This window comes from Gymnodraco acuticeps, unplaced genomic scaffold, assembly GCF_902827175.1.
Source record: "Gymnodraco acuticeps unplaced genomic scaffold, fGymAcu1.1, whole genome shotgun sequence".
NCBI classification, from domain to species: Eukaryota; Metazoa; Chordata; class Actinopteri; order Perciformes; family Bathydraconidae; genus Gymnodraco; species Gymnodraco acuticeps.
In genome coordinates, this window is record NW_022992130.1 from 1738579 (window position 1) to 1810667 (window position 72089).

The 72089-nt window shown below is 41.3% G+C and overlaps 1 protein-coding gene across 7 annotated transcripts; it reads left to right on the forward strand.

Moving 5' to 3' along the window:
• The first annotated feature begins 25634 nt into the window (after positions 1-25634).
• pax2a (paired box 2a) lies at positions 25635-55954 on the forward strand. Of its 7 annotated transcripts, none has more exons than XM_034203723.1 (12): positions 25635-26205; positions 27618-27783; positions 28784-28981; positions 33054-33139; positions 33303-33422; positions 34336-34380; positions 41019-41194; positions 43058-43178; positions 52265-52417; positions 53371-53472; positions 54902-54988; positions 55138-55954. In XM_034203723.1, the coding sequence occupies exons 1-12, from the start codon at positions 26163-26165 to the stop codon at positions 55257-55259; spliced, it is 1419 nt and encodes a 472-aa protein (XP_034059614.1). In that variant the 5' UTR covers positions 25635-26162; the 3' UTR covers positions 55260-55954. The 7 variants fall into 7 exon arrangements, with proteins under 7 accessions (XP_034059614.1, XP_034059613.1, XP_034059616.1 ...); XM_034203722.1 differs by having other exon boundaries at positions 25636-26205; positions 27606-27783; XM_034203725.1 differs by having other exon boundaries at positions 25637-26205; positions 27606-27783; positions 55119-55954.
• The last annotated feature ends 16135 nt before the right edge of the window (positions 55955-72089 follow it).

Genomic DNA, 72089 nt, shown 5'->3' on the forward strand with positions numbered 1-72089 from the left:
TCAGTGCATCTCATTGATCAAATGATGATTTTAGTTTTGGGACAGAATCCCAAGACCAAAGCTTGCATGAATTGATATTAACATTAATAGTCTGTGTATTGATAACATGATACAGATCATTCAAATGCATTATAGGGTTATACAGGTTTCCCCAAACTTTTATAAACTCATTAATGAGCCACTCTTTTGGACTTGCTGACATGTTACTTCACTATGATGAACATTGGCACGGTTATTTTAAGTTTATCCCACATGCACCGTGCTGCTGCTGTAGGTACTTGTCAACAGCTGAAAATGGCCCCCAACAAATGATACAGTACCAATCGTTTTAGAAATGTAACTGTAACTTATTCAAGATGTATACCTTTGGTGGAAATGAATAGGCATGGGGTGCCACCGACAGAACAGGGAAGTCTAAAAGCTTTGGGAGGCAGACTTATTTACGTTTTATGGGGGTGCTGGACAATAACTTAAATATAGAAAGTTGATGCTACAGAATGCAGTTTTTTTTTGTTATATCCGTCAAGTATTTCAGAAACTCGCCACAACATGATTTTAATTTAGTTGTAGTTGTCAGTAATTATTTTATTTATTATTTTCTTGAAGCTCCATTTCGATAAACTGATGTTTGTATTGTTCCCACCATTCTGTTGGGTGGGACCAACCATGTCATTAAAGCTTTTAGGTGAATCTAATAAATAAGTCTCATTAGCAGTTCTTTACAGCTGGGTCTGCACTAGAATTAAAAAAAATAGTCCCAGTCTTCTAGGTGTAAACTGGTTAAGTCACAGTGAGAGGTTGTTTTGTAATAGGTCTGAGTTTAGTCATCTCTTCAGGCTCCAAAAAGCATGTTTTACTGCTTTATGAAGCCATGACACACTCATATCATCCTTTATGAAGCCAGCAACCAGCCTTCTAACACACAAGCCCATCAGAGCCCATCCCATCAGAAGGATGTGGGGCACAGATGAAATTGGGCTCTTTAACTCCCTGTACCGTAACATGCTAATGCAGGACAATGACTCGCTCATTGCCTGCTATTATATAGTGGAGGCCCAACATGAGGGCTGTGACAGAAAGCACTGTATGATACATGAAAATACAGACTGGGCCTCATACTAGAGTGAGAATCTAACTTTTCCTGTCAAGTGTGGTGTTGTTGAGGAACATCCTTTAAAGTTGGAAATGAAGATTGATGTCTCATATTGCTGTTATTAATATATTGATGGTGCTGTCAAAAACATTACACATACATTGTTTTACTCCATATTGATACATTAGCCCAGGTAATTGATGAAAATCCTGTAAAACTCCTTAATTTATTTCCCCTTACGCTATCTGTATACCATCTGTTCCACTTGGAGTTCCCCTGGGATGGTTTTGATTGGTTGAAGAAATCACTGCTGATGGGAGTCCTGGGTGCCCAGCAGTCCAGATTAGCTTCTTTAAGAGCATCTTATTCTGTGCAAAAAATGTGTTTTTTACAATGAACATCTTGCGTTCAGAATGAAACAGTAATTAAACACTAATCAACAATATTAAATGTTATTTCAACACTTTTAAAGTGTCAAAAAACATCAGTTTAAGTGTTGGTATTATAAAATGTAACACGTATGTAAGTGTTTTCTCAGAAATAACTCATTTGTTAACACATGTTGCCTCCATTTTAACAGTGTAACGGTTCAATAGAAATTCATAAACACACAATTCATACCAAACAGTAAACATTTAGTAAACAATGCGAACTCTGTTTCTGTTTTTATTTAACATTTACATTTTGAAATGAAAACATGCAACACATAGAGGAATTTTTGTCATGACATTCAAATTCCAAATGTATGTAATTTCCATTAAATATACATCATTTCAGCAAGATTAGTTTTCTACAATAATCTAAAATATGCTGACATTTATGCGCTGAACTTTTGTGGACCTTCAAAATCTGTTTTTGTCCATTAAACTCATCCTTAGATTGGTATAAGTATAATGCAATGATCATTACTAAATTAAAATAATCCTACTTGAGTTAATATCAAACCCATTTTACGCACAACATTACTTACCACGATAGTTGCAAGTACTTCTATTATTTCCATATGGTCAAGAGCAAGACAGCCTTGATCTTCTTGCTAAAAGTAGAAAAATAAAGTTAGTATACGAATAAGGGAAGTAAAATAATTGCTGTAGGTTAGGCTGTGAGTAGTTACGCTAACAAAAACATCTGCTGTGTGGAAAATGCTGTTAAAATAGAGCAAGACAAGAACACCGTTTTTTTTGTAATACTAACCTATAAAGAAAACACAGTGGAGGACGGTGTGTCCTTCAGGGGTTACATTTCATGAGGCTGTGTTTCATGGTGAAGGTAGGAGTCAACCAGTCACCACTCATGATGTAACAGTCAGTTTAAGATTCATGGGGACAATCAGAGAGTCATAAAACATCCCCATGACACTGTCTGAGTTCATTTAAGGAAAACAGATATAGACACTATTAATATATCAGTTTTTGTTGACAGGGTTAAACCAAGAGATTTCCCTCAAACCAGAGTTAAATTAACCCTTCAAACTCTGATGATCCAAGCATTACAAAATATACATTAGATCTCAAATATGTATGCTTATGAATTGGGAGAAGCAGCAAAGAAGGATGGGGGGCATTTAATCTCTCCGTAATCATGAGGGTCGTTGATGTGAAATGAACTGTAGCCACTCTCCTTGACCAGTTCGCAGTGGTCAGCGGTCCACATCCAGGAGACTAGATTGGATTTATTGCTACTGGGCCAAAGGTAACAAATACATGCACTATGAAGGCAGAGATGGATGTCATTATCACTGGATGGATTTTGTGCCCATCATGAGGGGCAATCACATGGAATAGATTGATACTGCAAGCAATACTTTTATATTAGGCTTATATGTCTTAACTAGCAATTCACTAAACTGGAAGCGGTTGACTGAATGCAAAGTAAGACATCTTCTATCAGAAATACTGATTGTCTTCTATTTGTTTATGCATTTCATACATTTCTCTCACTGTTTCACTGTGAATTAGATTATCTAAGAATCAGGTTAAACTCTGACTTTTGTTAATACTCTTAAAACCTTTACCGGCCAGAGGTTTCAGTCGGCTGAGGTGGAAATATCTTCATCTCATCAGCAGGGTCGGCCGGAGGTTCCTGAGATTCCTCGGAGAGATGAGATGAGGTTATGAGAGGTCATGTAGAACAGCTCGGTGTGACAGCAAATCAGAGGCCACCCCTCACAGGAGTCACGTGAAACAAGAGGAAACAAGGGGATCAAACACAAACCTCTGTGGGCAAACTCTGTCACCTCAGAGCGTTCTGCTGCACCGGTGACTTATGGCCACATTACTGTACATCGTCGAAGATAGAAAAATATTTCCACAATTGATGCTCACTAAACACTTTAATGTGAAACTGCTTGGTTTGTTTTTTAGGAATTATTCTAAATTTCCATCACAGGCTGTCTTTATTGTGATTTTGTATTAGGAAAATAAAGAAAGCCTACATATATATTTTAAAGTGTTTGGTAATAGATTTTTAATGTTCATTTGTCTATGCCCCGAAGGCTTGGATCTTTGACATTTGAAATAATTGTTGTTCGAAGGATCATCACCAGGGGAGAGTTGTGAATAGTGTAGGGACGATTTGAGTAAATGACTGTGTCAGCCTGTTTATTTGTAACATGATTGCCTCGGGCGCTGCCGCAGGACAGCTATTAGAGGCTCTGGCCATAAAGAGATAGGAAGAAAAGCCCAGCGATCACCCAAAAGTTAGCACTTAATGTGACAACTTATCAGACAAAAGCTCCCCACAGAGAATGTGAGAGCGAGAGAGGGAGGGAGGTCATCATTGCCTTAAGACAGAATTGTCGGGTAATATAATAGTACAACAAAGAAGAAGAAACTGTATTATAATCACAATTATCTGAAGTGGCTCTAGTGTCAAAGATCACATGTCTATTCAGAGTCCCAAGCATCGTCCCGTATGTTTTAGCATATTGCACAAAGCTGTCCAATCCATGTTGGCCTGAGGGGACGCAGGGAGCAGAGGCCTGTATTTAATTAGTTGACACTAATACCTCTTGCCTGTGGCACGACCTGAAGTCTTTTTACTGCCGTGTGTAAGAGCTGCTAAATAAAAAATCCCAGTGGGCCTGAGAGGATGCATGTCAATCTCAAGATATAAACACAACCGGAAGAAAATTGAAAGAAATATAGGCTTGGACAAAAAAAAAATTAAGTAAGTGAAGATGTGTGTTTTTGAAGACATGTGTTGAATATTTGTCGCTGTATAATTAAAATAAATTATCTCATCTTTTAATGTAAACTGCAGCTATTTTTAGTTACAGAGAAAGAGGGAAAGCATATTTTATCACCCTCTAAATTATCTAGATAATTATCTTTAGGACCTGAGGTTACAATTACTGAATATAAAAATCATGATCTGTCTAAAATGGAGGAAAAGGAACACTTATATAAAACAATATACTGCTATAATGTGTGTTAAAAGATGCTAACTTCCCTGCAGCTAATTTCAACACATAAGTTAAGTATTAAAGATACATTAACACCTTGTTCTTCTTATCCTCCAACAAAATGGTTTGTAGATTAGGAATTATGTGTCCCTGTAACAAACGAAACCATAAAAAAAAACACTGAAAGACACAGCTAAGTTCAGAAAAGTGGCCCCAGCATCCCAGGTCTCCACGGCGACTGCGGCCCGCCTGAAGAATGCTTGTAATCTCTTTGGCAGGGACGGATCCTGCGGCTCAGGCCGGCTGTGGAGTGGACAGTCCTATTGTCGCCTCAAACCTCAAAGGAGGAGAGGAAGACAGGAGCGCAGGCAGGAGGCGGAAAACAGAAGACTGGGAGGAAAGGGGCTCTGGAGTTAAATATAGTGCAGGGATGGATGGATTAACGGCGTGGAGTTGACGGTAAGGAGCAGGTAGCATCCCACTTTAATCCTCCTCATAAAACTCAATTTTTCCTTAATCCTTGATGTCCGGGGAATCAATCTGCCTACTTCAGTTATGTATCCTAATAATATTTTGTTTATTATTTTAAAATGACATGAGGGTGATTTGGATTTTTTTGTATTTATTTATGAGGAAACTGCTTAGCATGTTGCTGTTAACTTTAAACATTAATAAGGTGTTTTGATATTAAGAGGATGTGACTGCCTTTTCTGTCATGGATGATAATATGGAGAGGAAAAGTTTTAGTACAGAGATTGTGGTGTGTGTGTGTGTGTGTGTGTGTGTGTGTGTGTGTGTGTGTGTGTGTGTGTGTGTGTGTGTGTGTGTGTGTGTGTGTGTGTGTGTGTGTGTGTGGTGTGTGTGTGTGTGTGTGTGTGTGTGTGTGTGTGTGTGTGTGTGGGTGTGTTGTGTGTGTGTGTGTGGTGTGTGTGTGTGGTGTGTGTGTTTGGAGGAGGCTGAGGGGGAGGGACCAAGGTTTTTTTGGAGATTATGCTAAATTCAGGGCCAGTTAGCAGAGGGGGTGGAGCAGCAGGCCAGACAAAAGACAGAAAGGATGCTGCCCCTGGCATTTAAATGGGCAAGAGGGGTGAGGAATCAAGAAAAGAAAGCTAAAAAAGGACGAGAGAAGAAAAGAAAAGAAAACAAGAGCGATAATAAGCAGTGAGTTTTCTCCAGCATGGAGAACACTTTTTCTGCTGCTCAAACAGATGCTGAGGCAGATGGTGGTAATTAACAGAAGATGGGAGAAGAAGAAAATGAGAAGCCTAAAAACGGGCCCATGGAGGGCAGACATTAAAACATTGTGTGTGTGTTTGTGTAGACACTTAAGTGTGTGGTGTGTGTGGTGTGTGTGTGTGTGTGTGGTGTGTGTGTGTGTGTGTGTGTGTGTGTGTTGTGTGTGTGTGTGTGTGTGTGTGTGTGTTGTGTGTGTGTGTGTGTGTGTGTGTGCACACACAGGTCCAGGGGAGAGGCTGTTAAACAGTATCTCAGCTGGGAGGACTAAAGAGGATGGGTGGAGGATTCCCAGTCAGAGATAGAGCTCGCGATAATAATCACAGGCGTGAAATTACAATGCTGATATTTGTTGCACCCCAGGGTGTGGTGTGGTGGGGCTACCGCAGCTCAGAGGGCCCACATATCACCAGAGGCCTGCGCTGGCTGACGGTCATCAATGATCAGAAGAGCGGCCCCTCACACACACCTCTGAACACTGTAGATCCTAATCGCTCAGTGGAGACGCTACACCTGCAGTTAATACAGAAAAGCAGAGGGATGAGTGGGAAAATACTTCAACGTTAGTATGATTAAAACAAGGTCGTTTTTTTAAATTACATTTAGAATAAACATTTTTCGATTGTATTGAATACAATTTGAACATTAAGATAGATTTGCAAACTACTGCTACACATTTATCTCTATATGAATCTATTTAATTCCACAGAGCCAATTTGGGCTCAAAATGTTTAACTTTTTCTATGAATGAAATAGCACATTTAAAGGGAGCCTCTATGGGTCTTTCGGGAGGCAGAAATCACAGCTACAGTTGTTTGAGTTGGTGAAGAAAAATAATTGTAGTGTAGACAATATACAATATTGAAGTAAAGTGTTTTAATTTGCTGTATTCTACTAGAGTAAGACAGTGCAGTATGTTCAAATGTAAACATTTTGGATTGTAAGAAATTCCAATTTGAAATGTTGGACAAAATCCTAAAGACATACAATTCAAACTGTTGTTATTGTATTTTCTGTATGCTGTGCTTTCCTCTGATAATGACAGAATTGTGTGTAACAAGCAGCATGTTCATCATCTTGTTTGACAGTGAAATCAGAAGCAGGAAGGTGGCTGGACGTATGCAGCATGAATATCAACATGAATATCCTCTTGGCCAGGAGCCAAGCTCTGACAAGATATGACACCACATTTTCTTCCATCCACTCAGTGAAGGGGGGAGAGAGAAGCTCATTTTCATGTCCATCATCTCCTGCTCTTGCCACGGCCTCTGTGAAAGCCCACTCCGCCCCCCAAATATCTGGGGTGAAAGTGAAAAGTAGATGTGTTGTCAGGGCAAAACTGATAATGGTAGTGGGACACCGACAGATCCCAATTGCCCTGCTTTCAGCCCCTGCCACCCCGAGCTCCCCAACCCTAAAGGGCCCACTGACAGATGGGACGGGGCATTGTGGGACAAAGTGCTGAGTTGGCATAAAAAGCCCAACAAAAGGCCTTTTTCTTGGCATCTAAAGCCCTGCACAAATGATTTACTGTTGTGTTCATTACTGTCTGCATTCATCACAAGGGCATGTAACCCAAAAACAACTTCAAAATTAAGAAAACTTTTTTAATGGCAATATTTATATTCTTAAGAACTAAACTTGGAAACCGTTTACTGATAAGTTTCAAAGTTCATGAGTCCTCGTTGATGAGTCATGGCTTTCGACTCCCTTTAGGATCCTTTTTGTTGAATATGCTTCTGATTGACTGCTTATCAGTGTTGGGATACATTCAAAGCTACATTCCAAACTGAGTCTGGGACCAGAGCCAGTTGAGCACAGAACCTCTTCTCTTCCCTAATGTGTTTATTTTCAGCCATTTGTAAAGTAGCCGGGTTCCTTAAATGCACGGTGGTTATCACTTCACAGGCCCATTTCATTCAGATAATCTTCACCTCTCAGCAGAGGGAGAGATAACTCTGGGGATCTATCATCAGAAGGAGCAAAAAGTGAGGGTCATTATAATGTCATCACAAGTTATCCTGCCGGCCCCGACGTCCCAGAGAGTGAATATTGTCCTCTAGAGAGCAGACAGAGGACATGAAAGCAAGAGAAGAGGGACAGTTATAGAAAGAGAACAGGACACGTTGACAGACAGGAAGTGAGAGGAGGAAAATACTTGGAAATAATAACATATTACACCAACATACCTATGCAGAACCATGTAGCAGCATTGTAACATAATGTATAAGCTGCCTGTTAGATTTATACCAGAGGGAATAGGCTGGTAAGGATGCACTTTATCTTCAGACATGAAAACAGCCCTTCTGCGCAACACAATCCCAGCAGGGGCTGGTGGGAAATTGCTGTTTTTACATTTCTGTATTATTTTCCCATAAGGAATATGGATAACAAATGGAATATTCAGCCCCATTGTCTGATTTATTCCTTTTATTATCCACAAATATCAGCCCGGCAGTCAAAGGATGCCTCGGCTCATTCAGGGGGCTCTTCCCACTTGGGGCCTGACAGCCTATCAAGTCTCCTCGCATAAACAGGTCAGGATCATGTGAGCGCTCCAATATGTTATACTTTAAGGTTTCCACCATGCACGATCTCTAAACAGAAATAGAAAATTACCGAGGAAACATTCCCAGAGCTGCTCTGTGGGCCCCTCTGCTAAAAAAAACTACACACATATCACTTAAAATAAACATTTAAATAAATGACATTAAATCCACCTAAGAGCCACTGACACTTAAATAATGGGTTGCAAAACGTTACTTTCAAACATGTGGTTTTTAGGCAGAAGTGTGTGATCCCCCTGCAGTAAAAGCCCCCGTGTTGTCGTGATGTCTGTTTGCAAAGCAGGAGACAGATGCCTAGTTACGGCGCAGTCGTAACACAATGAGCCTCATCAGATATTAGTAATTGACCATTAATGAACTCCCTATGATAGCCCACTAAGGAATACACACAAGGACCCTGGGGATCGTAGGGCGGCGGGGGGAAAGGGCCTCATGGCATTAACATACTCCCAAGGCTACAAGAGGCTTTTAAATGGGCAATCAATAAAGAGCATTAGTTCATCATGCCCTCTGAGGGACCCTGGAGGTGTCTGTTGTGTTGAAAGGCAGCCCGGAAAGGGGAAAGTGTGCAGTCAAGAGCCCTATTCTTTGGGAATGATGAATGTGAGAAATCCAACAGGAGCTAAATGTGTTGTCCATGGATGTAATGTCTTATCATCTTATTGATCTGAGAACAAATTCCCAGCGGTGTTGTCTTTCATGGTGGTGAAAATAAATATATATATACTTGCCAAAACTGAAGCTCTTCATCTGGGTTGCACTTCCCAAAAGCCCTGTGGTACTTTGCTACAGGGGCAAGACAATATCAACACTTTTTTAACTGCTTTTGTAAAACCAGGACAAGGGCATCACAAATATCAAGTGACATTTACTGTACATATCCCATTAGATAGCTATGAATAAAGCTAGACCTGCACTGCACCGAGCTGTTTTACTCTTAATTTGTGTTATATTGCACAATGAAATGGATATCATTACATAGAATAGCACTATCGTACAAATACCATGCTGTGTCCTTGAAGGCGGCATAATAAATGGTTCATCACTTGCAACCAAATGGCAAGACAGAATTTATGGCTACTGATCTCTCTCATCATCAGAGCAAAGTACTCTGTAAAAATTTCATTGTAACTTCCTGGGAAATAAATAAATGTGCCCCCTGACCTTGAGGGAAAAAAAACCTTCAACCCATCCATCTAGGTGGGGGGTGACTACATCATCCCCCCTCTCTTTCAATCACCTCAATACATCTTACCTTCTTTGGTACTGTGTCCATACATAGATATTAGGCTAAATATGTTGTATTATATTCTAAAAATACTGTTTACTTTAATACTTTTTTATGCATGCTTCTACATGTAACATTAAGCTGTCTTTTGCTCTTTTTCAAAATGTACATTTCCCATCTGTGGGACTAATAAAGGTATTCTGATTCTGATTCTGAAAGATAGGTGTCCCACCTTCAATTGTCTATACCCCTACCCCTTGAGATTTGTGCAGCGTCTCTTTCTGCTGTCACTGTTGAGACCCCAGCCCTCCGAAGAGTAACGATGGAAAGAAAGAGGAGTGAGATTACAGAAAATAGCAGATCAGGGGGAGGGAAAGAAAAAGAGTGAGGGGTGGAGGCGAGGAATGACAGGAGATTAATATGCAGAAAGTCTCAGTTTAAATCAAGATAAAAGACAGAAATAGAAAAATAATAGAGGGAACAAACCCCTGGATGGTGGCTCTCACATGGCTGAGGTGTTGTCAGCAGTCTGCCTGCGCACACTCACATTGCTGCCTGATAATCTGGACTGCCATACAATTAGAATAGCAAATACCCCACTGACAGAGATGCATGTCCTCCCTCTCTTGTGCCACCATAAAAAACTCCTGCCGGTCTCTCCGAACGCCACGAACTTCAATTTAAATTTACAGCGCCGCGAAAGGAGAAGTGATATGCATTCAAAGATTTTAATAACCTATTAAGTTATGACTTCAATTTCATTTTATGAATATTTTCCTTGGGGAGCGCTACCATCACAAAAGAAAGACAGACATTTAAAAAAGATAAATAGTGCCATTAATCTATAACATTTCTCTCCCATTATTCTCGAAAATGAGAAGTTATTTTTGCTCAGATTGTCAGATAATTAGCTCTTTATACTTGACTCACAAGCCAGAAAATGACCATGTTCGAGAAATTTTAAGTCTGTCATTTGGCGGAGAATAAAATCATCATCTGTCTTAATATATTGTCTATCTGACAAGCAGAATGTGAGGTTGATTAGGCTTCAGTAGCTTTATTAATAACAACCACTGGATCAGAGGGAGATAAGTTCTCTACGTTTCAGAGCGACTCGCTGTGAGATGGAGCTGCTGCAGAGGTCAGTAAGTCTGCTTTTGTTTTGAAAAGAGCCCTGTGCTATAAATTCTCAGACGTCGTTTATAACCTAACATTGTGCTTTACTTCATAAACTGGTTTTAAGCCTCAAAACTATTAAACAACTCATCACAACTCCACTTTGTAGAGGGTGAATGTGGGAGTGCAGCAGGGTATAATAGCTTTAATCTGTCTGTTGTTTGTCTCATGGGCATTAAACACCATCTTGATATGAGTGAGACTACAGTGCACACAGGAGGGGGTCCTCATAATATTTAATAGGTCATCAAAGGGAATGGGGGGTAGACTGCTGACATTTGCCTGGATAGTTAGGAGAAACCCCAGGAGTTGTCATATGACTCATTACCAGAGCACAGTCGACTTGACAGTCGGTTGCATCATCGTTCAAAGAGGCTGTCTGGCAGGAGAATCATAATCCAACACTTATAACTGTTCAAGTCGCAATGGCCCCATTAACTAGCATGATATTTTGATTCTTGTTTCCACCCTGAAAATAGAGACTAATCAGTTAATAAAACTATATTACTGCCACCGTGAATGAGATAGTGGCTGCCATTAGTGTGAAAACCCTGTGAGTACAGCCATGCCTGCCACAGATATAGACAGATGATGTATTGTAGCAACACTCACAAACTCCTCGCCTACTAACTCTGGTCTAAGATTTAAAAATGGAGACTTCAGCCCAAAGGAGATGAAGGGACATCATTTGGAGTTACGAGATTTTCTGCGGGACTACAGGAATCAGATGTCAGGTGAGTAAAAGGTTAAACTCCAGTTTATTTTTATACTTTACAAAGCTGCTGTCTTTTTAAAATACAACTTCTTAGTTACAGTAAGTAGTTGTAGTTCTGTCAAAGTTTAAAATGAGGGTTGCATTTGACTTAATTCAAAAATATAGGTGACAGCCCTATCAAGTTTATGTTAGCTATTTTGTGATGCAACAATCAATTTTGGTTTGAATAGATTAAGATTTTATTTAGGGGTTTTGTTAGTATTTCCCTGGTGGAGTTCACACAAATCCACAATTATTTTGAATGGTAGAATCCAACACAAGGGATTCATTTTTGTACCAATAGCTATGCATTTTCCTATAACATCAGGTTCCTCATGTCACAAGGCCTCAATCCAATCCTGGCTATCATCATTTTGGGCTGTAGTGTTCTTTAATCACCACAACAAACATTAAATCCAGTTCGTTAGCTTTTGAACAGTTGCATTTTGGAGCGTGACACGAAACCTACAGAAAGCAAACAAAACATTTAAAAAGAAAATCAGCTGTCAGATCTGTGACCCCTCAAACTTTAGACAGCCCCCATAGCCCCGCACAGAGCAACACTGCAACACTCACATACCCCTCGCACATTGATTCCCCTCCCGAGGGCCCAAACCAATTTCTCTTGTTTTCAGACACTCTCCCTGCCTGAACCTGCAGTGGCCATCAAAGACATTCATCCATCCGCCCAGGATGACTATGAGTGATCTAGCCACCAAACGATCAATTTGTATCCCTCTCTCTTTCTCCTTCTTTCTCCTTCTCTCTCTGTTGTTTTCTCTTCTCTTTCCCTCTTTGTCTCCTTCACTTCATTCTCTGGCTATTTTGTTGATGTGCTGAATATGATGAAAAAGTGAGAGTGCAGATGTATTTGACACGGTGGCATGTGAGAGTAACAATGCAATCACTATTTGACCTTGGAGAACAACTAATTCACATGTTCATCTATCTATATTTTTGACACGTGTAACTTTTCAATTCAGTTGAAAGCCTACGAATCATTCATGCAAACATACAATAATAAGTCTTCACTTGCAGGATTTGATTTTGCAGGCCATCAATACCAAGGATCTATAGACAAAAATGCCCTTAAAACTACACTGTAATATATGTCGGTTTGGCTTCCGTGCCACTTTGTTCAGTTATATGTGTCTCCTTCATTCATTAAGCTGTAATTGGACGTGATTCTCACCCAGGAATGCAGAATCCTCAGATTCCTCCAAGGCATGCAAGGTGATGATGACAGTGTTAGAAAGAGCTGTTAATCCATCTTGTAATTGCAGCAAACAGACGGCAGGCTTGATGGTGTCTGTGAAGAGGCTGGAGAGAAACATTTGTCACCAGACGTGAACAATAGGAGGCATTATGGTGTTTCGGTGCATCTGAGAAAAAAGCTTTTGTGTGTATTTGTGGCGGTGTGCAGTGTTAAATCAAAGTCAAAGGCGGGATTGTATACAAGTGATGCTCATTTTAGCACGATATGGCATGTATGTTGATGCTAATGTTGTTTGTGTGTGCATGGTGGGGTGTGTGTATGTGTGTGTGGTGGGGGTTCTTTTTCCTTGCTATTCACAGACAATTTGTAAGGCCGGCTGTTGAAGCCAGGCCAAAGCCGTGGAACAGCTGGAGCCCCTCCATGATTGATAAACGTGGCGGCGAGAACTTCATCTCCCCCTGAATGAAGACAAAGGCCCACAATGCTCAGCCAGTGTGTTACGCCTGCCTGTCGTTAAGTGCGGAGTGCGGACCTGCCCCGGTCCTCAGCTGGGGGAGTCGAGGTGCCAAGAGGGAGGTCGGGACCCAAACTAATTACCATTTTATGACAAAACGGTTCTTTTGTCGTCATTATATAATTGATTTACCTTTCAGGGGGAGATCATTATGAAGTGGCTCTGGGAGGGTGGGATGAAAGAGGGCTGAAGGGGATTAGCTTCAGTTGTACATGCTCTCAATGTTATAAAGGTGGGCACAAGCATATGTGTTTACAAATATGAATACAATCATTTGAGAGTTTGAGAGATGTTATCTAAATTATGCATAGGTGAAGGATACATGTTAACAAAAATCATATAGAATATTTTAAAGTATTTGTCACACTGTGTCAGTTATTAAAAACAAAACAATTGTGAATAAATCATAATGGGAGATTAATTAATATATTGAAACAGTAATCACTGACCCCATGAGTGGACATGTGCTTTGATCAGCTAGGTGCATCCACCAAGAAACTGACGGACAAATTAGCATCACTTGCGCATGATTACATATCACCATGTTGTATTGATCCCAGCAGATATTACCACATTTCCCAGAGACAGGTTTTAACAGAGACACGTTCAAAGGTCCGCTGCCTCAGTCGTAAACTTTTGCTTAGTTTGTGACCCATGCAGGAGCAGGTCAGTGAGTCAAATCAGGACCAGATTTGTCAAAGTCACCATGTGGGGATAATCGTTACACTTGGCTTTGATGAATCCCACACAAGGATCTGTTTCCTGTGACTACACATTGTGCTGGAAATATGTGTGGTGGCATTTGGATTTTCCGGTTGTAGTCTTCTTTGCAGCCAAAGCTAGCCGGCTTTGCTGATATTCCTGCACAGAAACCGTAACTCATACAACTATTCAATGCATTATTTGCTTGTGTGTATAAACCCCTGGTTGCAAGCATTTCTGTCTGTATAAAACAAATGATGTTTTGTGAACGTGCCCCCAACTTTCATTGTTTGACTCTGAGAGCAATGTAGCCTGAGTACATCCATCCTTGACCTATTTAATGGCTGGGTTCTGTTGAAGACCCGCCGCACAAATTGAAAAGTTTTCAGTCACTAAGTGAAATGTATGGCTCTGCCTCCGGTCCAGAAAAATTGGGGATTGTTCTATTTTAATTCCAAACTCAATTTCAGACATCCTCCACGCTGCGACAAAGTGGATTTCTGGCCCATCCATTGTGCCGTGTTTGTCGACATTTCAGCTGCCAGGACACACGATGAATGAGTGAATATTGATGAACACAAAAGATGTACCAGGGCCATTTTTTCCTGTTATTGTTGACGTGGAGGTGGGGAAAAGAGGAGAGGCACCCTTTGGAACCCTCCTGGGATTGAGGAACCCCTCTCCATATTCAGAATATTCCCTGTGAAGTTCAGAAAGAGATATCAATCTCACTTTGAGGCTCTGGGCCTTCATTTGTTTGTGAGGGATGCGGAGCGCTGCTCAGATGACTGTGCCAATTCTTCAAATCCCACTTACAGTAGGAGTTCACACACACTAAAGCACGCATACACACCATGCACAGCAAAGCATCTGCCACTTTCCTCAGCCTGTGTGTCCCGGGCGTCAGTGTCTTCAGCGCTGGAGTCTGCACTGTGCCACTCGGAGGTCTTGATTGAGGAAGCTCTGTCGGCAACTGAGAGTTAGGAATACAAAATACACCATGGCTGTTTGAGCAGAAGCAACATAGTCTATATTGGATAAATGGGTTTGGTTTTCTTTGTCAAATGTTGTGCAAGAAAAGGCATGTTCTCTCTGTTTCTTATTCTATATCTAACAGAACTGCTCGGGTCTTGATATATTGAGTGGGGAAGTTCATGAGATCTTTCTAGAGGGTTATCAAGAATAACTTTTATCCAATGACCTTTTCCCTCTCTGGCTGTGTCTGTGTATTTTCATCTTCTTATTACAGACACATGCATTTCCTAACATTCGGTCTATATGCTGTAAAATGTATTATCTCTTCAATTTACACACGGCATCTATTGCACGTCTGTCCGTCCTGAGAGAGGGATCCCTCCTCTGTTGCTCTCCCTGAGGTTTCTCCCATGTTTTCCCCTTAAACTGTGGGTTTTCTCTGGAAGTTTTTCCTTGTACGATGTGAGGGTCTAAGGATAGAGGGTGTCGTTTTTCGCATACTGATATTCTGAACAATCTGTGCTGTTGTATTTGCTGTAAAGTGTCTCTACTGTAGGCTATTTTTATTATATGTACAGCACTTTGGCTCGACCAAAAATTGTTTATAAATGTGCTATATAAATAAAACTTGATTTGATGTGTGTGTGGAAGAAAGTGGTGATATGGTTGTGTAAAATAATTTCATAATGATTTTTTCCCCCAATGTGAGACACAGATTTGGGGTTTTATGTGTTTATAAATAAAATCACACTTGATCTCTCAACAACAGTACACCTGGATTGAGTATTTTTCTAACTTAGATACAAAATAAAGGTTAGGAGACTCACGTTTTAAGGCACTGACCACGTAATCGCAATTTATTGTACATATTTGTTGCAGAATACCTCTTCTCACACCCTATTTCCTGACATCTTAATATTTCTCGATATCAAAATAAAGGCATAAATCTAAGAACGTAAAATAAACTACATAGAAGAAATGGGCCAAAATGATATGCAAATTAGTATAACAAAAAAACTATAATGAATGCCATTGAAAATACGGTGGAAATGTCTACATTCTTCCAGCGTAAATATTCAGGGCCTTCATCATTAAAATTGAAGTCATGTCTCACCGTTTTTCAAACCATGTTTAGCCTTGCTGCCTATTTGTATAAGATGGAGGAGGTGCTTGCCCTTATTTGGAGCGGTCTGATAATCATGATCAGAGGTAAGAGAGCAATTTGAGGGAAACACGTGTTAGATTGCTACAGTGGAACATTACACTTGTGCTCTGCATGTAGATGTAAGGTTCTTAGCTGCTGACAGTGCAGCAAGCAGGGCCAATAATGACTCTAAGAAGTGAAATAATTACATGCATCCCCACAAATACAGCCATTCCTCACCTCACTGAACATCCCCTCCCTCTCTCTCATGGTGTGATGTGTCCTCATGTAGCCCACTGCAACAAATAGAATCATGTTATTAGTTACTCATATTTACCGGTAATGTTGAGTATATCACATCATATATATACTTTGATTTTCTCAAAATCCCACTCTCTTCTTTCTGCCTCGGTCCCTATTTGACCATGTTTCCACCTCTCTTCCAAAGACACCAGTGTGGCAGGCGTCTAAACCTGGCTGTGGTTTGGTTTTAGCAAGGCAATGGGCCATGCAGGCCTTTTTTCCCCACAGTGGGCTTCTGAGTGGAGTCTTTGGCCTCACACGCGTTCACTTGGGCCTGCTTTACCCACACTATTGATTGCAGGTGATGTTCTGGACTCAGTCCAGCTGACCTCGAAGGGGAGTCCGATATATCATTGTCCGAAGAGGAACCTCTGGAGACAGGACAGAAGCTGCACACGTGTTAAACAGTCTGACTTTGTCCAGCTGCTGAATCTGTCAACAAATGCTTTGGACACGTGTTTGGGCTGCTTAGCATGGACCAGTCATTTCAATAGTGAAACAGAAATTATTAAAGCCCCACAGACAACAAACACCCATGATTCAGCTGCCGTGTTTCTTGAATGGCACCACATAGCACTGTTTCCTTCTGCTTGCCAATTAGAAATCTTAATATGCAATAATTTTAACATTGGGTCTAATTTGTGTATCTTTGTTTCTTACACACCTCACAGCAATTGATGGATATCCAATGAGACGCAGAGTCCCTGCCAAAGGGAGTAGTTCTGCAGCTTGTGACACATCGCTGAGGCTGGGGGGAAGTACGCCTTAAATTAATTAACATCGGACCTCTTGTAGCTGCTCACTTCTGTAAACAAACATTTTAATATGCAGTAATTAATTAAATCTGCCAAGCTTCTCTGCTCCTCCCATAGATCTCCCTTCATTCTTACTTTCCCCGTCTTGTTAAAGAGTTTATTATCTGCTGCGTGAGATGAGGAGTAAATTCAGAACTTTGCCCAGCGCCATCTCTCCAACACACAGATTTCTACATTTCTAACTGCGATCAGATGTGTAATATTGTCATGCTAGTTTCCCATTCCTGCCCAGAACTCACATCACATATAGGGTGAAAGATATAAGCAGCAAATGTTACTTGGCACTTGTGAGGAATGGACCAATAAATCGTACATCGCACCAGTCCTGCCCTCTCTAATAGCTTCTGGGTTCTGGCTGTGAGAGAACAAAAAAGGTACCAAAGCCTCTTGGGCTACTCTGACCGACTGCAATGAATAATGTTTGGTCTGACAGACAGTCACAAATGTGTGTGTTTCACATCCAATATACTGTACTTGTCCACTATGAGTGTGTGTCTTATTTTATGGTCCAATAAGATGTTTTCATGAGATACATTGTATTTTTCTTGTGTTTCTTTATGTACCTGAAGATTAAGCGTTCAACCTTTGAATGATGCTAAGCGTTGATATATAAGCAGTTGAATTGACTCTACTGCAAACATAATCTCCTCGAGTAGATAAATAAAATCAGATCAATGTTAATGTGTATGGTAATTCTAAAAATAAACAAACAGACATTGACTGGAATTTCTGTACATTAGAATACAACTGTGCCAAATATCAATGGATTAAGATGTATTTGGAGAGATTTCTTATTAAAGATGAATACATTAAAACACTTCAATAAATCCCTCAAATTATCTACAGTGGATAGTTTTGCATTTATCAGACATGGGGTGAAACAAAAATATTGCATGAGTTTATGGAAATCCACATCAGCAGGGAATGAATGCAGACTCAAGGGGCATCACTGCACAGGTAAGCTGCTTTTGGAGGGTTCATGTAAATCCTAAAGTCCAAAAGTCAATTACTGGGGCATCTCAAGCGTGTGTTACTGAAAGACTCTGATGTTTTATTGAAGAGAGGCTTTAATTCATCAGGCTTCTCAGCTCCCTTTCATGCAGCTTGGAGAGGGAGAGCAAGGCACCTCCTTCAGATGGCCAGTGTCATATATCACCACACACACAACACACACAAAAAGAAGACGTCGAGAGAGAGAGAGACGATCTGATGAGAGAGAGAGAGAGAGACGATCTGATGAGAGAGAGAGAGAGAGAGAGAGAGAGAGAGAGAGAGAGAGAGAACACACTAATGCCCCAAAAACAACTCTCAGGTGGTCTGCTTCCACTCCACTGACCAGACCATTACCCACTACACACACCACACACACACACCCCCTCTCAGTCCAGACCACACAGACTAAGCATGCAATTCATCCATGCAGCATCCATGTGCTTTTTCCTGTGCAAAATTAACATTTCAAATTATAAAAAATGTAAATGACAAATTTCATTTACACAAAAAAAAAGGATCTCCTAGTGTGACCACCCACAGTTTTATTGACAGTCACCCTTCCTGCTGCATTGCCAGGCCTTGAGATGTTTTATTTTTGATGTAATCCTCAGCACCTTGGTAGCTCATTTCCTCACAGCTGGTTTAATGTTTTGGGAAGACGGGAGGTTTTGTTCCAATTGCATTGTACCGCCATTCCTATCTGCTGATCACACTGCGTCTCTGTGCTTTGTTCCTTCTGGAATATTCATAAATAAATACTGTTGGCAGGCTGACACAGTCCCATCACAACGGAACGAGCCCTCTGTCTCTAATGTCTCCACAGCTGGAATGAAGGCTCATGGTGGCATTGCCCAGAGTGAGGCAAGCAGACAGCTTATTTTTCCACCGTGATTAGCCAAACTGTGCTGCTCATATACAAATGGAAATGGGATGTGCATGAGTGTCCTCCTCTCCTCAGCCTCTCTCTTTCTCCCTCTCTCTCCCATCTGTCAAGACAATAGATTTTAATCTTTAATCCATGAGCAGCCATTGAATACTTGAGAATTACAAATTACAGATGTTTTACTGTGTGTTTTTTCACAGACGACACCTCCTGCCCGCTGTCGGTCGGGCCCTTCAGCTATCATGATGTTACCACACAAAGGTGTTCACACTCGAACATTTGCCACAAACAAATGTGTACAACAGAGACAGGGAGAGGGAGAGACAAACATACACACGTACTCACATTACACTCCCTCATTCTGTGCCATCATGGTACCATATGACACTGTCATCATTTGGTAATTAAACCCTTGCTGGCTTTAAATATGAAAAGCTGGCAAGAGTTGATGATGATGATACTGGCTGTCGCTCAGCCCAGATTTCCAGCAAACCATCCAGACACCAGGCAGGAAACATGTTGTCCTGCTGTTGTCTTAGTTTGGCCATTTCCCATTAGAAGAAAATAAATCTGATGCAAACTATATATTTTAAAAATGAATATACTGTTAAGAGATAATACTGGCATAGTATTTATAATATTGAAATAATTTGTCTAAAGAGCTAACTTCAGACTTCGGGGTGATAAATGAGGGGCACAGCCAAGTTTCAGTGGCCTCGGAGTGAGGAGAGGGGGGTGGTGCCAGGGAGAGATGGGGGGCATGAAGGGTGAAGGAGGGAGGTTTATTTAATGTTCAGCCCATGAGCAAGTGGGACACTATTTTTTTTTTAAAAAGAGGAAAGGAGGGGAGGAGGAAGAGGTGGCTGTGTGGTGGGGGTCTGGGAGGATGCAGGGCGGAAGTGCAGGTGAGAACTTTAGCTTTGTGTGGAGGGGAGACAGGAAGAGAGGGTTTGAAGATACTTCAACATTAACCTGACCCCCACACCCACCCCACTCCCACACACACACACTCCCTCCCTTTCAGCCCCCTGGCAATCTTGAACAGAGTAGATAGCATTGACCAGTCTAATGGACTATGCCATAAGATCTCTCTCCCCCCACAACACCGTCCAACCAAAATCCCTCCTCTCCCTCAATTTTCAATCTGCCTCTCCTGCAGACTCCGGTCATAACCCGTAAATGTGCTGTGTGGCTCTGAGAAGAGCTTAGGTTCCATTACTGACAGCCCACACAGCTTTATGGCCATTTAAGCTTCTCGATTTGGGTTCCTCCCATTCGGATGTTCCTGCAGACCCCCAGTGCATCGCCTGAACAGATAGAGGGAAAAAACACTTATTAAGGTCATTAATGTCAAGATTACCAAGGCAGACTTAGCTCTTACTGCTGGAAATGTATTTTTAATACTCACAGCAATCAACAGTTACAATTTAAACACAACACTGAGTGTGTGTGTGTGTGTGTGTGTGTGCACCACCCTGAAAATCTAAGTTTGTAAATTAGCATAAATTAAATATATTGGCTATTTCTTGCTTGCTGTTGATTATTTTGGAGAATTTGGATAACTATAATTCCATAAACTGTTTATGGATTATTATTTTTTTAAACAACATTTAATTGTATAGATTATTTTATATATTTTCCATACAGGATCATACCATTTAAATTACAAATATAGATATTAATGTGCATCTTTTCTTCTGTTTGAAAGAAAGACATTGCAATGTGCAAGGTTAGCTAATGTTTAAATGACATTTCTAAAGAGTAAGTAAGGAACAAGTCATTTTTAAGCTGAGTATCTCAGATATAAAGTGTTCCATAATATCCATTACAGGTCCTTGGTCCAGTGGCAGCCTTATTACCATTTCTGAACTCAAGCACTGTAAAGAGTCTTATAATACAGAATGTTTGTTAAATAGCCGATAGAGAAGCTATAATCTTTTAATGTTGAATTTTATAGCTTTATCACGCTCTGTCGTTCTTGTGGATATTGTAATATTGCATTTTTACTGGTTATTCATCTGTTAATGTTCCAGTTACTAAGTTTTATACTCTCCCTTATACTCTTTTTTGTATTCCTTCACACTGTTAAACACACAGAGAAAGTTTCCTCTGGGAAGTTTATGTATCTGTGTGATATCTGACTGGACTTAATCTCTTGAGAAGCACTTTGAGAAAACTGTGGGCAATGGTCAAAGCATTTGATAAGGAAAAATGCGAAGAAACTCAAAATATCAGATGTGTTCGACGAAGTAGGCTTGATAAATACATGTATAAGTATTAAGTGAATTCTGAATGTTCACTATTGTTGTATGCCTCTATCCTTCCTGCCCCCACCACCACAAAGTGTGTGTGCGTGCGTGTGTGTGCGCGTGTATATGTGTGCGTGGCGGTGGTATGTTATGTGTGTGTTGTGTGTGGTGTGTGTGTGTGTGTGTGTGTGTGTGTGTGTGTGTGTGTGTGTGTGTGTGTGTGTGTGTGTGTGTGTGTGTGTGTGTGTGTGTGTGTGTGTGTGTGTGAGAGAGAGAGAGAGAGAAGAGAGAGAGAGAAGAGAGAAGAGAAGAGAGAGAGATAGAGAGAGAGATAAGAGAGAAGGAAAGAGACTCATTATAATTTAGTAAATGTTTACCAGTGTTATCATAAGCCTGCTTGAACGTGCCACAAATAAAAAAATCTCATTTTAATAAATTATTATTATCCAGTAGTGTTTCCAAAGCATGTTGAATGTTGGGCAACTTCCATGACTAATATCGATTATTATTCTGTGTTGATATATTTCTGCTACAAAAATTATTTCACTAAAGAATGACAAAGCTATTCAACCACAGCCCAACTCAATATATTTCCTGAGTTTTCAGACAAAACGGAGTAGTTGCAATTAAATTAAATCCAGACTAATTGCAAATATAGTTTTTTTTTATTATTATTATTATTATTATTTTATCGATATAGCTTAGCTGAAACACTGCTCCAGCTGTTTGGTTACTAAAATTGAGGTTTTAAACACAATTTAAGCAAGTTTAACAGTTTGTTTAATTCAGCACCTGCAATGCTCTTTTTGTATTTACTTCATCAAATCCTAGTTTATTGGAGCCGGGTTGTTTCCGCTTTTTGTTGTCGCCTAAACCGTTTAGTTTTGGATGATCGGTCAAAGATTCTGACAACCAGCGGGGAGAAGCTCGACGCCCAGCCGGGGAGGGAGTGCAGGAGGCCGGACTGATCTACTGGGCTGCATCGGGGAGACGCACCATTAGACAAGGGGAGAGCCATGCCTCACAGCGCTGGTCGACCAGGTAAGGATTTCTCCGTCTGCCTCATACTAATGTCACTGTTTGTTTGCAGTATGTTGGAGCACTGTGTGGGACAAAACTGCGAGGAGTCTCCCTACCTATGTGTCTGGATTTTATTTTATTTTTTACTTGAAAATCAAACAAAGCATAGTTTTATTTGTATTTCATATTTTGCAGTAATTTCATCTGTTTCAACTTTTATGTCAGAAATTGCGGTAAATATTGTATATTTTGATATAATTATTATTATTAATTTTCGTTGTTGCAAATAATTGCTCGTCTATTAACATCACCTAAGCTTGGGGCTGTAATTGAAAAACATAGATCACAATCTAATTCACCTCTCAATTTTGGGTTTAGATGGGAAGATCAATGGAAAACAGTTGTAATGATCTAATTAATTATGGCAAAATTAAAAGCAAGTACAAAATCAATCTGTGATGGTGTCGAGGATAGAGTCAAATTGATATCCATCTGCTCCCGTTATAAAGCACATGAATAAGCAATCTAAGGACGCAGCTGATATCCTGCAGTTTGGCATAGCCTTCCCATATGGCTGTGGGTGTCAGGAGACACCAAATCATTGTGGGGTAAAGAGACTCCCGGTATTATGCGGATGTTTTGACTAAAAGGGAGAAAAGGGGTCCAGGGGAAATGTATACAGTATTACAGTAAATAAATAAGAGTGGAGAGTGAAATGAATCTCATCTTGCGTTTGAGTTTATTTAGTGTTTACTTCACTGACACCTTTCCTCAATATAAATTAATACTTACATTTGTAATGGTGAAATATTCTAAATAGTAAAGAGGCCAATTGTTTAGAATTTGTAAAAAGGCTCATATAAACAAATCGAAAACGAAACCTAAATAAACTAACGTTCACACAGAGCTTGCATGGCGAAAATGTTAACAAGCTTTACACACTCAAGAGTCAAACTTTAACATGCAGTGGGAAATATAGTGGATCCCAAAGTTGGGGAGGATAGGGGACCAAAATGTTCCTATTTAAGAAAAAAACGTATTTTAATTCTTGAATGTATAGTCTATAGTCCGCAACTTCCAAAAACAGATTTGTACAATCAGTTCAAATTTAATTTGAACATGTAATCACTGTGAACGGTGATCAAAGGGTCCGTCACATGAACATATGTGAACCTGAGCATCGTCTGAAGCTTACAGTAAAGACACATCAGGAAGATGAAAACAGCAATATCGATTGTTGCGTTACAGGCCATATGTTTCAAAAAACGGATGAGAAGGATTTGTTTTGTCCTCTGAGGAGATTCATCATCCTCCCCTCCCGCCCTGTCTGCTGTCTTTCCACCTCAGTATTTTATTTAAAAACCAAATCAACGGAATTGTTATTATTATTATTTGTAATATTATTATTATTTGTATTATTATATTTAAATGTAGCCTACATTAACAATGGGGATAGTGTATTTTAGAGGAGATATTCATCAGAATATGCCTATCTGAAATTAATTAAAAACAACCCATGTTTAGAAAGGAACGATTGTGTGATTATTCACAGTGTTAAAAAAATATATAAGAATCAACTGTTTTCATAGTGTGTGACAACTGTGCCGAGGCTCTTTATTGTATAATGCAGTCACAAAAAAATCGAAAACAATAATCGCATTAGGTCCTTGGTGGCTGGGTTTTTAAAGGGGTGAATCAGGACTAACAGTTTCTTAATTATCACGCCGTTTGTTTTGCTGTAGTGCTGTGACATGGGGACGTCATCGTAGGAGTGCAAGAGGTACGGGGGGCAAATCGGGGTGTTGTGGGGGAAATAGCAGCAGCTTTAGGGCAAAAGTGCACTGACGTGTGAAATTACAGCCCATGGTGCTACATATTGTACCAGAAGCTCCCTCCCAAAAAAAAAAAAACAGAAACAGAAACAAAAAGAGGAATCGTCCTCAAACTTGTCCAGAGGGCAGATCTGGACGCAACACAGAGTCCTTTTCCATAAAGACCACAACCCTTTAAATAACGTTATTATCATTTGTAATAATTATATTATATTAATGGTATTTTACAGATGCCTCTTTCAACAAATACATACATTATACTGAATACAATAAGATTGCTGTGTTATACGTTGTAAACCACGAGTTGGGTTACACTGTACAAACACTATCCTGATATAATTATGCATAATGCATATAAATATTTTTTCAATTATATTTTTGCTTGAAAAACTACTTTAAACAGCAGTAATGTAGACAGAAGAAAACATAGAGGCTGTAAAAAATACAATTGTTTCCCCTCGGATTGAGTCCTACCGGAAGATATTACGAGTGCATAATACAGCAGGTTTCCCCCCCCTCCCCCCCCCCCACCTTTGACCCGGCCGGCCCGGCAGCATCGACCTCCTGCCTCTGTCTGAGGACCACAGCGGGCTGTAACCTACTGTATGAGCGCCATCTACAGAGCAATGCTGCACACAGGCGGGGAGTGGATGATGATGGTGATGATGATGGTGGTGATGATGATGGCCTTCTGACTGACTCTCCCTCTGCAGGCTGCGAGCTCACCTTGCACACATCCTGTATGACCACACACGGATCAAAACAGTCAGGATAAAAAGTAGCATCTCTTGTTTTTGCATCATTATTGAACTCATGTAAATACTTTGTTGTTAAAGAATGTTTTCTGAATTATTTAGGAATAGGAATATAGGAAGATAAAGCATTGAGAAATTGCTGTAGAAACACACATTTTCAAAATAAAGATGTTATTGCAAAAATGGTGTCACAATGGGAAACAAATAATAACTAAGTTGTGATATTTGAGAGTTAACACTTTGAACCAGAGGCTCACAACGTGGGTAACTGGGCCTCGTGTTGTGTTTGCAAGATGAACAAATTGTTAAATGTATTTGTATTTAAATTATAAGAATAGTAAGATACATTATATGATTTTTTTTTCATATATCTTGTTTTAGGTTCTTTAAAATCACTTTTGAAAATTGTGCCAACATCAAAAATATTCACACGAGTCCCAGTCTCATCAAGGGTTTCTATTGGGAGTCTTCATGGAAACATTTTAAACAACACACAGCAGCCTGACAGTGCTTTTACCTCTCTTCAACCCCCTGCCTTTAATTTCCTTGATTCTTCACCCCAAAGTCTCATCATTTCCCATTTCGTCTCCCTCCCCTTCCTGGCTGTCGGATGCAGGGACCTCCTCATTTGAGCTGCAGGTTTTTACGTGGGCGAATCACAAAGTGTTGGAATCTATTGCCTTTGTCTGACAAGTCATCCATCTCTATGCGAGGGGATCTGTGGGATGGAGGTAGGAGAGGGGGGGGGGGGGTGATCTGTGGGACTGCAGCTTTTAGAAACAGACACACAAGGAGAGGGGTTTCATTCTCAGCCCAAAGCTTCGCTCAGGCACAGCCCATTCCGGAGGAGAGGGGGACGCACTGCTCTGTACTTCGCCGTGTCCATGTTGTTGTCATCTCCGCCCCTATCTGATTAAAGCACACAGCCCGCCGTCAGAGGAGAGGGATTTCTCGGCCACAGATTCGCAAGCGGACCCGTGGAGAATCAGTTATTCGCCTTTTTGTTTTTTGCTCACGATGTCCTTAAAAGACAAACAGTGACACGGTTTGAGTCAATGTTGCTGCGACTGGTGCGCTCTGCACACGCTCTGCACCTGACAGCCCTTCAGAAACACTTTTGAGTTTAGACTTGAACAGGAGGAAAACTTAGCATCGCCCCGAGAAGTTGTCCACTGCTGCGGACTCTTCGCACACGGACTGTTGTTCGCTGCTCCGAATTGTAAATCTTTGTTTTTTCCAGCTTTAAGCTGCACCACAGAGGCGAAACGGCGACCTCAGTCGATTACCTTTCCTTCCTTTGCTATCCAATGGATATTCACTGCAAAGCAGACCCCTTCTCGGCGATGCACTGTGAGTAGGCTATATTAACTAGTTTACACACGTTTGTGTTGTGACCATATTTTTTGAATTAATACAGTCTAAGTACCGCAGTTTAGGCTATGTTATGTACTTTATTTTAGATGTTTAATATTATATTATATATTTTAAGTCCATTAAGGCTTGTTATTTGCCATCGTTTTATTATTGTCTTAAACATGTTTGTATCTTTAGTTATTTTCCCAAAAGAATATTGGCAAGGGTTTGCAAGAGTCACTTGAAAAAATATATGTTGTTGGGTTAATTTAGGTGTTAATAAAAAGGGAAATAATAAGCAGAGAAAAAACAAATATGAGGCTGCTAAAATGTTTTTAATATAAGGATATTTCTGGCTTATTATAGGAGCACGTCTCACAGGAGTTTTGTTTTTAAAAAAATTGCTAAAGCTTTATTGAGTCAGTTTAATCAAATTGAGAATATTTCAGCTGTTTTTAGCAGGCTACATTTTCTTTGAAGTTATAAATAGAACTTCCCAATTTAAATACAAAGCTTTTATTGCCTGTGAAATCGCAGATGCTTCAGACAAGGGCACGCTGTGTGTAAATGGATGTAACACTTTATTTATATCCCACTTTAAAGTTAGATGTTTAGTAATAAAATGTACGCAGATCATCCAACTGTTAATTTTCTTCATGTTTTCTTCTCCATACGATATGGGTAAAGAAGACCCGGGCTGCGTGTAAATTATTTATTCCTCCTCATTCGCGCCATCCGCGTTTGTAATATGAGTTATCAAAGCTCATTTTAATTATTTACAATAATTGTGCGAGGAAAATTAAACAGGTTGAAACATAATATCTGCGACATGTGTTAGGCTGCAGTGGAGGAGGTGCTCTTGGAAAATATTGCCCATTGCCAATGCACAGAGAGAAAGGAGTTTTATTTTTTATTTCTGTGGTATCCAAAGAGCCATTGCGGTGTGCTTTTATTTTTCTATATATTTCATGTTGGTTGCTTGTTTTTTTTAATATGTTCTATATTTCAAAGAGACACTAAAATAACCTTATTGAATTTTACTCTGCTGCTATATCTATCATTATTAAAATTACGTTAGCCTAATATCATTACGACTATTATACATTGTAATAGTGTTTTTATTATTTAAAATCCTACCATTGTTTATTTAAATGTTTATAAAATGTAATATATCTTTTTATTTCAGAGATAATGCAGCAAGAAATATTGGTGTCAAAATTAAAAATGTGCATTTGTGCAAGTGTAACTCTTTGCATGCATGTGCCCTATTCATGTGATTTAAACATTTAAACCAAAACACCCAAAAAATAGAAATGAACCTCCATGTTCTCCACCTCACGTGAAGAGAGCGTGTCTCCTGCAGGTGTGTAATGTTATGCTTCCCTGTGCTGCTGTTGTGTCCCACGCAGGGCACGGCGGTGTGAACCAGCTCGGCGGGGTGTTTGTGAACGGCAGGCCCCTCCCGGACGTGGTGAGGCAGCGGATCGTGGAGCTGGCCCACCAGGGGGTCCGGCCCTGCGACATCTCCAGACAGCTACGGGTCAGTCACGGCTGTGTCAGCAAAATCCTCGGCAGGTAAAAGGGGGGGATCCACTACCAACAGTGTGTCAAACATCAATCTTCTATAGCCCGTATATATGCGCACCCAGCTATATTTCAGCCTCAGCCATCGGTTATAGGCAGGTCATTTTTTTCTTTCCTTTCTCTATTTTTGCTTGAACACAGCAGTTCTGCGTCCGAGATTTTCTATCCATCACCTGCAGCCCTGCAAGAGAAAAGCATCATAATCATGAAACAATTTATGGAGCAGAATTTACAGCTAAGCATTATACGGACAACAAATATCACAGAGGAATATGAGGCTGTATTAATATTAACAGATGATAAAGAAAGCTTATAAAGTAGCACGAAGTCACTTTAAAACTGTATTTTCAAGTCACGAATGGGAACATGTCTAGCAGATTAGGAAAATAAAGCAGTCTACGTCAAACACACCTTAATCCTTTACAGAAAGCCCATAATACACACGTTATGTTCATATATTTTTCCATCAGTAAACGCTGCTTACATCCTGATAAATTAGGTCTACATCATTATACATCAGAGCACAAATGCTGTGAGATAATATTTTTGAAATATTTTTTTCAGCTATCAGAAGGCATTTCAGAGGTATTTCATTTCACACACACTGAATGTTTGTCACCAACATTTACCAATAGGTCATGGTGGCATGTCGTGCATGCTACTGTAAACTCATGGAGATTGGAAATTAGGTGCTTTTACAGCTAAACTGTCCTTTGTTCTGTCCGTCTCACTGCTTATATTGTGTGATTTTAATTACACTGCTTTTCGTTGAAAAATCCGCTCTGTTCACCTTCCAGCTGACACTCAATTAGGCCCATAAAACAGCACACTTCCACACCAATACATTTAAGCCGCCATCATATTTTTAGGTTTTTTTTTTATCACTGTGTACTAAGGTCGGCGGGGATTTGTTTACACACAACATATATTTAAGCCACCTTTTCCATCAAGACAGACTCCATTCAGAACCATTCACTCTGTCCCCATGCAGGTACTATGAAACCGGCAGTATTAAACCCGGAGTTATTGGAGGCTCCAAACCAAAGGTTGCAACTCCGAAAGTGGTGGATAAAATAGCTGACTATAAGCGCCAGAACCCAACCATGTTCGCTTGGGAGATAAGGGACCGACTACTGGCTGAGGCCGTCTGCGACAACGACACCGTCCCCAGCGTTTCATCCATCAACAGGTAGGCGAAATAGCCGTTTTACATGTTATGTTGTCTTGAAAACCATGCCGGATTGTTGCAAAGTGAATTTTTATTTATTTCTATACGTGTTCACGCATGTAAGAGAAGATGTTTGAGTGGGAACAATAGAACAGAAGAGGAAACAAAACGCAAAACCCCCTTGCGTAAACTGGAAATGTCCGTTTTGAAATAAGCACATAGCTATTTTATCTAGTCCCAGCCGAGCCTAACCGGGGTGGTCTCACAAGTGCAATTCAATCTCCTTTGCGGCCCTCCACAACACAGCCAGCACGGGAGCTGAGGGTGGGGCCACGAAGAATCACATCTGTCTCGATAAAAACCGATCAATACCGCGTAACCAGATCCAAAGGCGGAGGGAAATACCCAACAAAGTCGTTCAATACGCGGACCACACTCCGACAGAAGCGGCAGCAGCCTCTTTATTACCAACCAATTGCTCTGTTTTCCAACACCGAGGTGAATGTGGAGTGACAACAGATCACACATTTAGACTCATATAGTGTAGTTGGACAACTCTAAATTATTACTTTTTTTAATTACACATTATAGTATTATTATAATAATTATAAGTACTAATAATTAATCATATAAAAAAACAATAATAATAAAAAAACAATAATAATATGTATTTTTGCACTTAACCTATATTTTTCATATGCAGTCTAACATAATTGTAATTACAGCATGATTCAAATGAATTCAGAATGTGACAGACCATATAAAAATCCCCCTCAAACAGTGTTGATCTATGGGTAAATGGACTATAAAAGAGTTTCTGTTCCACTGAAGCAGCTAAAGCAGCAGACACCCTACACCTTCACCTTTCCACATGAAGCGGGACAGCAGTGGACAGAGTATCTTTAGACAGAGGATGCCGGTGAAAAGCCCTAGTGCATGTGTGCAAAGTGAAAAAAGCCCCATAGTGCCTGCGAGTGATGAACTTTGGTTAGGAGGCACTGTTCCAGAGAGCTGGTCATCGGCATTACATTTTAATGAGCTGAATAGAGTCTCATAACACATCCAGCTAAATGCAGGAGATAGATGAATCTTAACAGAAGAAGAGAAAGGAATATTATTATCAGGCTGTGATGGAACTGATGGTTTCAACAGGTCCTTTTTGCGCTGTTCACTTGTTGTTCCTAAAAGCAGAGGAAAATGTATTTAACTGTGTGTGGAGGCAATGTTTTATGTGTTACTATTAAAAAAACATTTCTGACCATCTGCTTGGTTTTAAACTGTGTGGAACAGCACTATTACAGGAATGTTGTGCTCTGAAACTAAGTTGGCCTACGAATTAATCATTAACATCAGAGCTGGTGGCAATGCATAAAACAAATTATTTAATTCTTAAAGCATGTACTTACAAGTCCTAACCTACTAAGTTTCATTCTTAAATGTCATCCCCTAAAACGTATATTAGCATTTAAGAATGGTTATTGATATTTATCATTATATATATCATAATACATGTAGAGAATGTGGCAGATTATTTTGGAATGTATATTAAAGAATCACACCTATCATTTATAACTATAATTTCCAGGCTATTTTAAATGTCTACGGTTATTTATTGTTCTCACTGTTGGTCTTAAATAAAGGGACGATTGGGAAAGTAGTGAGGAAGAGGAATAAAGAGGCAGTCAGTGAGAGAGAGTCTGGTGGTCTCTGTGGTTAAGAAGCTGACCTCTGGTCTGTTGACTAAAGAGTATGTCCTGGCTTTAAACACATTTTTCCTGCATGAATTATTAAAGATTACACAGAGACTGGGTTGCACTTTGTTTTGTCGCTGCATGGAGGAGTTTCCACCCACTGCAACATGCCCAGAGGACAGAGGTTTTTGGCTTTCAATCATATTGATCCACATTTTAATCTTTCTTTGGGGACTTTTTTTTTTTACAACACCCAAAAACCAAAGTCATTAATTCACCCATCTAAATTGCTTATTCAATATCAATAACATAGACTTGAAACAAAGTCCTTGAATTTATGAGACTCCCTCGAGTCATGAGGTCAGATAACTGTTGTGGTGAGATGTTAGAAATTCAAATAAAATATTGATGTGTGTTTTCTGGAGGAGGCTGCTAGCCTTTGTTGCCCTGCCTGAAGGAGAGAGTATGGAGGACACATGAGATAGTGAGGGGAATGAAAAAAAAAGAGTCTGATGTACATTATTTGCCCCCGAGGAAGTTAACCTCGTAGCTGCCTGATTGAGAATTGATAGCTCATTGCTGGATGCTGCATGCACATGTGCAAGTCATTCGCCTCATCTGCAGTCTGTAAAAGTCTGTTTTTGTCACACCTCCTGAGTGAGAGGGCTTCCATGTGGGATGTCTGTCTCTGCACAACGCTGCCTGTTATTCAATGATCTCACGTACGTCTGTCAATCAAAAGATTACAGTGTCAAAGAATAGATTTCAAAATACTGCTGCTGGTTTATAAAGCACTGAATGGTTTAGGCCCAAAATACATTTCTGACCTCCTGCTAAATTATGAACCATCCAGATCTCTCAGGTCTTCAGGGACTGGTCAGCTTTCTGTCCCCAGAGTCAGAACTAAACACGGTAAAGCAGCGTTCAGTTATTATGCTCCAAATATCTGGAACAAACTCCCAGAAACCTGCAGGTCCGCTACAACTCTGACTACTTTTAAATCCAGGCTGAAGACTTTTCTTTTTGTCGCTGCTTTTAATTGAACTATTCATATCTTAGACTGCACTGTAACTTTGATCCATGTACTTTTTTCTTTTAATGTTTAATTGACTGCACTGTAACTTTTATCCATGTATTTTTTCTTTTAATGTTTATTTTATTAGCTTTTCTTTTGAATGACTGATTTTAAATGCCATTTTCTTAATCTCTTTCATTTTTTGTAAAGCACTTTGAATTGCCTTGTGTTGAAAAGTGCTATATAAATAAACTTGCCTTGCCTACCATAGTCATGGTTTCATGTAATGCGATCATGTCCCATAAGAGCGATCGCTGAGCTTGTGTAAATCCCACTGTACCTTTACAACAATCCTCATTTTAACACATGTACATTATGTCGTATTTGAAGTTTTCAGTTTATTGTGATGCCTTCTTTTATTTTGTACTTATTTAATTCAAAGAGCACCCCGGATTAAAATACAGCGGATGTGGCAGTGGTCTCAGGTTGGGCCAATGAGACACTATTGCTTTTCTGTCACATATCATATATAGATCACCATTTGCATTTGCTATTCCTCCCTGCCATTCGCCGTCAACTTTTCTATCTCGGTGTCCCAATCAATAGGCTCTGATCCTCAGTGAGCCTGGTGGATTCCTGTGTGCTACACTGAGCAACAAAAATACCAAAAACTACAGCAGACGCCCGAGAGGTGACCGAGAATAAAGAGAGAAATAAAGACATGATTTGGAGAGTTGAGATGGAAAGAAGGAAAGAAAGAGATAAGGGTTTTGAAAGACAGTTATTGTAAAGTACAGTAAAACGTAGAGCACATTGGACAGTGAGGCCGAAATGAGAAAAGGGGATGAGGTGGTAAGAGAGAGGAGTTAAAGATCAGGTTTGAGAGATGGAGAGAGTACAGAGAGAGTGAGGGGAAAAGAGGGAGTGGGGAGCAGGAGAGGGAGATTATTAGACTTGGCCAGGTAGAGCCAGTGAAGCTGATCATTGAGGTGAATTGATGTGATTTCATGCTTTGTTTGCAAGATCATTCAGACCAAAGTGCAATGAAGACTTTCCCGCCACATCACATCTTACTGGTATGGGGACTTTATCATATTTCTAACCTCAGAATCCAGCTAGATTGAATCCACAATCTCAGGGGGCAGCCCCCATTCAGCCTCACACAGGAGTAGAGAGATTGCCCCTAAAGCCCCGAGATTGGCTATTTGTGACAGAGGCCTGAATATGAGGATACGAGCGCCCCAAACGATGGAGCACTTGTACATGCACGGGTGTAAGTGGAAGTGATGTGCCGTGTTTAAGTGTCCCGAGGCGGCCGGGCTGGTGTGAAATCTCCATGCTCTGGAAGCAGTATTGATTGATCCGTGTCTGCTGTTCACTTTACAAGGATTATCCGCACCAAAGTCCAGCAGCAATTCCACCCGTCCCCCGACGGATCCGTGACGCCGCTCTCCACGCCCGGCCACACTATAGGTAAGTGTGAGGGAGGCTACACACAGATTACCGCACAGTCAGATGAGCCGCGGAAACAGGAGGAAAACACCTAAATATAAACACAAACATGCATTTTGAAGTATATATACACCTGAACACACACATACTGTACACACACACTAACTCAGCTCTCTCCCATCAGTGCCCAGCACAGCTTCTCCCCCTGTGTCCAGCGCCTCCAACGATCCCGTAGGTTCCTACTCCATCAACGGCATTCTGGGTATCCCTCGCTCCAACGGCGAGAAGAGGAAACGAGACGAAGGTAAGGAAGACACAAGATCCCTTTGTTTTCCATCCTTCTAATTCTCTCCATCACTCGTCTCCTACTTTTTTTTCCCTGTGTGTGAAGAAGATGGCATTTATGACAGCGCTGCAGCCAAGTGTGTGTCTGTGTGCTGTCTCCAGTGACTTGTTATGTTGTATATCAGGCAGGGCGAGTGTTGAGAGAGTGTTGCGATTCAATCAGCTTTTTGATGCCCTGCGTTTTACCATACGCCTACAGAGCTGCATCTCAATTTTATACTATGCTCAGACGTACTGTAGATATATCCCATATAGCTGTCATACAACTCTAATCCCCCTTGGCAAGGCATCAGAGCTACTGCTCCTCTATAACGTAATAAAACACAGAAAGAGAAGCTCTGTTGTGTATCTGCGCCTAGATACTATCAGTTAAATACTTTACATGTAATAATCCTGCACTGGATACTTACTGTAGATATATATTTACTGAAGATAATCTAAAAAAGCATTAAAATGTTCTATAATAAAGTTTTTTTTAAGACTACCAGGGCAAGAAATGAGACTTAGATATATATGCTCAAAGATTACGTAAGTGGGAAGCCTATCCGGTCCAAGCCAGAATTTCCCATTCCTATGCGAGGCAAGAGAGTGGACACTCACTGCCTGAGGGCTAATAGATTATCGGTTTCGCAAACAATTGGCTTTTTTAATGCCTATGAATTAACATGTCCCCGGTGGAGGCCTGAACAGGTGTAGGAACAGACCGGTCGGTGGAGGCAGGGAGGGGGCTGCATGTGTGTGAACATGTGTGTGTATATGTGTGATGCTGTTGTACTGTTTAGAAGTGGCTGATGGGATGAAATGGTTTACAATGATTCCAAAGAGCACTCATCAAAACAGGCCACTTCCTTCTTTTATGTTTCTCTCTTTAGTTCACTGGAGTGGCAACCACATGGATGGAAGGAAAATAGGACATTGTAAGTTGAAGTTGGACTTTCTTTTCTTTTGCTTTGGTCAATCAGACCACAACTCTGTCCTCTCAATTACTGTTTCTGCTCTTCCGGGGGTTATGAGTTTATGGGGACAAGGCGGGGAAACATTTTCCAATAAATAATCTGCAAGGAAATTAAAATGAATTTAGCTGAAGTGACAGTGGAAAATCAGGTGTTCCATGTAATGGCATGCAGTTCAATATACAGTAAAGCACAGTATAGCTTATTTTGATTTTGATTTTGATTCTACACTTAATGATTCCGTTTTTTGTTAACATATTTATTCTTAAATAATTCTAAAATGTAATTTGGCCTGCAGCCCTTGTCATTATTCATTATTGATTAATTTGAACGTGTCACAATTAAAATGTTTTTTATTTTGTAACAAAAGGCAGACCAGTTACCTGAGCTAGCTAATACAATTTCAAACACAAAAAGTTACCTAGTCAGACAATTCACAAAATATATACATGCGTAAACAGATAAGTAGTAAGTAATAACTTCTTTTTTTTAAAGGGGAGATATAGTGCAGAAAATATGTTTGATGTTGTTTAGAATATTGTACAAATGACTCTGTTGCATGTCTGTAAACAAATCAAAGATGTTATGCTTGAAATCGTCAAATGCTTGTTCCTACATTTTGATCATTTGACCATGATGAGCATGAAAAAAAAAGCTATGTACAGTTCTTGTACCACCGGTGCTGTGATGGTGGTGGCGTGTGATCCATGTGTGGCTGAAGTCAGCAGTTGCCCTTTGAAGAGGAAAAAGGTCCCCATTACTGGAGGGCTGTAGAGATAATGTAGTGTGACACGCGTTATGTACACGGGGTCCCCGTAAGACGAGCTTCAGGGACGTAGGTGCCATAAGAGCCATTAATCTGTCCTTGTCATGTGCTATTGCAAATTAAAAGTAGCATGTTACACTGGACGGCTTCAAGTGAAGATGGGGGAGGTACAAAAAAAGAGAAGGTAGAGCAGCTGAATGAGAAAGTGGTTTAATAAGGGGAGGAGGGCGGAAGGAGGCCCTGGCAGCCTAAAGAGAGTCCAGCATTGTTTGTAAAGATCTGCGCATGCTTAGGTAGACACCTATCCATGGAAATGTGTACAAAGTGTGTCTGTTTGTATCTCTGTGGCTTCAGATGCTCCTCACACAGTGACATTTAAAATAATTTGTAATTCTGCGGAGAGAAGCTATTAATTCACAAATTAACATCTCACCCCCCCCTCCCTTCCTCTATCTTGGATGTGCAAGCGATCGAAAAGACAAAAGAAATAGCCTTAAGGGGGGGAAAAGAGAGTCTCAGCCCTATCTGAGGAGAGATTGGTTTGCATGTCTGCAAGCAGCGATACCAATTATGCCAGTGCTGGGAGAATGCGTCTCAATGTGCCCCCTCCCTCCCACACACAACCCCCCCCCCCCCAACCTCCTCCCACCACCACCACCACCACCCCAACCCGAATCTATCCATAGCCAGATTTATTTGTGTATCTCATTACAGGAAATGGAATGTTGTTCCTGCCAAATGCATTAATAGTGAAGTGGGGAAATTAGCCTGTTGTACAGCATGCTCTCACTCAGTCATTCAAACCTATGGTGGAAGTGGAAGCCAAGAAAAGACAGAGAGGATTGGGTGACAACTGCTGTGGGATTGTCAAATGTGCATTACAGCGCTAGAAGTCCATGCACTCATTAAAAAAAGTTTGGGCCTTCCAGTCGTTGGTCCAAATTATTATGTAAAACATACCTGCTCTAGTTTGTTCTAGTTTGAAAAGGGAAATCTGTAGAGGTGTTGCTTTATGTAAATGCAGTGTTTTCCTAGTCTTAGCACACAGTGACAGGTTAGCCCTGCTGTTCAGGCAGGTTGATGTGACCTAGCTGTATGTATGTCTCATCGCTGGATGGAGCCCAGTGGAGCTCTGGGGAGGACAGGCAGTCGGGAGCTACAGTGATAAATTAGATGGAGAAAGCAAAGGTCATAACTTGTGATTGTAGCGTGGGTGTAGGATGAGTGTAGAAGGAGTTGATGATTGTGTGAGCGGGGAGAGAAAAATATGGCCTAGCAGGTTGTTCATTCATGACATAAAAGAAAGATCGCACCAGGAAGCCAGAGTCATATCCACCTTGTTCAATAGCCTAAGAAAAAATGAATAGAGTCACTGGTTTGATTTGTTCAAATTTGATACTTGGCCCTTTTTGGAGATCGTCCGGTGTGGATCTTTTAACACATGACCCATTTGTGGAGTTTGAATCAGTTAGTGTATGGATTTGAACCTGGGCCTACACTGGTTGGCTAGTCAAGCCAGTCCATGACAATGAGTCAATAGAGGATCACTTTAGAAAATAAATGCATCCAGAGCGAGACAGAAATAAATGGAATCATGAGCACCATGATGGCCCTGATGGGGTGTGTGTGAGAGAGAAATGCCCAGGTTTGAGAGGGGCCACAGAGCGTAACATAGAGACAAGAAGCTGTTAGGCCCCCGACAGTAGAGGAAGACACAAAAGGGTCCACATTGCATTTCACCCCCTCCTCCTTCACTTCTCTATCTCTGTCGTTCTTTCTCTTCAACATTTCATTTCTCCTCTTATCGACCCCTTCTTCTTTTTGAGTCTTGCAGGTTAACCATTTGCATTCAGCAACATGGCTGCGTGAGACCCCACGTTTAGTTGTAAACAATATACAATGAGGGCCGTCACAAAAAATATTAGGAGAGGGAATTCACTCAATGAAGAGGAATCATGTCAGAGAAAAGTCAATTACGGGCAGCGATGCCGGGAATTAATGGAGCGATGCATTACTCAGCTTGAGGAGGGAGAAAAAGGCAAGAGAAAAGAGGGGATACGTTAATTGCATTTCCACAAATACTCGCCACACAGGGTGGCGACGCTAAACGACAGAGTGGTCCAGAGGAGGACAAAGAAAAACAAGAGATGGGAAGGGAGTCTTGCTAAAATGGGAGACTGCAAAAATATATTTCCTACCAGGTTATTTTTCCAAAAATGAGATTATTTAAACGTATTTACAAAGAAAACCAAAGTGTTTTAAGATTTCTATAAATAAAGTTTCCTGTTGTGCAGCAATATGCTTCATAATTTATTGTTTAAAGACATATTAAAATATACAATTTGCAATAGTGTACCTAAGTAATATAAGTAGCCAGGAATCATATTGCCAACCTTACAATTTAACACCAACTCTGATCTACTGCCACTCTCTTATTAATGTTATAAACTCACAAACTGCTTTCAAATAACAGTGTACTTTTTATTTATTATAAAGTTCTGCTGTGGCCTAGATCTGAGAGTTTATATGAAGGTAAATAAAATAACTAGAGTGCTTGAAAATACTATCAACACAGCCTCAGTGCTGGCAGTCAGTGCAAATATCAAATAAGCATCACTATGCCTGCTGACAGTCAGTACACTGGTTGGTGGTGCTAAATCGAATTAATAAAGCTCTTAAACACGCCACAACATAACAGGATCTTAACAGCCATGGCAGCGTTGCTGCTTCTCCCCCCCCCTCTCTCTCTCTCTCTCTCTCTCTCTCCCACCCCACCCACCTCTCTCCTTTCCGCTTCAGAGGTTTCATAAATATCGCTAGCTTACAGGGAAGGAGTGTTCACCCTCTGGGTATACCAGTTTGTTTGTGCTCTCTTCTATTTTTTTCAAGCATAACTGCATTTTTAAAAACATCAATAAATGATCCACAATTTGCGATAGCATCATTTCACCTATCAGAGAGGACTCCCAGTGTCTGATCTAGGAAACCCAGTGTCATTGATTTACGGAGAGACACAGGCGGTGTGTAGGAATTCATTTGCCTTTCAAACAAGCCCCCGCCTCTACTCTCGCTGAGTTATCTTATCAGAGGGACAAGGGAGATGAAAGAAGGACATAAAGTGCCACCATGCCACCACAGGACGTTAACATCCCCCTTAGAGACAAAGAAAAACAGAACAGCTTTTGATAACATTGTGGTCTGTCTCAGTCTCTATCGCCGTTGGTTAACGCTGTACGTGTGTGATCAAATGGCTGAAAGAGCATTTAGTGAGAGTGATTATAAGTTTATATTGTTAAACAATGAAAGTCACCCTTTCATGTCCATTGACTGAGTTTGCCTTTTGGTCTGGTGGTAGTCTACTTGAATGTTTTATACTTTTTTAATTAATGTAAAGCTTTTGGATACAACATCCTTCTGTTCAAGCTGATCAAAGAACGTATTCACTGGAAAGTGCTTTTCTTTAGGGTTGATTTGTGAATGTCACCACTGAAGAGTTTTGTTTTATCTTGGGTTTGTCTCCTAACACTTTGGTGTTAAAACCAAGAGATGCAATCAGCTGGTGCTCTGGGAATGATAAGAGAATACCTGCTGAGACACCCAAAGGGGTTGAAGAAACACTGAGAAAATGAAGCCAGTCAATGAGAACACACACACACACACACACCACACACCACACACACACACACACACACACACACACTGACAGTTGGGCTTCACACTCCACTTGACACGCTGACTGTCAAAGGATGAATCTGATTTATTGCTGCTATTTTATGATATATGTCAAACATGAACCTCTAATGGCAAGTTCTGAAAATAAATGATTTAGTATTATTTCCATTTTAAGGCCAAAAGTAGTAATTATTTCACCTTATAAATGTAAAATGTGAGTTAGGGCTGAAAAGAATGTGGCATAAATGAACATGATTAACAACAAGGCCTTTTTAAGTCCAATGTTGTAGTACAGGTGTAAACAAACCTTTAAAAACACCACAATAATTTAGTTCATGTTTATTGTGTTATAATGCAATAAGTGCAATCAATAAGCTTATTTTTTTTATTTAGGAAGTGAGGCTTTTGTTTACATTTAGATCACGTGAAGGGCACCAAAACGTGTCCTATGATTGGAAGGCATGTCTTTTGAAGCCAGTACAGAGGGCCTGATTAAGCGATTGAGGGGATGCTGAGTATAAGCATGCTCCTCCATAGTGAATGACAAACCCTCGCTATTGATCTGCGCTTGGCTCTTTTCTCAGACTAGCTGATATGTGGAAATTAATGACTCCATTTTCTCCTGTACCACAAACAACTATTTAGTTTTATACAGCAAAACTAATGGTGAAACCCTAACCCTACACCCAAGGGAACTGTTTGAAAAAGGGAAAAAAAGCCTGTGTTAAAAAAAAATTGGTTAACTGATGGAAGGAAAAACACATGTGGCAGGAGAAAAACTGATTCCTTCATAAATGTTACACAAAGCTAAAGTCAATATATTTTAAAAGAGAAACACACATATACACACACCCTTCCATCTACACATACACACACTCTTACCCAATTGCAGTCCTCCATTCCATTCTCCCCATGGATCTATTTCTTGGTGCGAGTCGGGTTCATCCTATGGCCTCAGCCATTGAAAAAAGGTCAAGCAGCCGAGCAGAATGGCAATAACGCCCCTGAAATGGTACCATCAGTGGAACATGATTGATCAATTGAATTCCATAGCACAGAAAAATGTGGGATTAAGTAGAGTATTATACGCACAATGAGTTGAGGCATGATGTTCATTCCAAGTTCATTTCGCCTCCCTCCTCTGCTGGCGGATCAGGCAATCAATAGCGGCCTTGCATATCATATATCACCGCTGGCTCGCCCAGGAGAGAACATAATCTGCTGCAAATTTAGAATGACAGATTTGTATGGGAGCTAAAGCCCTCATCCACTGTTGGCGGCGGGATATAGCGAGGAAGGGAGGGTGGCGGGAGGCAGGCAGGCAGGCAGTGGAGTGGAGGTTCCTGGGATGCTGGCTGGAGGTTTTAGCTGCAGATATTTTTTCCTTTCGGTGTTCGGGACTTGATGAGTGAGCAGAGGGAGAGCTGCAGCGGCGGCGCTGGGCTCCCTGGCCGAGTTGATAGGGTCAGAGATCAGGAGAACGAGGGAAGCATAGACTCATTTGTTTATATAGAGTGTGACTGAGTGAGGAAATGCATACGCTTGCCCTCGTCGCCCCGTCCTTATTCGGCCCTAAGTACCGTCCCCACTCCATTCTGTTTTCCAGAAGACAGGCAATATGTGGGGGATGGAGGGAGAGAAAGAGACAGAGAGAGGGAAGGGTAATATGTTCAGGAGGAAATAGTACAGTTAAATAATGGCCCTCCATTTCCCGCTGGCAGAATGAGAAGCTCTGTATGTAATCGCCAGCCCTACTTTCTCCTCCTGAAATACACACTCTCCCTTACAAGTATGTATTTGCACTGAAGGTAATCCATCAATTACCATAGACCTATCACATGATGACCGTGCTGATGGTGGCCACGAGGAGAGGTGGGGGGGGGGGCAGGGAGCTGCTTGAGTGAGTGTGTGAGAGGGAGAGAGAGAGACAGTGAAAAACAGAGAGGGGGATAAAAAGGCAGACATGCTGGTGGATCTCCCTGAATTTACTGCTGCTCCTCATGCCATCACTCTCACACCCGTTGAGCTAGATAAAAAAAATCTGCCTATGCTCATCTCACATGGCACGCCTGCTAGAATATCAGGTTAAAAAAAAGTTGGAGCTTTTCCCTGATGCTAAGTGTTGTTGCTCTTCCTTCACTTCTCCCTCTCCCTCCTTCTCTAGATGGCTCTGATGGCTCAGGCCCCGGCAGCGACTCTCAGGGCAGCGTGGAGAGTTTAAGGAAGCACCTGCGGGCGGACGCCTTCACCCAGCAGCAGCTGGAGGCCCTGGACCGTGTGTTCGAACGTCCTTCTTACCCTGATGTTTTCCCCACCCCAGAACACATCAAACCTGAACAGGTTGGCCAAACTAATTTCTTGCTCAAAGCAACCTACAAGCTACTGCCTATTAAAGCATATAACCTTTATTTACATTCATAAAACTTAAACAACATGAGACTATTCATTTTCCATTGGAACTCTATGTGGGTGCCCATGCAGCCTTAGCAGTGCCCTAATTGAGTTCATTTTCATCTCTGCGCGATCGCAGGGAATTACAGCGGCGATAAATCAGGGGGACAGCCCCTCAGCCTGCTATACAGCACCTAATGCAGCTAATTACCAAAGTGATTTCTACGGCAAGATCAATACCAAAACGAATTGGAAATGACTTGCAATCACAAAGAGTGGAGAAGAAGGTATTAAAAAAGCGAGAGGAAGGTGGAGGAGGGGGAGAAAAACGGCGTCAGAATGGTCCAGAAAAATCAGTTTTAATTTAATGTAATATTAATCAGGCCGCTTTCCACTCGTTCTGTGCACCTCCTTTTTTCTCCATGCTTCCAACACCCCCTCCTTTTCTTAAACTGGTGAAAAGGTGGGATATTAGGCTATTAGGGGCTTGTCTGGTGTCTGCGTCAGGGCATTAAAAAGCCATTTTGAAGAGGCCAGGCTGAATAGGCCTCATCCCTCCCACACTTCTGGCAGCCATGTGGTCAGGTCATTCAGGACCCTCTGTGCTTGCCACTCGCCCTCCGCCCAGCCTGGCCCTGCCCACAGCCCATCTGCATAACAAAATGGCTCTTGTGCTGCTGAGGCCCAGTGGAATAGAGAGGAACATCCAGCCTTGTGCCAGGGAACAGTTGTAAGCAGACAATTAGAGTTTATCTGAGATAGAGGCAGACAAGGCTGGGGTCACCAGCTCGCCCCTGAGGGACCCCTTCCCATTGAGACAAACAGATGCACACACGCACTCTGACACGACACTCACAGACACAAATGTGTGCACACACACTTATCCTTTTAAAGAAGAAGAGTCCGGTCAGGAAGTGTCATCTCATTAACAAACAGGATTTATCACAGCTGCTAGCTGAGTCTTAACCTGAGATTAAAGTGATAAATACTTAGGGAGTTGATTCTAACATGAACTTTTCTCCTACAGTACAGCAGAGTATTGCAATTTTGTTTTTCGATTGAATTATTGTAAAACATGAAAGTCGTCTGCAGCTGCACGGTATGTTTGATCACAGATGAAAAGATGTGCAATAAAAAAACTCCAATATAAAGTAAAATGTACTAATAAAAGTATGAGAGGGGAAAAACAATACACACTATTTTATTATTTCATCAACCCAGTTTTATGTGTTCATCCTATAGGCAAAACACAAAGGTTGATTTTGAGGTTGTTCCCCCCTTTAAAAAACACACCACATGTCTCTCCTGTAACAAAGCCCTGAATGTCTCCTCCCTTGACTGGTCACAGGGATGACTGCAGTGGAGCACAAAGAGCCAGCTGACACCCCGTCCTTTCACTCCTCTCCCAATCCCTCTCTCATCCCTCTCTCCACTTTCTGCCTTTTCCTCAGACAAGCCCTAATGCATGCATACATCATAGGTCTTGATAAAGCATGGGGAGCAGGGTCAGGACGGGTTGGTGAAGAGGGGGGGGGGTTACAGAAATCAAGGGAAATATTCAGAAGGAAACACAGTGAGAGGATCACAGGCAGCTTCCTCAGATACACTAGGGGTTTCCTTCAGACATATTCCATATATGAATGCTGTTTTAAATCTCACACACGTGGGCTTGCATGCAGTGAATGAGCAACATTGACAATATCATGACACAATCTGATGGAATGTGAAATGTTTTAAATAAAAAGCCACCTTGAATTAAATGTGCATTCCCTTACTGATGTATTTTTGCATGTTTTGTGTATTTGTCTACAGGCGAATGAATACTCACACCCATCCCTGAACGGCGGCCATGATGACGTGAAGCCGAGCCTCTCCTCCAGCGCCAGCTCCGACCTCGCCTCCAGTGTCTCCCAGAGCTACTCTGTTGTGACAGGTACAATTTGACTCATGCTACATTGATCCCTAAAACACAGCTGCAGCAGGTCGAAAGAAATCTGCAGCAAGGTGCACAAACTAAGTGCTTGAACCCAGACAGTGTATTTAGCTCCGCCTCTGCTGCTGCGTTTTCCCGTATTGTCATGGCACGCTCCAGTTATCCAAAGTTTTTTTTTTGTATCCCATTTTTCCAAATTCCTCTCTGACCCTTGCACCAGCCAAATGGATCAAATTTGACTTATTCCTCATCCCCTAAATATTCTTCAGCTATAAGTGAGAGCAGCTAACAAATGGGACTATGTCTGACCTGAGCTGAAAATGCACTTTTTTTCAAACTTGGTTAACTTTGACTGAGCATTGTAAAAAATCCTCTTCATATTGCATCATCATAGAGTAATCAATATTTTGACTGCCGCTTCCTTATGGCGCTACACATTTCCCCAGCTATATTAAATTCTTATCACCGAATGAAAACCTCTTTCGAGCCACTTTTTGAGGCACTCTGTGTATTTATTTCTCGGAGACAGAGCGAGGCGATATATCATCTGAGCCCATTAAATCCTACAGGCCTTTCACACGCTGCTCCTAACTGGCTATTGTGTTAGCCCGGATTGGCCTGCTAACAGATTGACTGGGAGCACTTCTCATGAGAGACAGCTGCTGTTCTCGCCGCGACACGACGTTGTCATCAAAGGCTATGATAGCCTGTTGATTGACAGCGGCTGGAGTAGCACCGTGGCTGGCTGGCTGCCTCATGCTGTGGAGAGAGAGAGGGAAGGAGAGACATAGGTACAGTTCAGACAGTAAAGAAAAACAAAAATTACAGTTTTTTTCCAATTCATGAACTGGCTGCTGTTTTCAATAGTGACTTCAACTGAGTGCCAACAGGTAATGGCAGGTGCAGTGTATTGAATATCTAGCTATCTGTATCATATAACCCACACTGACCCACCCTGTATTGCACTATGGCTCCTTTTTCTCTGCTGTCCAGGTTGATGGCCGCCTGGTTAATTGAAATGTTGTTTGAATGTGGCTGCTGAGGCTCTTTCCCAGGAGAGGTTAGGTTTACTGACTGCAGAGCAATATGCCATTCTTTTAATAAAACACCCACAATTATGCAGTGGGCATCAGAGTCAATGAGTCCACTGTGTGTATGTGTGAGAGAAAGAGAGAGTAGCTAAAGGGGAGGACAGCATGATTGAAAAACTGCAGTGGCCCTTCTCAAATGATCCCCACAGTCCAGCCCCGGACCCAAACACAGAACTACTGGAAAAGAAAGACTCCTTTTTTATTCCTGAATATGTGGGAGGTAGATTTACCCCAGAAAGTTGGGCCTCACGAGAAGAAAGGTGTGTTTTTGTCTTTCATGCCGGGCTCCTCCTATGAAAGCGGTCTCGCTCTGGGGAGCACACTCATAGCAGGTGGTCTTCCAGCCACCTGGGGGACGGGGTCCTCCTATAGCGATACATGTGAGGGCCACAGATTGCATAATTAGGAGCCGAACAAGGAAAACTTTTCTTTGTGTGGAATATGACAGCAAACTTAAGCCTATTGCTTTTGAGTATTTTGAGCACCAAATGAAAGTCAAAAGTAATTTCCAGTTAGCTTTTATTACTTAATTTGAACGACTATGCAAAGCAAAGCATGAAGCACTTGATTGGGTGTAGGTTGTCACTGCATAATATTATTTTTTCTTCCATTAGCAAACCCTGTAAATAGGAATGTATGCCAAGGCTGAAAAATGCTAAATTACCTTCCTCACTTAGGCTGGGATCCAATTATCAATAACTTATGCTCTCATACTGGATGGAGCCACGCGATTATATTCATTCTTTAAATGTTTTCTGCTCCCAATTAAAATGCATACAGTTATTGATCTTGTTGATTTTTATGTCCTGGAATTTGCATAATCTATTAAAGATGAATGATTAATGAAGTGCTCAGTTTTGCATTCCAAGAGCGCCAGGGAAAGCAATGTCGGCCATCTTTTGTGTCCTCTGTATGTGTGAAAGAGACAGTTACCTCGGAAGGAGGGCGGCAGCCAAATTAGGGCACTGAAACGCACCGCTGGGATTCAGTGTGAATCACCAATCATTGACAAATGATGTTCTCCTTCCATGACAATCTTTGAAAAAGTGTCAAAGCTATTTGTAGTGAAATTATTTTTCTCATCGTCTACTAAGAGAAGTACAACAAATAAAACATTTGTCAAATTTGGCATACTGGGTGAAAAAGAAAAACCGTGAACTTTCTGGTGTGTACAAGCTGTGAAGAAGCGTATGTGTCAGTGTTCACTGGAAAAACACACTGCTCAGTGCGTTCAGGTAGAGAACAGCATGTCATGTTTAACCTCTGGTCTCTGGCTCTGGTCCAGCATGTATGCGTCTGCCCAGTTTTCCATTGATACCTGAAAATAGATTGTCCTGTAAATCCATTGACTTCTAATCCCTGCACAAGTTTATATTTAGAACAAATGATGGTACAGATTTGTTACAACATGATCACTCTCACCAGAGCCTGTGGGGGGCTGAGTGTAAATGGGAACCCCTCTGTCCAGTCTCTATCAGATGCGAAGATTCAATGTTTTTACATCCCTCTCTCTCCCTATGAGAGACAAGAACAAACTGTACAGATGAGGTGTGAACAACCTCATGCTTAATTACACATTATTTCCAGCTGAAATGTACACCACACTGAGCTCCTTTTATAACTTGGCAGTAACAGCCTTTTGCTGCTGGGTGGCAAACAACAAGCAGCCACCTAACCTGCGCTGCCTGGTGTGAGGCATGGTGGCAAACAGCGTGTCTCAGCATCGTAAACGCCTGCTGACCCGGGCTCAAATTAATGTTTATATCATCCCCCCAGCACACTAACCTGTGAGCACACTTTTGATAATGAATGACCTGTCCTGTGTATGGGGAATGTAAGCTATTTGGCCGTGTTAATATTATTTACTTATTTACTTTTCATTTGTTCATTTCTGGTGCAAGTGGTAAAATATGTGTAAATGTAACGTTTCATTTTGTCTAGACTCCTCTACAGACCGTACGTACTACTACACAAGACACAAGTTTTAGTGATAGTGTAGAATAGTGATCTTGAAGATACTGTAGGATTGGAAAAAGTTCTCTGCAGATTGAATGTCAGCCTTTTGAAAACAAGAGTTCTTCAGTAAATGGTTTGCGCACCGAAGTTCCTTGGTGTGTGTTTAAAAAAGAAATGCTCACTTGAGAGAAGGCTGTTGTAGCTATATCTGGACGCATCACTCCGAGGACCATTGTAGGTTCTTAACAGTCCATTTCTATGGTTGATGGGGTCTGCAGACGTGGTATCAGTGTATCAGTGGTAGAGCAGAGACAGATGTTGGAGAACTCTATAGCGTCTCCACTCTCTCAGAGATGTGTTTGCTGGGGAGAAAAGTCCCCAAGGACCCTGAGTTTATCTTCCATCTCCATCATCAGGGCCTGTGATTTGACAGGCTCCCTTTGCCTGGGCTCTGCCTCGTCTCCAGGACAATAAGCAACACCATGTCTGATTAGTTTCAGAGTTCAGTGGTCTTGAACGCAGCGTTTGTATCGGTTGTTGTTGCGTCGTAACCTCTGTCTGTTTGACAACGGTTGCTCAGGCGCTGAGAAAACAGAAGCCTACAGCATGCAGGAAGTCTCTGATCCAATGTAAACTAGATGCTAGGCTTCATGTTTGGCAGCATAAGTCTTTCACTAAAGTTCATAATAATGTCCCAAAGGTTTGGTAGGCCAAGCAGTTTCATACTTACATTAATGTAACTGCTCCTTAGACAACTACTTGTTTGTATTGTGTGACCAAGATTCACTTAACACAAACCCAATCCAATGTTTAAAACTGTGACAAACTGTCATTGGATTATGTTTTTCAGGCCGACACTTGTTGAGCATGTCTTTTTCTACCATATGTTTTTTGTTATGGTTCAGGCTCACTGTGATTGTTGTCAAAACGCTGATCAAGCTGTTCGTTAAATATAATGCTTTAGGCAAACCCTAAAATAATTTACTGTTATCCCCCCGATCAAACTCAGGGTAACTTTTGAAGTTACATTTTAGATATAATGAACTGAACAGCAGAACTGAGGGCCAGCCATTTGCAATCATTCCTAAATGCGGACCTTGTTTCAAATACATTCATGACATACTTGTACAGTGCATGTGACACACTTTAGGTCCATCCAATTAAATACAAAGCCCTCTCATTAGAATATTTCTGTTCATGCCAGAGTTTTGTGGCAACCATGCTTTTAATGATTAAGTTAAAAAATGTCCTCCATAACAATGCAATTTGTCTCAATAAGATGAAAGTATTCTGTGTAATTGCAATACATCTGTCTAAATCCCCATTTACAGCTGTCACAAAGACAAAGAGATTTGGAGAACTTCCTTTAGACTTCTATGGGAAAGCAGTCGCTTACGTTCCCTGGCATTAGGTTCATAGGACTGACAGGGTTGTTTCCCCCCTTCCATACAACAGCCCTTATCTTAATGAGGAATCGCAACACACAGTCCTGTTGTAAAATGATGGGGGAAGCAGCTAATGAGGCTATCATGGTGTCGGGAAAGAGCCATCTCTCCCTGCAGGCCCCAGCCAACAGAACGGGCTCACGGCAGACGTGGCGAGGCCGGAGACAGAGCTCACATTGATTGCATAGGTTCAAGAGGCAGAGCCGGTGAAATGAAAGATGCCAAGACTCATCAGCCAAATTAGATCAAAGTGCAGAGTTCTGAACTGTCTGCGAGCCGATGCTTGGTTATTTGTGGGAGTTATTTTGTTGTGAGAAAGCAGCCGTGAGATTATGTTGTTTGTTTTCCCCAGAACCTTTGGGACATTTTTTAGGCATTTGAGCTTGATTGATCAGGCGCAATGTGTTGTTGCATAATTTCACTGGTGTATGTTTCCACTTAGCTGAATGAATTACTGCTGCGTGCATATGAGATTATTATTATATACTTTGTAATTAATCAAATCGACTGCTTATCTATTCAGAATTCATATGAAATGTTGCATCTTGAGTTGGTGAAAGAGTAAAAGTTAATGGGAACCGAGGAAAGAAAATGTTCTCCAATCTTCTTTATTTTTTATTTCCTACCTATTTAGGGTTAAAAAAAACATCTTGCAATTTAGACTTTTTTTAATTTAATTTAATTTAAATGTTACAGTATGTCCACTGTAGAGGACGTCAGGACCATTTTAGTTTGAAAAGACAGCCAAAATTAACAGATAGACTATGTAACGTATTATGGTTATAGAGTGATATTAATACAATAATACATTCACCTTTATTTAAAACATAAATAAGTAATTGATCTGAACATTGCTGTTTATTTGGTCACTGAAAAACTAGTTTTGGTGAATCTTTCCAGATCTTCAAAGACTTTGTAGTCAATGTAGTGGGAAAAGTACCTCATTGACTCCAGTCAGCACGGGCTGTATGGGTCATCTTGACTAGTCTTATGGATGTGGTCTCCATTTGACCATGCTCATAGAAACAAACTTGACATTCCTGAGGCAATTCTCATTTTTCTTAAAATAAAAACAACAATAAGACATACGTGCTACTCTTGGCCCACAGGGGGCCATGTCTTTCCAGCTCGTCCCGGTCTCTATGTCTGTATCTGTGCGCTCATGGAGCCTCCTTTATCTTTCCCCCCCTTCTTCTTGACCCTCTTCTATCCCAGGTGTGAAATCCTCATCTCTCTCATCATCTGAGTGCTCAAAATCTTAATCTCCCTGAACTATCTGGTACAGAAAATGTCTGCTTCAGTTCCGTCTCCTGCAACAATATGGAGTCATAAAGTCCATGAAGATGGTCCTGACGTCCACTAGAATGGACATTTATAAAAGAGCTGTTATTTTAAAAATGTAATTATTTAATTGCTTTCAGAACTAATTATATAGTTCCTCACATCAACAAAAAATGGTTTGGTATGCCAGCCATTTTGGAGGAGAAGAAAGAGGAACTTCCCAGCATGTAATTGTAACCAATGACATATCACTGGAAAGACCAGGATGTCCTCTATACAGTACATCAGGGATTGATAGAGTAGCTCAAAAGAGTAAAAGGAGATGCATGTTAACAAAATGTCCACTACATTTTCAATAGGCTGGGTCCCAGGAGGGTAAAGTAGCAATTGCTCTTTTACTGCTCTTAATCTTTTATTTTTCATTCATATCAGGAATCTGTAGAGATATGGAGTCTCGTCTCGGTTTGATTCATTGCACTGTTGTAGTGTTCGGCTATGCAAGACAAATCTAGAAAAAACGTATGCTGCTTAGTTGATTTGTGTTTGCAAATATTTTTTTATTTTAGTTGTTGGACATTTAAACAGCTATACATCCATCCCTACATCCATCTGAGTTGCTGAAGTGAAAGTATGTAGAGCAGGGGTAGCCAACACGGTGCCCGCGGGCACTCAGTCGCCCGCAGGGGCAACATGAGGCGCCCGCCGGGCACGTTCTAAAAATAGCTCGCCAAGCAAATCCAAAATGTATAAAATACACAAAACAAAAAAGGAAATGTAATCAAAAGAATCTCCCCCATGCATAAACGAAACCTAAATCATAGCGAACTCTATCTACTTACTACAACTCTATATCTATCTAACACCCCTCCTCCCCCCCCTACAATGAATATCGACCAATCACGTTCTTGCTTGATTTGCGGGACCAGCGTTGCAGTCGGGAAGAAAAGCAATGTGGCACCTCCCCGCTGATGTTCCTTCTGGCAGAATCTACACAACACATCAGCCCCATTGAACAGCCCATCATGCCAGCCTATACACCACATGAGGGGCAGAATTTTACTGTGTGTGTTGCAACTTGCATATTTATTTATTGCACTTGACGCACACACACGCATGGCGTAATCTCCACTGGGGACAGGGGGGACATGTCCCCTGCTCTTTTCGAAATCCCGTTTGTGTCCCCCCACATTACAAATATGTTTATTATTATTTTTTAACGCAAGCCGTCATCGCCACGGAGGAGCACACAACCTGTGTGTGTGTGAGTGCACCCCTTTATCTATTTAATATAGATAAAGTAAGAAATCATTCCAATGTGTACAATAGCAGGACAGTACAAAAACAGTTTAAAAGGGGAGTGATTAGTAAAATATGCATAAATAAAAAGAAAGAATGCTAACTAGGTAACACAAGATAAGAATAAACAAGTTTAAATGATTTATTATTGGTTGTGATCATATTCCAAAGATGTTTGTTTCTTGAAAAGTATACAGCTCCCTTTCATCTGAGTGTTGAGAGCTGTATCCATAAATTCATGTTGTGCTCAAAGTGCACCAGATTGATGCATTTCACTTCAACATTTAAAAAAAGAATCTTCCCGGGGGTGCATGCCCCCAGACCCCCCTAGAGGAGGTGAGGTCCCCCCTGGAGGATGTGAGGACCCCCCTAGAGGAGGTGAGGTCCCCCCTGGAGGATGTGAGGCTGCCCCTAGAGGAGGTGAGGTCCACCCCCAAATAAAGCAGGTTAAAATAATTAAATTGCATACATGTTCTTTTAGTAAACACTGAAAACGGGTCCCAAAGACCCAAACAGCACACAAAGGTTAAAGGTAAGCATATAATAATGTTAAAATGTGCTAAATATATACACTGCAAAAAACAAAAAAAAGAGGAGTAAAAGTAGCCCCCGACTTGTTTTATTGTTTGAAAGTAGCCCTCATCCTAAAAAAGGTTGGTGACCCCTGATTAAATTACATTACATTACATTGCATTTAGCTGACGCTTTTATCCAAAGCGACTTACAATAAGTACATTCGACCAGGAAGACACAACCTTGAAGAAAACAGAATCATATAAGTACATCAGGTTTCATAGAGCCAAACATTTCAAGTGCTACTCCACTGGCTTTAGGTAAGCCAGTCCTTTATTAGTATAAAAGTGCTTCGTTAATAGTTCTAACGCTCGAAGTGGAGTGGAAAGAGATGAGTTTTCAGTTTGCGCCGGAAGATGTGCAAGCTATCTGCCGTCCTGATGTCAATGGGGAGCTCATTCCACCATCTTGGAACCAGGACAGCAAACCCACGTGTTTTCGCCGATGGGAACTTGGGTCCTCCTCGCAGCGAGGGCGCAACGAGTCGTTTGGCTGATGCAGAGCGTAGTGCACGCGCTGGGGTGTACGGTTTAACCATGTCCTGGATGTAGGAAGGGCCAGATCCATTCGCAGCATGGTAAGCAAGTACCAGTGTCTTGAAGTGGATTCTAGCAGTTACCGGAAGCCAGTGAAGGGAGCGGAGGAGCGGAGTGGTGTGGGAGAATTTAGGAAGGTTGAAGACCAGACGAGCCGCTGCATTCTGGATGAGCTGCAGAGGTCGGATGGCACATGCAGGTAGACCAGCCAGGAGGGAGTTGCAGTAGTCTAGGCGTGAGATGACGAGAGCCTGGACCAGAACCTGAGTCGCTTTGTAAGTCAGCTGGGGACGTATCTTCCTGATGTTGTAAAGCGTGTATCTGCAGCAACGGGTTGTAGCAGCGATGTTTGCAGTGAAGGACAGGTTGTTATCTAGGGTCACACCCAGATTCCTTGCAGTCTGAGTCGGGGAAACAACTGAGGTGCCGATGTTGATTGTTAGGTCAAGAGTGGGACAATCTTTTCCCGGGAGGAAGAGCAGCTCAGTCTTGTCAAGGTTGAGCTTGAGGTGATGAGCAGACATCCACTGAGAGATGTCAGCTAGACAAGCAGAGATGCGTGCAACGACCTGGGTCTCTGAGCGGGGAAAGGACAGAATTAATTGGGTGTCATCAGCGTAGCAGTGGTAAGAAAAACCATGCGGGCTAATGACTGATCCGAGCGAGTTTGTGTACACGGAGAAGAGGAGGGGACCAAGAACAGAGCCCTGAGGGACCCCCTTAGTTAATTGACAAGGGTCGGACTCAGACCCTCTCCAAGTCACCCTGTAGGTACGGTCTTTCAGGTATGAGGTGAGGAGGGAAAGTGCAGAGCCTGAAACTCCAAGTTTTTTGATGTAGAGTATGTGTGGATTTGCATGTCTACATCATTTCTATTTTTTTTCTTTTTCTTGTTTTCCACCTGGCAGACTCTCACCCATCATATCCACCTTCCATGTGCGTAAAGCGAGAGCCCCATGAGGCATCATTTGCCCCCTTCACCCCCTCCTCTACTCCCAGCTACCCTGCCCATACCCACGGCCCCCGCTACAGCCAATATGCCCGCCAGCCTTTTATAGCAGGTACAACTTTACCAATAAGGCCCTGCAGCCAGATCAAAATCAAATCAAGCTCTCTATTTTAGTTGTTAATTTTTGATAATTTAGTAGATTGAAGCATCCACCTCTCACGTTGCAAAGCCATCAATCCCATCACGCTTTGAGGCCTCACTGTTTTGTATATAGGAGTGAAACTGACTGTTTGCCCCTCATTAACAGCACATGTTCTATCCCCCTCTCGGGTTAACAATGGGCCTCCAGGTCCCTTCAGCCTCGTGACAGGCCCAAGGTCTGAGGGGCCGGAGGGGGGCCGGAGGGGGGGGGGGGGGGGGGGGAGAGCTTGCAGAGGGTGAGACTTAAGGCTGATGCTGCTTTGGACCCGCAGGTCCCTGTCCTGTGTGCCCCTTTAACCTGTCTTACTCGGTCACTGTTAATTGAACAACCAAATGTGGTTCAATGCTTTTGTCACTTTCAAAAGCTGCTCAGAAAGTTGGTATATGTCCTTTACAAAATATACAATTTTTGCATAATAAACAATTCCGTAACTTTCCTCAAAATAGCACATATATACGCAATAATTGCACTGTGATATGGACTGGGGACCTGTTTGGGGAGCATCTTTCACCCGATGCAATGTCCAGCCCCTTGAAACCCCAGATAAGCAGAGCAACAGTTTACGTATTTGTTTTCCTGTTTATTACTTTTGAACGATTTAACTTGCATACTATGAAAAATGAAATGCTGTTATACAATGTGACAGCAAGTGGCTTGTCTTTGCTTGTTATTTTCTTTACTATATATCTTTACTATATATATCCTTACTTTGGTGATATCAAGTATCGTGGTTGAAACATTGAATTCAATTTTCTTATAAAACCTGATGTAAATGCAAAAGTATAAATAGAAAATAAACATTCATTCTGAACTTTTCTGCATTCAAGCATCATGTAAATAATTTCCCTCCTTTGTGCCTGCAGGTCGAGACATGGCCAGTACCACCCTACCTGGCTACCCGCCTCACGTCCCCCCCACTGGGCAAGGCAGCTACCCCACCTCCACACTCGCTGGAATGGTTCCTGGTAGGTACCACTACTCCCTTTTTATGATGCCATTAATTTTAATCTTACAGCTTTTATTTTCAGTAGGCAGTCCCCTGCAGTTGATCTTGGTGAGGTCACTTTAAGCTAAACAAGTAGTAATACTTATCTGTGATGTCTCTAAAAGTGTGCATGTAACACATACAACAACAAATCACTCTTTGAATTACTGAAGAAACCTCAAGGCCTTGCTCTTGACCCAAAGGATTGAAGAGAGCTTGTTATAGCTTTGTTAGACTGCGGTTAGCGTGTGGTTAGCGTCTGCGGACGAGGACATTAGATGAACTCGATAGGCGATCACCACAATCAGTGGCCGTGTGATAGGACAGTTCCTCTCAGTTACACTCCAGCTCCCAGCGCTCATTACCTCTGCCGTGTCCACACAGCGCACTCGCACCAGCCCCGTCGATAAACACTGCTTTTGCTCCTCTCCTCGCCTCCCCGGACACCCAGGGCTGCAGAGCGTATCTCTTTCCCCTCTACTTAACCTGCAGTTCAGGTTCACAGCAAACAGTTAAGGGTCAAAACACAGAGGCGTGGAGGGCCTGTAAATATTTAAATCACTATCTCTCTCAGGGATGAGCTCAAGTTACACGACCAGCACTGGGGATGCTATAGCTGGCAGCATGTGTAGATCTCTCCTCCAAACAACTGAAAACACAATTCCTTTTATCGCTCGGAGACGTGTACCTATCACAGTAACCAATAATCAAAGCAGGCGTGCAGTATTTACAAGTGAGCTCACTGTGAACGACACAGACATTTTACGGGATACATGGAGGTAAAAGCTGAAATCTAAATGAATACTATTGTAGAGTGCTTATGGATCATACTAGCACACAAGCACAGCTGTGTTTTTAATCCAGAGGTTGCATTTTTTTTTTCATCTGGCGGGGAATGACTAAGATTTATTGACTGGCCCCAAACACTGTTAAAGCAAAGGCTATTCCTCAGCAGCTTCAAATAAAGCTTTTATAGTGTCGTAAAAGAAGGAAACCTGTGGACCCTAAGCATCACTCTCCGAAATCCCCTCAGCCTCCCGTCCTTTCCACCACGACCCGCACAGGGAGGACAAAGAGCGAATGAGAGTCTCAAAGAACCTATTAGGGATTTTTGAAGCGAAGCCTCATCGCTTAAAAGTAGGGGAAAATCACTGCAGTCCTCACTTAAGGAAAAAATAAAACTAACAAAGGATTAATAAAACAATCAATTCACCTGAAGGGACCGAGGAGACAAGCTATGCAAGTAGCTAGGATAAAAACGCAGCATTATCGAGTGACAACATTGTCATAGACCTGGATTGTGACTCGGTGTTAGGGCTTCTATAAAAGTGTAATATTTTAAGAAAGCTGTCTGTCATTTAATTTGTAAGCTCTTTGCTAATGTTTGTATTTATTGATCTGTTTTCTAGGAGGGGACTTTTCTGGAAACCCTTACTCTCATCCACAATACACCACATACAACGATGGATGGCGGTTCAGCAATCCAGCATTACTAAGTAAGAAACTTTCTAACATACTTTAACATTTTTATAATATAAATAAATCTCCAGGCTCTATATATTCTCATGTCCTACATGATGTTTGGCCTCGTGGTTTCCAACGGCTCGTTCTTCTGTTAACTTTCAGGTTCCCCTTATTATTATAGTGCCGCGTCCCGTGGCTCCGCACCACCCACTGCTGCCACGGCCTACGACCGCCACTAGTTACTATGGAGACCATCTCAAACTGCAGGGCCAGGGATATGGCCTCCATATTGTCCATGTCTGAGAAACACTGAGGTCAAAGGGAAGCGTGGTGGAATCCTAAAGGAAACCCTGTGACGTTACACGATGTGGAGGAAGGATCGGCGAGGTCAATGCCGCTGCATCTCGCCCAGCTTCAGCGTCACACACTTTGGGTCAAAATCGCCTGCGGGGCGTTCAGAGCCCACCCATCATGCCCTCACTCTCTCAAAGGCCCGAACACTTCCAGAATGACTTTAAGAGATTATATAAATATATATATTATAAAATATAAATTGAAGAAAAACAGTGTGAAGAATACCATGTGGAAAAAAATGTTGTGGGTTTTTATTTTTGTTTCTCTGTTGCTGTTGTTGTTGTTGTTATTTTATTCATGGATCCTCACTTTCCTTTTTTGTGATGAACCGCAGTATTTTTCTGCTCTTAAGAGAGAAGTCCAGGGGAAATGGCAATGGTCCCATAGCTTGACGATGCAGCGTCTTAAAGCAGTGTTTCGAGGGCTTTACTCTGGTGCTTTGACTACGTCTTCTGCTCCCATTTCTCCTGTCCCACTGACATCATCAGCCTAACACAGCATGTCCTACAACGTTTACTGACCCTATATAGACCAATGGCAACAACACACTCCCTGTGGCAAACAATCAGATGTAAAAATGTAAATCATTTTGCAAAGTATTAAAAACATGGTGACCACAAAAATGGTCTCGCCAGAATTTGAAATACTTTAATTTATTTGTTCTGTTTCTGTTTTTTAATGTAAGAAAAAGGCTATCAAAGAGTAGTTCTCACCTTTCTCTCATTTTCCAGTCATGTCCATGTCAATGCATGATCGTCCTTTGCTCTTTTTTTGCACTATATCCTGCTTATTTATTTGATTTGGTACTGTCTAAGTGACAGTACCAAATCATTAAGTTAAATTAACCTACCATTTGAAAACATAAGTTCAAACTTTTTATGTTGGATAGTTTAGTTGTAAAAGCACAAAGCAGACAGACATGTGTGAACATCCTTTTCTGAGTAAAAGCAATGCTTTCAATTTTTCTGAGGACTTCGAAGCCTCATCCCTATGGCTACATGAACAAATTCAATTCTCCTGGGTTATACTCCATTCAGCTTCTTAGTCGTACCACTAGATGCCTACACTGTTTAGAAAGCTGTTTGCAGTTGAGCAAACTAACTGTAAATTAGCTTCAACAATTGCCTTACAAGCCTGTTCTTTCAACGCAAATTCATGCCTGTTCAACAAAATGAATTGCCTTTACAAACACATATTCACAACCCTCCTTGATTTACGTTCTACTCTCCATAGGGACTGAACGGAAAAACTGATTCAGTTTGCTTTTTGGGCAATATTTTGTGAATGTACTATTAACTACATTTGCCAAAGACTTAGTTTGATATTTAATATTTTATTTACAGTATATGTATGCATAAATAAAGCAGTATTATCTTTTAAATGAGTAGTCAACACTGAACACGTATGCCGTGACTTTTTAACGGTCGAACAACATGATGCATATGACTGTAATGAAAAAGGTGAAATTCAGTTACTCAATACTCTGTCAGTTGCAACAAAATGCTGCTTTGTAGAATGGTTTGTGAATAATGTGAAGACAATTCTTCTCTGTAAATAATATCACACACACACGCAGCATATCATACTAATGTACTGGCTCCCTTTGTAGATATTCAAACTGAAAAAATACATTACATTTGTGTCTTAATGTAATGTTGTGCTCTGAGGAAAGGCATAACTACTGTATGACCTGCTGCTACACATACTGTAGCAGCAGGTTCCAGATGCTAACATCACATAGGTCGTCTTTGTCATTTGATTTTGTTTTCATGATAATGTTTTATGTCACTATGCAATGAGTTTAATGGCTTTCTGTATCATCTGTTGTTGTTGGGCTCAGAATAAGTAATCCCCATGGAGAACAGCATATAAATGAACAAGAACAAAAGACCTCCAGTGTGAAATGGTTTCTCTCTCATTTCACAAATTCCCTTAAATGAGGATGTGATCCAACTGAGGTCCTTGGCAACAATCAAAGATATTGTCCTGTTTGCTGTTAGTAGATGTTGTGATCATTATATTAATCCAAATTACAGTCATCTGTGGCTCCATGTGTAGAAACACATCCACACTTATTACCAGTCACTCATCTCTCCTTGCTCCCATCACTCCCTCCGTCATTACAACGCTTTAGCAAAAGGCATCCAACATGAAGTTTACTTTAATTCCACACAAGCAAATACATCATCTGGCACCAGGGTTAACTGTCGTTGCAGAGGGCACCAGATAACAGAGAAACAGCGGCCCTGCTCTTCAGGAGAAGCTATCCTCTACAAATTGCACTTGGGATTTCTGTGTACATGTAGCTCGACATATCTGAAAATGAAACACTGGCGCAGAGTGCAAGCCACCGTCATTCAGGCGGAGTCTTTGCTTTAGGATGTGGAGCACCTCTAAAGGAAAGGGTCTTCTGCTGTTGTAAAGATGATACAGGAGAAGTGTCATGGACATAAAAAGGATTTCTGATGAAAATCTATACAGAAAGCCTTGTGGCCTCAATCATTGTTCTGTTTCAGTTCTGTTCCAATTCTTTTTGTGCACATGAGAAATAAATTCTTTTATATGTCAGTCGTTGACTCGGTGTCCCCTCATTATTAACCCCATAAGAAAATGATTCAGAGTTCAAGGTTTCCTGCTGCCGGTGTATTGATGTTTGGTTTTATGAGGACTAGAAGGCGCTCATACGGGTTACAGCTCTCCAATATGAAATACAGAAACAAATGCTGAGCACGTTGCTTGAGTGTCTATCTGTAGAAATGATATAGATTATGATTCCTATTAAAAATCGCCTTCAGTAAAAAGGAACAATTGCATTATGTTAACACATCTGTGTTTGTGTGCAAGACAGACGGAAAAAGAGAACAAGCTGAAAAAAATAAAAGGAGAGAGTAGAGGGGGAAACAAAGAAGCGGGACAGTTGGAGAGGCAGGAGAGCGTTGCCCCGGCTTTAGACTCAAGTATATTTAATGATGCATTGGTTTCATCCTGCCATACCACACTGCTGCTACCCCTTCTCCTCTCTAAACGCTCTACTCTGGAACACACAATTGTTATAATTAAATTGCACTGCTTCCTCTGCCTATTGTTTATTTCATGGATCCCCTGTGAAGCATCAAAAGCTAGTGTTTCTGTCAGCCCCCTAACTGTCCTATGTGTTTGTCATTCAGGCCTTGTTAAAAGATAAAACACACACACACATACATACACACACACACACACACACACACACACACACACACACACACACACACACACACACTTAAACTCTCTCCTCTCCCAGCTGAGAATTCCCAGTGGTAAAATTATTCCATTTAGATGGGAACTTTTTTGTCACAACCCTGTCTAAATTGGCATATCTGGCTCTCTTGTTGAAACCAATAAACTGTGAACCCGGATGCATCTGTCAGTCAAGCTCATCTTTACTTTAGCGGGCCAGATGACAACAACAGGAGAGGAGACACACACCAGCAGAATGGGGCGCACTGATTGGCTCTCATCAGTTAGGCATTACGAGAAGCACCTGTCATCCTCGGGGCTTCTCAAACCCCACTCAGAGAGGCCCTGCCACGGGGGCCAATGGGCCTCGCGCAAGATTTACTCAAACACTTCACCCTCATTGTCAACTTGGCTTGGTGATGCCCTACAGCTAGGCCTCTTTTGCCATGATTCATGTCTGTCACTGGTAATATATACAGTGAAATAAGCCCATTGTAAAGAGCTGGTAGATGGACACAGTCTGAAGCAATTCCTTGCTAAGTTTGCGTTTTATTCAGACATCGAGATGTTGCACTAAATACATATTAAATTCACTTTTTTCTTAGCATTTCTAACTCAATCAACCAACACCAGTGGTGGAAAATACTACTTGTGTACTTCATATCCCATTATATCTCTTGTATAACTGGTTCTTTTTTTACAAAGCATTTCTACTAAATATATATAAATGATTGGCTTATAAATTATGAAACAAAACCACAAAAAGCAAAGTCCCTTGTCATAGGTTTTTGTATGAATTGTAAGCCGTTAAACCTAAATTCCTTTTAAACTTCTCAGATGATTCAAATGATCAATTAGTAACTGTTCAAGGGCCAAAGAGGTCAAATTATCCAGTTACCTTGTTACTCTGGCAACCACTGGACCTAAATACCAAACAGTAGATAAAGCAGGTACAACTAGCTGCACCTGGAGCAGTAAAATACAATGCACTGATGCGTTAATTGTAACAATGCAATAGAGTGACACATGAGACTTAAGCAACCACAGCAGTGAAATAGTTTATATTTTTATACCTACAAATATAAATATACTTAACTTTCAAATGGAAGACTTTTAATCGTAATTGGGTATTTCTTGGTTGTTGTGTTACTTTTTCAGGGATAAACAGTGTATTTTCTTTAAACACAATACACAGTGACAAGAAGAGTGAAAACACCTAGAATTCAATATGAAGTGATTTCTCTTTGTGTTAACCTCCACACCATGAGAGAGCGAGGCTCCATGAATCTGGAGGTGAGACACGAGCGCGGTATTGTTCAGAGACGAGTAGCGCTGGTGGTCTGGCAGTGACGTCCTGTCATCTGCCTGCATGGGAGCCTGTCATCAGCCTCATCATGTGGCTGTCATAGTTGATGCAGGCGAGGGGAGAGGCCAACCCCGCTGTGTCAATCAACGAGCCCTCATTAGAAGCGGCTCTAATTAGTGGCTGCACGGTCGCTGTATTGTTCACAACGCCGCCTTCGTTAACTCTGTTAATCCCAAATGGATTTAGGTTGAGAAGAGGCAGCATTACAGCCATCCAGAGGTATAATATGAAGCTACTTTATGTGTTGAAACAAGTTATGTTGTTTGAACTCGAAAGTGAATATAGATATTAAATTGTCCCTCAAGAAGCAACTGCGTGTTTATCACCCTGGTCCAAGAATGAACAGGTTTTAAATTAAAACAAAGGTTTTGTGAAAATGTCCTTGTAGAAAAAAATCATCATCTCATATTAAAATTATTTCAGTGTGGCAGGGGTGTCAGAGAGTTCAAGCCCGGTCTCTGATGATCCTGATCCTGACAGAACGATGATTATGAGGTTATTTTCACTGTTGGCGGGTGAGACCATCCAGGCGACAAGAACATGACTTTGTGATGTTTGTAATGAGTGAGCATTGATTGACTCTGCACAGCCTAAAGAGGTTTCTTCCATGTTCAAGCTCAAAGGATGCTCGGGCTGTGCGTGCATCCTGTGCTGTAGCATGGTTCTCAATTAGAATAATGAGAAGTCGCAGAGCTGTCTGGAGAAACCCAATTGCTGCGTTCCTCAACCCAGGCCTTATCTGCCAACTATATGCTATAATACCATTCCCATCCCAGTTAGATCACTCACCAGCGCAGAGCAATTTCCCTTCAGGAGCTAAATTATCGCTTTGAATGGCCATTGTGCGACACGTTGTGTAATTAAGCACCAAATATGCCTCGCTACCTGATTATGTCACTCTCCAAAGGGGCTTAGGAGCTGAGAGATGGTGTTTGTGTGAGTACATCAAGTGGTGGGGAGGGATTCTAGGTTGGGGAGGAAGTGTGTAAGGACGTAACAAAAGGCCAAAATGTGTAAAATGGGGTAGCACTGACCTGCGTGACCCCTTCAAGCTGAGAGAGGGTCTCCTGTCTGACAGAAGCCCAGCCTGAGGAGGGTGGGGGGGATTGTTTGAGTCCAGACTGTTTTGATACTGTTTTGCAACACGAGCATCCAGCCTTCTGCAGCTCAAGTAGGAAGAAGAAGATGAGGAGATGAGGCAAAGAGGGGAGAAAGAAAAGTGGGAGGCCACAATCACCAACCCCCACCACCTCTGACTGGCTCCCCACACCGCTACATCCCCCCCAACACACACATACACACACACACACTCCCGGACACCTCTACCCCCTCCCCTACCCAACACCCAGTCACTGTCAGGCCAAACACATGATGAATTGCCCTGTCAACAGAATTCATTCAGGGACCAATTAATTCAGCAGAAATGAACTAGAGCCATCAGTCGCTGAAAAACTCAGTGCAAAGAGAGCAAAGTAGCCCCACTTCAGAAAACGAGGAAGCGAGGGAGAGAGGGGTGAGCGTAGTGGAGACGAGAGGGCAAGCAAAAGAGAGAGGGAGAAAGAAAAGGAGAGGGAGAGAGAGAGCGTGGTGGAAGTTAGTCTGACAGAAATTGGTCATTTAATGCTTTAGCGCACTGGAGACAGCCCCTGTCATAGACGAAGGCATGGCAGGGGCTCCCCTGGTATTTTATTTATTAATTATCCTATGCAGCGAGGGGCCTTTAACTGTCTCAGTCCAGCCCCGTCAGCCCGACTCCCTGTCATTTTCTCTCCACAAACAGATCCTTTAACACCGCGCTCCAGGTTAATGGAGACAAAGCCAATATCCAACCAACCTTGCCTTCTCCCCCAAATACAGTATTCATCTGTACCTTATCCAGGTAATTATGTCTCCGACGATCTCCTGAATATGTCGTTGGGATGCTAATAAACCACTTTGGAGCTGGCGTGCAGAACACGTCTGACCTTTTCAACTCTCTGCTTCATGGTGGCAGCAATTATTTACACCTTATCGGCAACTGCATGTCATCGAGAATAAACATAGTTCAAATAATTTAATGATGGCTGCATATTATTATTCAGGATATAAGCAAGTCAAACTCATGCACCCTCATAATTGGATGATGATATGTAACATGGTTGCATGTGAAATCTTTGTTGATAGAATAAATGCTTTGCCACATACAGCTAGCTACCTGTCAGGAGGGATTTTACTCCCAAATATTTGTCATCTCAAGGGCTTCATCTCTGTTTCCTTAGCAGTGTGGAATAAATTCATCAGAACTGTGCTTGCCAGAAGCTGTTTTGTTGGCAGTGACAAATTAGCACTGTGAAGGGCGATATCAACACCAGCTAATTAAGGTGTTGTGTGATTTTGGGCTCCAGATCAAGAATCTGCTGATTCATCCCACGGGTGATTATGATGTCCATATGGTCAACGTACAGCGCGGTACACAGGGAAACACAATCGGCCCGCTGCAGCAATGGCTTTGCCAAAAGTTGGATCTTGTCTTTTGTGGCGGTGTTGGGTGGTGTTCATGAAGGCTCTGAATTATTAACAGCATCTTTTCTTTAAGCCCAGGATCCTGTAGTGGAAAACACAGGATGAAGGGCAGCTGGGAGGCTGCCTGCTACTGACTGCCCCTCTTCTCTGACAACAGGAAGTGAAATTCAACTCTATTTCCAATGTTATTCATTGATGGGCTGGTGTACCTTGGATGCCCTCTCACTTGGTTCAAGGAATCATCACAACTCAAGCAACAAAAAGGTGATTTTAATATAGATGATCAATGCTTCTTCCTCATCAGATATTTTTGCGTATTTTAAGCTTGACAAACTCCAGGGACTCTGGAGGCTAATAAACTCTCTCACTCCCATTCCTTTCAATTCAGTCTTGTAGTGCTAAACACAGTGAAAATACACCTAATAGACAACACAGGCATACAAGCCAAGTGAACCTGACAAATGGAACAGAAAAGCTAACAGAGAAGAAAGAGGTGCTTAGGCCAACTGTCACAGGTAAAGTGCTTTCCTGATTTCTGTTTACTCACCATGCTTGAAACTTGACTTGTTTTCCTGCAGCTTACTGAAGAGATTCTGTCTGTGAGTCAGCTGGTTGTCAGCGTGTCTCATGGGCAAAACCGCTCATTTAGCATAACATTTGGAAGGTGGAAAAGTTCTGAGGTGCAGGTTTTTAAAAAGTATGATAACATACAAAAATATATTGTATGACGTATTAAAAAAGAGTTTGATTCAACGAGAATACTACTTAAGCTTTAAGACAACCTCATCTGCCTCTCATTGCACTCACACATGGACATTTGTTTTATGGAATATAAAGTGTAAAGAATTAGAATAATATAAGGATGGGAGTGAGACCTACAGAAATACACTGCATATGAACAGAGAGGAGATGTGCTGTAGAATATAATTAATTAAATGAGACTAATTAGGAACATGAGAGCAGGTGCCAGGCTATGAGCTGACAGGGAAGACAGCAAGACAACATGCCAGCACAAAAGAAGAAAAGCACTGCAACACACACACACACACACACACACACACACACATGTAAGTGCACCACCAAACACACATACACACTTAATGCACACAAACACACAGCTGCGGTTATGAGGGTGTATCGTGACAGGCACGGGGACAAAACAACTTTCTGCGTTTTGTCATGTGAAACCCCGCAGGAATACTCCTGACAGGAAGCAGAGACCCAGGCACCGTGGGGGTCTCTTGCCTTTGTCTCACACACATTCTCTTTATTATTTTTGTTCTGCAATGGTGGAAAGAAGTTTGCACAAGCCAAAGATTTCTCTCCCCTAATTATTTCAGCACTTGCTCCAGACTACAAGCGGTGCAAATTCACAGACTGCTTTTCTTCCTCTCTTAAAGAGCTCCCAGAGCTGCCGCAACAGGGTACATTTAAATTTGATATGGTAGAGATTTATTGGAAAAAGTCACACATTTCCAACATTTTCATCTAGGGATAAAAACTGAAGCTGAACTGAAATACACTTAATAAATGTCTACAAAATCATATGAAAGCCAATTATTTTGCTTTGTAAACTCAATGTAGACAAAATACACGTAGGGCATCCAGTATTTAAAACTTGATGTAACATGGACACAAAATGCTTTCATAAATTAATTACTGTCCAGACAAAACCTAAAGACTGTGAACAGTGTATTTAAAACCTAGTTCTGATTTTGAATCCTAACAATAACCCCAAAGCAAAAGTTAAATAGCTGCAGCAGTTATCGCATTGTTACGTGCCAACAATTGTAATTTGTATCCTTGTTATGAATGTACTATATAAATGAAATGATACAATCATTTGTGTTTTATCCAACTGAATGAAGTAGAGCTGAAACAATTAGTTGAATATTATTCATCAGCTATGTTAAAAATCTAATTAAGTCTTCTTCTTTTTTTTAACTGGATATGCCAAATATCTGCTGTCAGGTTCTTAAATGTGAGGAATTGGTGTTTATCCATGTGTTATATTATTGTAAATTTAAGCTTTTTAGATTTTGGTATTTTGCTTAGATAGAAGTCACTTTGGAAATGTTATCAGGAGTTTTTTTCCGATATTTTTGATATTCCATATTGATTAATGAATAAAACCCAAACATAATCTGTACCTTAATCAATGATGAAAATATATTTATTTTCAGCCCCTTGCTTCCAAATTCACAAATAGTGGTTAGTTAGAAAATAATAACGAACTGTAGGACAATCTAGCATGTAGCATTGTTCATTTTCATTCACCAGTATATTCTTCCTTAGGGAAGAAGCCAACGAGAGAAAAAAGCCAACAGCTTGCAGAGTGAAAATAGCTTGTATGCTTTCACCGCATGGACTTGACAATGAGGTTAAATACTTCTTTGCAAAGTGCCACAAGTAAAAACCTGTCCCTGCCAACTGGATGTCAGTGTGCTGCTTGGAATCCATTCTACACAAATTGTTGTCAGGTTTACAAAGTAGGCAAGCTTCTGTACTGCTGAGGAAAACAAAGCAACACAGAGGCTTTCTCTAACTTTCCATGAACAATATCAGCACTTTTACTCAGGTTCAGATTACAAACATGACACTGTAAAGAGAAGTAGCTCAGTGGATAGTGACCTGGACTTCGAATCAGGAGATAGCAAGTTCGAGTCCCACTGTAGTCAGCATGCCGTTGTGTCCCTGGGCAAGACACTTCACCCCAAATTGCTCCTGTGGGGATTGTCCACAGTACTGAATGTATGTAAGTCGCTTTGGATAAAAGCGTCTAACAAATTACATATAATGTAATGTGAAGGGGATTTTAAAAAATCAACAATTTCTTAAAGACGTCCAACTGGAAAGCAATGTATCCAAAGATTACCGAAACCAAATGTCCTCTCTTTTTGATGTTAGAATTAATGATAGCAGAAATGCTGTTGTTTTAGCTTGAAATAGACAAAGAGGGAAATAATTTGTATAGGAAAAACATGATGAAACCTCAGACTTTCCCGCTATCAAACACAGCCAAACAGCAAGGATCTATACCTAAACTTTCTCTCTAGATAAAACACAGAACAACAGCATTTAGAAAGCTATAGTGGTCCTGCAGCCAAGACTCTGCGAAGCGGACAGCTCAATATCTAGCCCTAGTGCGGCTTGTCAATGCAACACCAAACTCAAGACAGAGAGATGGGGGGTTGGTATGGGGAAGGCTTTTTTAATTATCTGTGGTTGGGTCGGACTGTGCATCATCATTAGAGAGACTAAATAGCAGTGGTCACTGACTCAGGTAGTGGTAAACGGCACAATTAACAAGCTGAGGAGGGAGAACTGTATTCAATTTGAAAGCCTTCTCTCCTAATCCATCTCCAGTGATCAGCAGTGCTGCTGAGCTACGCCCTTTTACATTCAATTACATTAATCAGGTTATTACCCAGAAAAAGTCAACATTTTAATCAAGAACTGGCAAAGTAGGGCAGGACGTTACACCTAGACAGGGCTAAGTGACAGTCAGAAGAGGGGAGTGATGGTATTCTACTGAAGATCATCTTTTAGAAAACGGCACAGCACAGAGCGGTTTGTAAGGTCTTGATGCATTCATTTTGCTATTCAGTTGATTTTGATAAGCTCCATTTTTGTCAGCATTCACCAGAATGTATATGTCGTCATGTCTACATTTGTACAAGTCTGAATTAATCCCATACTTTAAGTGGGGACTTGATGGTGTACAGCATGTCAAGAATTAATTCGCCTTTTCTGTTTTTTTTAACGGCTCTCGGCTGCAAATCCACTGGATATAATCCTTGCAGGGGTGTTGTTAGCACAGCAGGTGTGTAAGAAGCGAAAAACACAGCTGCAGGGCATCCTAATAACTATCCTCAAAATCCTTTGACGCATTCTTGGAAACTACACAAGCCATTATTCATATATGGATGGAAACAACTTGTCTAAATGTATGGTCCACTGTGGTCAGGTGGGGGATTATTTCAATCATTGCAGAAAAAAGCCAATTTATATGAATATGTGCTTACTTCACAACCAGTTCAAGTGGACTTTGCTGACTGATTGCTGACTGCACACACAAAGTGAATCTAATTTAGTAGAACCTCTGGCTAAGCAGTAGTTTCTCGCCCATTTTTTCCCACTAACAGGGAAGAAATCAATTCTTGGGCATTTATGACATTCGGGAGATGCTTGTCTGGTTTTTATTTTACTTATTTCTACACTTCTTTTTGCATTTTGGCTTGTTAGGAGTTCTGTGATGGCTGAGCCGGGAAATGGTTTCTGATTAATGGAGGGAAATTCTTGTTGTCCACCACATAATGAGAGAAGACAGAGGTGAGAACAGCTCAATAGGAGAGATAACCACTCTTTGATCCAAACGGTCATGCAGAACCTATATTCGCTGCATCGTCAGAAAGTCAACTGTCAAGCTCCTTGTTTTGAAATCTCTCCTCATAAACTTTGAAATGGCTTTGAGATAGTTTGGTTTACAAATTGTAATATAAAAGTCTGTCTTTTGTTAATAATATACTTGCAAATGATAGCAAACTGTCTGCCCTTCGATCGTATTCTTTCCAGATCACGGCTGCCAGACTTTTGCAATATAATAATTGACTTCTTACACTTCGTTACACACAAACAGCCAACCAGCGATATGGCATGTTCACGCATATTCAAAATATTAAACTGTCTAAGTGCCATTTCTGAATCCCCACTAACAAGACCCATCTCAACTTAAGATGTCTTGTTAAATTGAGACCTTGTTCCCCAGTGGACTTAAATGTAAAACATATCTCTACCCTTGACAAGCAATGTTAATCCATTTAGTGTAACGAACTAACATGTCCCTAATTAAAATATGCCTTTTAATGATACATACTGACATCCTGGAAAACACTGTCACGCTTCCCTCCTTTAATACAGGAATATGCTAATTGCTTCAGTAACACTGGTGTTCAAATCCCAAGGCTACGGCCACATCCTGGGGGAGTTTCTGTGTTGGGGTTCTTCAAACCTTTCTGATCACAAAAGGGGCCCCTTTAAAATCTTCTTGAAGACTGGTTTGGCCAGCAGAAAATGTGAGGCAGCTTCAGGGACTGACACTGTTGATTTCCATTCATTTACAGACATTCAATTTACCATAATCAGGAGCCTCACTCTACACCCCTTCAGTCCAGCTCTTGAACCTATTGGTGCTGGAGGGCAAATAGAGAGCATCAAGCTTCCACCCCATCCCATGGCAGCTCATTTAAAACAAATCAGGCTGATTGCTGAGTTGCAGCACTCACAAGGCCCAGGTGATAAAGCAATTAAAGCCCTCTAATTCTTTGGTTCGGAAAGGGCCAGCAGGTAATTAATTATATATAATGGAATCCTTTTGTTGCCTCTGCTCCACATTTGATTTTTGTTTCCTGATGTGTGAGGCTGTTTATTTGAGGGCCAGTAAAGGGACAGGTTCATGTAGGAGGAGTCTGCAGCCCTCAGTGGCCGTCACCCTGGATGAGTGAGGCGAGGCGATGGTTAATAGGCTCTCTCTGGACAGATGAGGTCCATTAGGAGGTTAATTTAAAAATGAATAGAGGACAAGGAGGGAGAAACGGATCTAGTGACAGAGAGAGGGCTGAGCACAGTTCACACATGGGAAGAAAATAAAATATAGCATGAAATATGTTTTCTCTGTGAAGCAATGCTTCTAACTACGCATGGGATAATTAAATAACCCAGGCGAACCATTTAAGCAGATTCTCACAAATGACCAAATGAAAACAAGGAAGCCCGCTCTAGACCGGCAGAACCGAACACATCCATGAGGCCATTTTCTTAAACATTGAGGCATTGTTCAGATGCATGGACTGCAGGCCCTGCCTCCAAATTTCCATTTCTTTCCCCCCTGCAGAAAGGCTGAATCTGATCCGGACCCATTGGTGTGTGGATAATGAAGGGGTTACCAGGAGCTGGGAGAGGCCCTGTAATTCCCCGCACCGGGGGAGTGGGTTTTTGGGTGGGGTTTGGATGAGTACCCCTGCTCCGTGATGCATGCACTATGTGAGCTTGTGACAGCCTTTACCCAAATCCAAGGCCAGACATAGAGGCTGCATGTATTATATAGAGATACAGTACAGAACAAGGCTTCACACATTTTATTGCTGCACAAAGCTTTTCCCCCCCAACACAAATGCTGTATACATTAGTGTTTGTACTACTTTGATCTTCTGTATTTATTAAAAAAGGATCGTAGTGGAAAATCATTGCATTGATTTCAGTTGCAGTGTATTATTAATTAGTTTATGCATAATGACTCAAACAACTGATATCGTCATTGACATGAAATTATAGATAAAAAGATGTAAATTAAATCCAAATCCCTCACGTGCTGAGCTCATCATCCTCTTTTTTCAGCAGAAGTGGGAGTATCTCAATCTAAGGTCACGGAAATTAGCATATCATCTGGCAAAAAGGGTTAGCCAATGTGTGGGCGTCTCCCTAAGGGGGGTCACCTTAAACATCAGTGTTAAGGTACCAAGAGACCCCCACCCACTCCAGGGGTTAAGTATCTCTACTTCATTATGATAAAGATGTGAACAACTACCTAACCTACCAAACGCTGTCAATAGACATCGAGTCCTGGCTCTTTCCAGCCTCTCTCAGGACTCGGCATGAGCCTTCATCCATCATCTGAATACTCCAGGCCCGAATCATTGCCGATCATTATAGTAACAGTGAGAGTCCTGATGATTGGCCACAATTGTTAGATCACAGGGATCTAAGGGGTGATCCATCACGCTGGGTGGCACGCTAACACCTCTGTGTGATGGGGTTCAGCTCAGGGTTCAGGGCAAGGTCAGCCAGAAGAGAGCCCCTCCAAAGAGAATACCTCCAACAATCCCAGTTACCTGCAAAAGGTTTCCCAAAGTGCAAGGGAAAATCATTGCTATTTCCTATTTGATTACTCTTGTTGCATTAGCAGCGAGTACCAATATATTGATTTGTCAAAATGTATTAATAAGAGGAGATAATCCTGAGACAAACTGAATCCTTTATTATCACTTCAGAACAGCTCTCTATGTTCCACAACGCGAGATGAGGCACTGACCCGATCCAACTTGTTTCTCAAAACTGGTACAACACAGCACAGTAACCTGAGGCTATGTGTTGTCATCCAAATGAGATAAGTTTATTTTCCCTGGACTAGCATTTGTTCCATCAGCCTGTAGGGTCGCAGACCACAGTGGGAAGCAGTGGGGAGTCCTTCTCAGCACCTGCAGCTCTAGCGAGGTGGCCCTCTAGCGAAGAGAGGCTTTGGCCGCTGCCCAAATATCTGCCTGCGCCTTCTGTGCAAACGCACCAGCCTTAGGAAACCAGGAGGCAGCAATATTGTGGAACAAATGTCTCCTAATCTCAGCCTGCTGGTCTGGGGTCTTGGGTGAAGCCTCCATGTTGTGCCAACCAAACATTTAGCCTTTTAGCACTTAAAGTCTGATCCTGGAGGGTGGTCACACAGGAGAGCATTTATTTTAGTTAACAGGACACACCTACAAAGGTTTCACAGCAGCGTCAGGATCTAGCACTTGTTAGAACGATATTTAAGGAGATTTCTATCTTTGACTTATCATAATAACTCTCACAACTCATCTAATGTGAATGTCCATTCTCACATTTGTAAAGTTTCAAAATATATGATTTACTTTTATAATAAATATAGTGCACTTAAAAACACTTCAAATTTGGCACAACCCTAATAACACCAGCCCAAACGACAACTTCCGTGGTTAAAAAGTGAAGTCAATACGGAAGTGAGAGAATGACCCTACTTCTCACTTCACTAAACAATTTGCCAGCCGCAGTGCCCAACACTTTCAGCAACCTTTCTCAGACCATACCTATCTTCAAACGTTGCCTTGATTTTAACTCAACTAATCACCTGTAAAGTCTATTGACTGCATGTCCACTGACAGACTGGGCAAAGTACTCAAAATTGCCTCAGTAGGGTCCATTTTAAGTTTTTTTCTTTTTTTAAATAGAGATTGTCTTTGTTTTCTCTTTGGATTAAGTCAGCATGCACATATGAGGCTGTGAGCTAAATGTGTCAATAATTACAACAACAGTTATTTATAACATATAATGATAAATGATGCTCATAATACCCAGTGTGGCCATTTTGTTCCCCATACATTTCTTAATGAAAGGAAACATGTGCTCTATTGTCCCTTAAATAAAGCGTCCACCCATGTACACATATCTATTAATACATATAGAAACATAAAGTCTAATTAAAGTCACTGCAAGAAAAGCCTAATAAGTCATGTATGTGGTAAATGTGTTGAAGCAAACTAGCATACCTGTGTTGTAACAGTATTTTAATTACTTTTTGACAATTCTGGTCTGTTATTTAAGGTTCCGTGGTTACATCCTGGATAATTTTGTAACCCCCATATATGTATTATCTTTTAAACTCTAAAGTTATTACATACACTTGGTATATTTAAAGAAGATCATAAATAAGGCTGGCTTTGGAAAGAAAATTATCGCATATTATTCAGTAGAATTTATCATTTAGGGGAAGTTACAGCACGCGAAGCCAATTCCAGTCCATTCAATCAGTGAACAAGACCTGTGTCTTTTGTTGCCTGGCACACAAGAAGTTGTCCTGTGGAGTGTGTTATTGGAAAATAATATTTGAAATTATTTTCCTGATCACTGGTTTATCTCTTGGAATTCTTCCACCAAAAGTTCTGCGATTTGAGCAAAACAAACAGAAAGGCAGTCATGTTCAGTGACTGAAATCTATTTTTACTGTTCCAAAAACTGACTTTCCATTTCTCATAATCAGTTCTAATAGATAACAATTAAACGTTAGAGTGCATGAAAAGAAAATAGTTTTCTGCTTTCAAATTCAGTATTCATGTTGCTCAGTGTTCACTCTTTAAGTTTAGTTGCATGGTGAAGAGAATATAAAGAGAACAGGTGAAACGGATCAAAGGACCATAAAAAGATCAAAGATTACTACTAACTGATCCTGTTAAATGTGTGCGTATATGAAGGCCTATATGTTTATGTGTGTTAACTTCAAATGAGCAGTGGACTAAGGGGTGGAGAGAGTATCTATGGCAACGGTCTGGTCCCCAGCTGTCACGGTGAAGAAGAAGATGGGTGCCATGAGCGAGGAGACCACTTAACCTCAGCTGCTCCTCAGCTTAGGGGAGTCAAGATGCTGCTGAAACCCTTACAGAACCTCACTTAATATGTAGACAATAACCCCCCTTCAACAGACAGAAGATGACTTCAAACCAGCCTGTTAAAAAGAAAAAAGAGAGAGAGAGAGCTTTACGGAGGCCCGTCTTCCTCGAAGTGGAGTTCACTATCAGAAGCTCCAACACAGCAGATGGAGTGTTTAGGGGTACGAGAGGGGGGAAATTGGCAAAAACTAATTAGATCTGATTTAACTGGAGAATCGCTTCAATCGTTAACTGTTAACTTCTGATAGAGGGATTGCCATTTTGCAGTTTTTCCCTTTTTAACTCTGCAGTTACCATCTGCTTGAAATACATCAAACTACACAAATAGAATACAAAACAAAACGATGGAAATAAGCGAGCATTAGTGTTTTATCTAAACCTATGATAATGTACAGCTGAATCACAATTTCCTAATAAATGTGATGTCTCCAAATGTATTACATTTACGATAATTTAACATAG

Coding starts and splice junctions, on each gene's coding strand:
- pax2a (XM_034203722.1), top strand. CDS start 26,163: ATGGATATTCACTGCAAAGCAGACCCCTTCTCGGCGATGCACT. Junction 27,784..28,783: donor GTCAGCAAAATCCTCGGCAG/GTAAAAGGGGGG, acceptor GTCCCCATGCAG/GTACTATGAAACCGGCAGTA. Junction 41,195..43,057: donor AACACATCAAACCTGAACAG/GTTGGCCAAACT, acceptor ATTTGTCTACAG/GCGAATGAATACTCACACCC.